This window comes from Magnolia sinica, chromosome 12, assembly GCF_029962835.1.
Source record: "Magnolia sinica isolate HGM2019 chromosome 12, MsV1, whole genome shotgun sequence".
Lineage (NCBI taxonomy): Eukaryota > Viridiplantae > Streptophyta > Magnoliopsida > Magnoliales > Magnoliaceae > Magnolia > Magnolia sinica.
This window is the reverse complement of record NC_080584.1, coordinates 66,559,550-66,631,638: the sequence shown is the minus strand read 5'-3', so window position 1 is coordinate 66,631,638 and position 72,089 is coordinate 66,559,550. Positions and strand designations below refer to the sequence as shown.

General features: G+C 40.2%; 1 protein-coding gene and 1 non-coding gene across 3 annotated transcripts; both read right to left on the bottom strand.

The window, feature by feature from the left end:
- Nucleotides 1-26,780: 26,780 nt before the first annotated feature.
- LOC131221555 (cysteine-rich receptor-like protein kinase 34) lies at nt 26,781-69,385 on the bottom strand. 2 transcript variants are annotated; one of them, XM_058216840.1, is made up of 7 exons: nt 68,681-69,385; nt 30,344-30,472; nt 29,927-30,057; nt 29,399-29,609; nt 28,360-28,597; nt 27,702-27,846; nt 26,781-27,207 (listed from the first exon to the last, which is right to left on the bottom strand). In XM_058216840.1, the coding sequence occupies exons 2-7, from the start codon at nt 30,456-30,458 to the stop codon at nt 26,857-26,859; spliced, it is 1,191 nt and encodes a 396-aa protein (XP_058072823.1). In that variant the 5' UTR covers nt 30,459-30,472; nt 68,681-69,385; the 3' UTR covers nt 26,781-26,856. The 2 variants fall into 2 exon arrangements, with proteins under 2 accessions (XP_058072823.1, XP_058072822.1); XM_058216839.1 differs by lacking the exons at nt 26,781-27,207; nt 68,681-69,385 and adding an exon at nt 53,526-54,006 and having other exon boundaries at nt 27,289-27,846.
- Nucleotides 40,515-40,621, bottom strand: LOC131222022 (small nucleolar RNA R71). Its single transcript, XR_009159732.1, has one exon. It is a non-coding gene; the product is annotated as a small nucleolar RNA R71 (small nucleolar RNA).
- Nucleotides 69,386-72,089: the final 2,704 nt, after the last annotated feature.

Below are 72,089 nucleotides of genomic sequence, written 5' to 3'. Positions count from 1 at the left end.
AAATTATTATTAATTATTTTTAGAAAGGTGAAATTGGGCCACTTATAATTATATTAACATGATAAAATGGTGTATATATATTTGAGCAGACACCACAAAATAAACAATCCTATGGAAAAAAAACAAATGAAAAGAGAGAGAACATATGAGAGGTGATCCTTATCTCCTTTGATGGATTCAAGCTGCATGTGCCCTACCCAACTTTCTATAAGGAGAAGTTATATGGGTCTTGAAATAATGTTGGTGACAAATCCACCTTGTCTATTAATATTATCATATTGTGTTAGGACGTGACTCTAAAAATAAGATAAATCCAAATCTCAAATAATCTATGCTATTAGAGATAGTGGAGATGGAAATAGATGCATTGTGATGCTTGAGTTCGAGTATACTTGCCAACAAAGCAAGATTTTCTTGTTTGTTGCCATGTGATCAGGCTACATCATTACATCAATCGGGTTCAGGTTCGGGATCAGGTTTAGGTTTGGGTTTTCAAGTTTAGGTTTAGGTTTAGGCTAGGGAGTTGAGATTAGGATTAGGTGAAGGTTTAGGTTTAGGAATTTGAGAATACATTTAAGTCTTAGGTTTAGGTTTAGGTTTTAGGTTATAGGTTTAGGTTATAGGTTTAGGTTTATGTTTTAGGTTTAGGTTAAGGTTAGGTGATAAGTTATAAGTTTAGGTTATAGGTTCAGGTTTAGGTTATAGGTTTTGGTTAAGGTTAAGGTTATAGGTTTAGGTTAAGGTTAAGGTTTAGGTTTAGGTTATATGTTTAGGTTAAGGTTTAGGTTTAGGTTATAGGTTATAGGTTATATAGCTTTAGGGAATTGAGAATAGGTTAAGGTTAAGGTTTAGGTTTAGGAAATCAGGTTCAAGTTCGGGATCGAGTTTAGGATTGGGTTTTCAAGTTTAGGTTTAGGTTTAGGTTAGGGAGTTGAGATTAGGATTAGGTGTAGGTTTAGGTTTAGGGATTTGAGAATACATTTAGGTTTTAGGTTTAGGTTTAGGTTTAGGTTATAAGTTTAGGTTATTGGTTTAGGTTTAGGTTAGGTTATAGGTTAAGGTTTAGGGAATTGAGTTTAGGTTATAGGTTATAGATTTAGGTTATAGGTTATACATTATATATTAAGGTTTAGGTATAGGTTATAGGTTTTGGGATTTGAGAATAGGTTTAGGTTATAAGTATAGGTTTAGGTTAATGTTGTAGGTTATAAGTTTATGTTAATGTTGTAGGTTATAGGTTTAGGTTTAGGGATTTGAGAATACATTTATGTTTTAGGTTTAGTCTTAGGTTTTATGTTTATGTTAAGGTTACAAGTTTAGGTTTAGGTTATAAGTGTAGGTTATAGGTTTAGGTTTAGGTTAGGTTATAGGTTAAGGTTTAGGAAATTGAGTTTAGGTTATAGGTTAAGGTTTAGGTAATAGGTTAATGTTTAGGTTTAGGTTTAGGTTAAGGTTTAGGTTTAGGTTATAGGCTTTGGGATTTTAGAATAGGTTTAGGTTATAAGTATAGGTTTAGGTTAATGATGTTGGTTAAGGTTACAGGTTTAGGTTTAGGTTTAGGTTATAAGTGTAGGTTATAGTTTTAGGTTTAGGTTAGGTTATAGGTTAAGGTTTATAGAATTGAGTTTAGGTTATAGGTTGTATGTTTAGGTTATAGGTTATAGGTTATAGGTTACGGTTACGGTTTAGGTTATAGGTTTAGGTTTAGGCTATAGGTTTTGGTATTTGAGAATAAGTTTAAGTTATAAGTACAGGTTTAGGTTATAAGTTTATATTAATATTGTAGGTTATAGGTTTAGGTTTAGGGATTTGAGAATACATTTAGGTTTTAAGTTTAGCTTAAGGTTACAGGTTTAGGTTTAGGTTAATAAGTATATGTTATAGGTTTAGGTTTAGGTTAGGTTATAGGTTAAGGTTTAGGTTTAGGAAGTCGGGTTCGAGTTCGGGTTCGGGTTTAGATTTGGGTTTTCAAGTTTAGGTTTAGGTTAAGGAGTTAAGATTAGGATCAGGTGTAGGTTTAGGTTTAGGGATTTGATAATACATTTAGGTTTTAGGTTTATGTTTAGATTTAAGTTTTAGGTTTAGGTTAAGGTTAAGGTTTAGGTTTAGGTTATAGGTTTTGGGATTTGAGAATAGGTTTAGATTATAAGTATAGGTTTAGGTTAATGTTGTAGGATATAGGTTTAGGTTATAAGTTTATATTAATGTTGTAGGTTATAGGTTTAGGTTTGGGATTTGAGAATACATTTAGGTTTTAGGTTTAGGTTTAAGTTTTACGTTTAGGTTAAGGTTACAGGTTTAGGTTATAGGTTTAGGTTTAGGTTATAAGTGTACGTTATAGGTTTAGGTTTATGTTAGGTTATAGGTTAAGGTTTAGGGAATTGATAATAGGTTAAGGTTTAGGTTTAGGAAGTTGGGTTCGGGTTTAGGTTTGGGTTTTCAAGTTTACGTTTAGGTTAAGGAGTTCAGATTAGGATTATGTGTAGGTTTAGGTTTAGGGACTTGAGAATACATTTAGGTTTTAGGTTTAGGTTTAGGTTATAGGTTTAGGTTTAGGTTATAGGTTATAGCTTTAGGGAATTGAGAATAGGTTAAGGTTTAAGTTATAGGTTTTGGTTTAGGTTATAGTTATAAGTTTAGGTTTAAGTTAAGGTTATAGGTTTAGGTTATAGCTTTAGGGAATTGAGAATAGGTTAAGGTTTATGCTTAGGAAATTGGGTTCAGGTTCGAGATCGGGTTTAGGTTTGGGTTTTCAAGTTTAGGTTTAGGTTTAGGATAGGGAGTTGAGATTAAGATTAGGTGTAGGTTTAGGTTTAGGGATTTGAGAATACATTTAGGTTTTAGGTGTAGGGTTCGGATTGGGTTTGGGTATTCTCTAGTATTATCTACTATTGAACCTAGTATTATCTACTACATACTAGTAACATACAACCAATATTGGGGAACCACACCATAAGCTACAAGAATTTCATGTGCCCCTAAAGAAGGTATCCTCCATTGATAACATATATATATATATATATATATATATTATAAGTTCTTTATTTTCCTTTACATTCGCAAATACATTCATCATCCATCCAAGAAAATTCAAACAAGTACTATCACTCTATGACTAACAGTTGAAAAGAAAATTCATGCATCTTATCTTACCGCCGCAATTGATAGCACGTCAGACTGGCTTGGGGAACCATGTGATACATTCATCCCCATGATGATTGTGGGAACTCCAGAAATTAGGGGAATGGGGGGTGAGTGTTCAACTACAAAGAATTCATTCCACCAAGATTTTGAAAAGAAGGGAAAGGAGGTTGTCAGCTAGACAGAGAGATCACACCTGAAAGTCCATAGGTTGACAGCTCACCTTGGCATTTATCTTCAAAAGAACATTTGTCAGGCATTGGTCATTAACTCTTTGAGGCGTAATGCATTGAGCGACAATACCAAATTCTGGCGGGTTCTTTTTCTTCCATGGACCTTCAAAAATGGCACAAACTCATGCATTAAATGTAAAGTAGAACAAAAATAATAGTATTCATTACATCTGCTCCACTCTAACAGGTGGAGAACGCCTCCACTGAGGACTCTCTTCAAAGACTCTCTTCAAAGTAATCAAATGGCTAATCAATGAACTGAAATATAACAAATTGTAAGGGTCCAAACAAAACAGCCGAAACAACAGTATTCATTATTTACAGACACCTTGATCATATGGAAGCCTAGTTGAACACCAAGTCAATATGCACCCAAATATGGTATAAAAATTGGTACTTGTGGTTCATGTTCTAAAATATCAATAGATTTTTGGGTTTCTTTCTCTTTTTACCAAATAACTAAAAGAAAGCAAAATCATGTTAAAAAAGGATATAAATGATGTCTAAAATGGCTTGGTTATTACATGTCATTTCTTTGCTCTTTTTTTTTTCCAAAAACATTAGCAAAATAGAGTTCAATTTAAAATAATATTAGGTTATAATTTTGAAGCCATGACATTTTTATGCATTTTTCTATTTTGGCATATTCTAAAGATTCTAAACTCAAATTAGAAATTGTTGACCAGACAATCCATTTGATCCTATCTAGCATCCATAGAAAATAATATACATTGCACGAATTCAACTAATATACATTGCACCATCAAGTCTTTTGTATTTATTTCAACTGCCCTATTGCTCTTGTCCTCACAAATCTCAAACTCCACCTGACTGTGACACACCAGCTGGTCCCAAACCCATGCAAAGGAAGGTTGATAGCAGGTGAGTAGCGGATCATCAAACCTCAACCAAGTAATCATGAGGATGCAAGCCCCAAATAGATGGACAAGGTTATGATGATGATGATGAGTGCAATGAGAATTGGATTACACACTTGAATAAAAATCGACAGAAAGCATCATTTCTACAAAGAGTTTTTATACTATCAGTGTAACCCATGGAAAAAATAGTAGTGCATATTACATATCAACTTTCATAGCAAGGAATCTATCTGGCAATTGTTCATGTTCAAAAACAAAGGCAATCAATGGTGTTTCTCACTGTTTGGACTGTTATCAACATAAGACAAGCAACCAAATTTCAAGTATTTAATTATATTAGACAATCTAGCATGTGGATCCACTGAATAACAGAAACAAATTATTCAATCACAGATAAGCATATGTGCATTCAATGACATAAACCAAGCCCCAAAACAGATTGAGACTAAGCAATATTTGAAACGAAAACTAAAAGTTAAGAACCTTGGATCAAATTATATGAAAATCAACAAATTGAGCATACCTGTAACTGCGACGATCCCTCTTATATGGAGCATCACGATACAACGAACGCTCGCTGCTCCGAATCCGTCGTACTCGCGGAGGGCTCCTACTACTATCCGCACTCATACTAGAAAAACCACCAAAAAGAACTCCAACACCACAGACTCAAAACCACCACCAGCAACAAGAACCCACAGATCCAAAACCACCAACTGTTCCTCCTACTCCCTGTCCATATCACCCACAAAACCAAGCCTCCTCCAATCAGTCCAAATCCACCTCCAATGACTCCAACATTCTGAAGCTCGCAAAACCCTAACTTTCCTTACACTCCGCAATTCAATATAGAACCCCGAACCAATCAAAAAGTAAAATTTAAGAAAAATGAAGGACTCAATGAATGGAAGAAATTGAATCAAAAAGGCATTTTGAGCTCGATTAATGTAAGAAATACCCCAACAACCACCTACTACAATAACAGTAAGTAGTACAGAAACACCGCTCTAATATTACCAAAATAAAATAAAGAAACGCCAATCTACAATACAACCAGAAAACAAAGCAAATATCCCTAACTTTAGTCTCAACCTTCACCTCAACTTCTAGTAAATTTCCATTGATGTGATTCCCCATTCTTGGAAAATCTTTCCACATAGAGATCCAAAACCCATTAGCCAAAAAAAAAAGAAAGAAAAGAGAGACATTAAATCCCCAAATCCCTAAATCCCTAAATCCCCAAATCATTTCAATTGGTATTGAGATTGAGAGAGATTGAGAGAGAGAGAGAGAGAGAGAGACCTCACGGTCAACCAAGCTTTAGAGGAAGATAACAACTTCCTGTTTGAGTTGGAGCCCCGATCACGAGTCCACGCCAAAAATAGGGTTCCCGAGCTTTGAGGGGAGAGAGAGAGAGAGAGAGAGAGAGAGAGAGAGAGAGAGGATGCAAGAGAGACAGAGAAAAGGGAGAGGATGCATGAGAGAAAGAGAGGACCGAGAGAGACAGAGAGAGAGAGAGGATGCGCGAGAGAGAGAGCACTGAGAGAGACAGAGAGAAGGCGCGGTGGAGAGAGGACCGAGAGAGAGAGAGGGGGGGTGCATGAGAGTGAGAGAGGACTGAGAGATAGAGAGGGAGGACAGAGAAAGAGAGAGACTTCAAGTTTCTCTCAGGAAACAGATTGGCTAATCGCGCTGGTGGTCGGTGCTCTTTGGGCCCCATCATGATGTATGTGTTTCATCCCTGCCGTCCATCTATTTTTCCATTTCATTTTATGGTATGAGACAAAAAATGAGGTATATCCCAATCTCAACTAGACCACATTATAGGAAACAGTGTTGAATAAGCGTCGACCATTAAAAACCTTTTGGGGGCCATATAAAGTCTTGGATCAATTTAATTTTTTTCCCTTCATCTGGGCCTGTATGACCTAATCAACAATTGGATGTCAAATAAAAAGTACATTGGGCCTTAGGAGGGTTTTAATGGTGGATATCCAATCACTATTGTTTTCATGTGTTGTGGTCCACCTGAGATTTATAGCCCTCTCATTTTTTGTATCAAGCCCTAATATGATATGTAAAAATGGATGGACGGCATGGATGAAACACATACATCATGGTGGGACCCATAGAGTACCGACCACCAGCCACGGGTCTGGTGTCAGGGGGAGTAGCCAATTCGTTTCCCTCTTGGACGCATGACAACACCAAGTTTTGTGGGCTCCACTATGATGTATTTGTTATATCCACACCGTCCATCCATTTTGAAATATCATTTTAAGTCATGAGCCAAAGAATGAGGTAAATAAAAATCTGTAGTGGACACCACAGAAATCTCAGGTGCACCACACCACATGAAAACAATAGTAATTGGATATCCATCATTAAAATCCTCCTAAGGCTCACTGTACTGTTTATTTGACATCCAATATGTTGATTAGGTCATACAGGGCCAGATGAAGTGAAAAAACAAAAATCAGCTTGATCCAAAACTTTTATGGCCCCAAAATGGTATGACATCCAATATTGTACTGTTTATATTTTTTTTAGATATCTTCACATAGTTTTAGATGGTATGGCCCACTTGAGTTTCATATACAGATGATTTTTGAGATATCTCATAAGCTAAAGGGGGGACATCAAATGCACAGTGTTGATGTTTGACACACATCATGATGGGCTCCACAAAACTTACTAACATTAATTATTAGGTTCTCAGGGTGTCAATAAGTTGGGTCACAATTTTGACCAGAATATTTGGCCCATTTTACATGTCTGGTCCATTCACTCTATTTTACTGATCATTACCCTTAATTTGACTAGTTACTCGCCTCGTTCATACTACATATGAGAAAGATATTCAGCAAACAAGATTGATCAACAATTTGAGTAAATTTTGATTTAAACATCTGAAGTTATTTACTCTTCAATCTGGACTGATCAGATTGTCCAAAAATGGTTAAAGGTTGTTCATAATATCAAAATTATATGAATGAATAGAAAACACAAACATTAGCTTGATCCAAACTCCTATGGCCGCTAAGAAATTTTAAATGGTAGATGTTCAATCACACTATTTCCTGTGGTGTGGTCCACTTGAGCTTTGGATATGCTTCCTTTTGGTTCTTTAGACCTCAAATTATCTGTTAACATGGATGAATAGAGTGGATAAAATAAATCAATAATGGTGGACCCCCACAGAGTTTACTCTGGTAAGGGTAACGAGTAATTCACCTAAATGTAATAGAGAAGGGTTTCTTTAAAACATTGATTATAATCATATATTGGGCTTGCCTAAATACGATTCACATATCCAACCCACTCATTATGTGTGTCCCACTTGGATGGGGGGTCAAACCAAGTTTCAACTGCATCCAAAACTCATGTGGGCCCCACCAAGTGCATTTATATTTTTTGGGATGTCTTCACATAGTTTTCGATGGTATGGCCCACATGAGTTTCATATACAGATGATTTTTGAGATATCTCATAACCTAAAGGGGACATGTCAAACCCATGGTGTTGATGTTCAACACACATCATGATGGTGCCCACAAAACTTACTAACATCAATTCTTAGGTTCTCACGAGGTCAGTAAGTTGGGTCACAATTTTGACCAGAATATTTGACCCATTTTACATGTCTGGTCCATTCACTTTATTTTACTGATCAATACTCTCAATTTGACTAGTTACTAGCCTCAATCAGGCTACATATGAGAAAGATATTGGGCATACAAGATTGATCAACAATTTCAGTGAAATTTGATTTAAACATCTGAAGTGATTTACTCTTCAATCTGAACTGATTAGATTGTCCAAAAAAGATTAAAGGTTTAATTAGTGGATGTGCCTAATAATTTAGTAATTTCATTTTTCACAGATAAAATTCAATTTTTATTTAGAAAACTTTTTTTTCAAAATGTATATTTTTTTACTCTTTTAATAAAATATCATTTTTATTATAAAATATTTCAAAAAAAATATAAAATACAAATTTTGAATTTTTATTTTCAAAATCTCAAAAATTTATCTCAAAAGCATTATTTCGTTCTTAAAATTTTATCTCAAACATAGTTAAAATTTCTAAGCTTTTCAATATTCTTTTCCATCTGATATTACAAATCATTTAAATATTATCTTTTAATTATATATATTAAAAAATTTACACTCATATGATATAAAAACTACACACACACACACACACACACACACACACAAACACACTAAATATATGATATAAAAACTAATTATATATATACAAACTAAATATATATAAATAATGTTTTTGTTTGTCGGTAAAAAACATTACTGACGGTTTTCATCTGTCGGAAAATTATTCCAGACGGCTTAGGATCGTCGGTAAAACTCTTACTGCGAAACTTTTCAAGGCAGTGGGAAAATTTTTGTAAGTTTAAATCCTATCATTATTCCCGATGAACGTTTTCGTCGATAAACAAGTTATACCGACGAAATTCTTTTCATCAGTAATAACATTATTCCCGACGGTTTTGGTTCGTCGATAAAACGCTTACCGCGATATTTTTCAAGGCAGTGGGGAAATTTTCTAAGTTAAAAAAAAAAATAACTTTTTTATTGACAAAAATTTTCATCGGTAAAGACATTTCCGATGGTTTGAGTTCGTCGGTAAAAATCGTCACGAAAATTCTAACTTGAAAATTTTAACATTTTTGCCGACTATAATCTTCGTTGATAAAAGTTTTTTGGTGCATTTTTGCGACGAAATGTTTTGTCGGTACAACTCAGAGTGAAATTTTTTTATCTGAAAAATATAGCGTTTTTACCGACAAAAATTTGTCAATAAAGACATTATTCCCGACGGTTTTAAGTTCATCGGTAAAACTCATCGAGAAAATTTTCTTTACTTAAATTTAACATTTTTACCAATGAAAATCTTCGTCGGTAAAAGTTTTTAAGTGCTTTTTACCGACGAAATGTTTCGTCGGTAAAATTCAAAGTGAAATTTTTTTATCTGAAAAATACAGCATTTTTACCGACGACAATTTTCGTCGATAAACACATTGTTACCGACAGTTTTAGTTCGTCGGTAAAACTCATCACAAAGTTTTCAAGTTAAAATTTTAAAATTTTTTCCAATGGCAATCTTCGTTGGTAAAAGTTTTTTAGCGCTTTTTAGCGACAAAACGTTTCGTCAATAAAACTCAAAGCGAAATTTTTTTTTCTGAAAAATATAGCATTTTTATCGATGAAAATTTTCGTCGATAAAGACATTATTCCCAACGGTCTCAGTTCGTTGGTAAAATTCATTGAGAAAATTTTCTAACTTAAAAATTTAACATTTTTACCAACAAAAATCTTCGTCGGTAAAAGTATTAAAGTGTTTTTTAGTGATGAAACGTTTCGTCGGTAAAACTTGGAGCGACATTTTTTTATCTGAAAAATATAGCATTTTTTCCGACGAAAATTTTTGTTGGCAAAGACATTATTACCAACGGTTTTAGTTCGTCAATAAAACTCATCACGAAAATTTTCTAACTTAAAATTTTAACAGTTTTGCTGATGAAAATCTTCGTTGGCAAAAGTTTTTTAGTGCTTTTAGTGATGAAATCTTTCGTTGGTAAAACTCAGAAAAAATTTTACGTGAAAAATATAGCATTTTTACCAGTGTAAAGCTTCGTCAGTAAAGTCATTATTCCCAATGGTTTTAGTTCGTCGGTAAAACTTAGGGCGAAAATTTTCAAAGTGAAAAACATAACTTTTCACTGACAAAAATTTTCGTTGGTAAAAGTCTTACCTCAAAATTTTCAAAAGAGCACGAAAATTTTCTACCTTAAAAATGAAAATACTTTTACCAACGAAACTTTTCGTCGGTAAAAACTTAGGGCCGACGGTTTTCGTTCGTCGGTAAAACTCAGAGGCCAAATTTGTATAATACTTTTACCGACGAAACTCTGTAAAAAAAAATTATTCCTGACGGTTTTCGTTCATCAGTAAAACTCAAGGCTGAAATTTTTTAAGTCAAAAGTATAATACTTTTACCAATGAAACTTTTTGTCAGTAAAAACATTATTCCTTCGTCGGTAAAACTCAGGGCCGAAATTTTCCAAGTCAAAAGTATAATACTTTTACCGACGAAACTTTTCGTCGGTGAAAACATTATTCCTGATGGTTTTCGTTCGTCGGTAAAACTCATGGCCAAAATTTTCTAAGTCAAAAGTATAATACTTTACCAACGAAACTTTTCGTCGGTAAAAACATTATTCCCAATGGTTTTCATTTGTCGATAAAACTCAGGGTTGAAATTTTCTTAGTCAAAAGTATAATGGTAAAAGTGGTTTTCTGCATTTTACCGATGAAAAGTTTCGTCGGTAAAATTCTTACCGCGAACTTTTCAAAATAGCGCGAAAATTTTCATTCTTAAAAAGTATAATACTTTTACCAACGAAACTTTTCGTCGATAAAAACATTATTCCCAACGATTTTCGTTCGTTGGTAAAACTCAAGGCTAAAATTTTCCAAGTCAAAATTATACTACTTTTATTGACGGAAACTTTCATCGGTAAAAGTGGTTTTCTGATTTTTACCGACGAAAATTTTCATTGGTAAAAGTCTTACCGCGAACTTTTCAAAATAGCATGAAAATTTTCATTCTTAAAACGTATAATTGTTTTACCGATGAAAATTTTCGTCGGTAAAAATATTATTATCGACGAAAAAAATTCGTTGATAAAAGTGTTGTTTTACCGACGAAAAAATTTTTGTCGGTAAAACAGTACTTTTACCAACGAAATTTTTTTCGTCAGCAAAAAATTCGTCAGTAAAAGCGTTGTTTCTTATACTGTAATCATGTTTATCTAGTCCAAATCCAAAGCAAGCAATTTTTCTAACTGAATCCAGATCTTTCAGATCTTACTAGATAAAGTTTTGATTTGAAAAGGGCATGTTTTTCCATCCAAATTTTGCTATCTTTGAGTCCAAAATACACCACTTTTCCATATTTGATGTATGGCCTCTCACAGTTGTGCCCATCAGAGAATATGCAGTAGTTCTTCATATGTTTTTTTGGTTTGAAATCAATAAAAAGTGGATGGGAACTTCCATCGAACACGGCTAAGAGCACTAAAGAGAGCCCTGAACTTGGAGAATTGGTTGAATCTGAGTAGCTTTTGAAGGAAAAGGTCAGCCTTTTTAACTCTTCCTACCATTTGGTTTTACGGGATTTTTTTGTGCATGTGCATGCATGTGGGTGTTGGTGTGGGTGTGTAATGATATAAATATAATTATATGATAGAGATGTCCTTATGAATTGCTAGTTACAAAAACGAAGGTGATGCTGGTTGCTGTGGTAGTTTTTGTATCTTTCTATTCACCTTTCACCCTCTGTAATTGTTATGCTCTAGCTTTTCTTCAGTTGAAACAACTCCCAAGTCATAATCGACTTCGGAATATATTGATCTTTTACAGAACTCATGGTCTTATGTGTATGATGTTGTAAGATTATTGCAATACATGATTGTGGATGTTGTTTGAACATGAAGAGATTTTATGATTTATTGAAGTCGTGGTTAGCTATACTATCAATGCACTTGAAGCCCTGCAATCTACCTGCAAGTGCCATATTTGCAATAAATTCATGAGAATCATGACATGGGGAATGTGTTTGATGTTTCAAGGTAGCAAAGAGGCTAACAAATCCACTTGAAATCATCTAGAAGTCTTTCAGCTAATAAGAAGTTTATAATATCAGTTGTCTTAATTAGGGATTATTTTGTTGGAACTTTTAGGTTATGGTGTATGATATCTTCTTTTCTTTCTTGTTGATATGTTTCTTGTTTGAATTCGCAGGTTGATAAGCTAAGGATGAAGCACAAACATGAGGAGAAAAGCTTATATCAACTTCAACATTTTTTTTTCAAGGTTGATAAGCTAAGGATGAAGCACAAACATTTTGGTGAATCTTTACTATTGATGCAGGCTTTTCTCATGTACTTAAAATTGTATAATGTGTTGCTACAATTTTATTGGTTTTTGCTCATAGTTGCATGGTTTTTTAGTTTAAAACCGTTCCTAAATAAGAAAATATATTGTTCCCGAAAATTAAGAAGCAATTAGAAATGGGCTGGAAATTGAAAATTTGCGACGGTTTTCAACCATCCCTAATTTTTTGCGACACCCTATTTAGCTGCGGTTAGAAACTGTTCCTAAATTGTTTAGGAATGGTTTTCAACTGTTCCTAAATAGGAATTTTGGTGTAGAGATACGCATTAACACATGATTCCGATTCATACAATATAATCATTCAAAAACTAAATAAATAAACATTTACTTAAAAAACAACAAAATATTTGTCCCGGTTTTTAATGTTCATCACCAAATTCATGTCTTAATGTATGTCATCATTTTTTATTTTTTATTTTTCAATTTAAGGAAAGTGCACTGATACCAATAATTTCATTAATCACAACAATTACAACCATTCAGGTGGGTCCAAACAAAAAGAAAACGGACTGCACCTATCATACAACCAGGGACTTGGCTAGACAAAAACAGCCAAAAGGAGGCTACCTAAGGCACCTCAACGCATAACTGAGTAGCAACTGCTAACTATGAGATAAAAAGGAGGGCAGAAACTGATCAAGACCTCAGAGCCCCAGGGTCTACCTTGTCCAGATGGAGAGCACCTCTAACTGACCTTGGAAGATCTTAAGCAAATCTGAATATGCTGTTTGGACAACCATTGCTAGCCACCCTCACTAGCTCATCAGCCACTTAATTACCTTCATGGAAGACATGATTGAAAGAAAGATTAAGGCACCGCCAAAATTCTGGATTTTGTGCAATCTGTACCAAATATTCCAAGGGTTGGGAGCTTGAGGGTCCTCTGCCACAGTAACAATGATTTTAGAATCAGTTTCAAGAATTATATTTGTGAGGCCCATATTGGAGTAGATGGTCAGCCCGTCGAGCATGGCCTGAGCTTCCTCAACCATGTTGGAGGCTATCTCATAATATTTGTGGAAAGCAAAAATGAAACTACCATGGTGGTCCCTGCAAACGCCCCCCACCTCCGCTCTCCCCTGGGTTTCCTCTTGAAGAACCATCGACATTTAATTTCAGCTAACCATTTTGGCTATTCAACCATTTGGCTAAAGAGATTTTACCTTCTTAAAGGAGGTCGGATCTATTAATACCCAGCGTTTGGAGGGAGATGCTCTCAGCCATGGAGTTCCTGTCCAGGATGGGAATGGAGGAACCAATCTCACTTAGCCAGTGAGAAATCTTAGAAATGATTTTAGTGGTAGACATGTTTTGGCCCTCAAATCGAGTAGCGTTTCTTCCGAGCCATGTTTCCCAGATGACAAAGCAGGGGACGAGGCCAATTAAAAATGAGAATCTTGATTTGTCGTTGCCCTTCGAAGTCCATTGCCTAATTCTTTCGAGAATAAACTGATTGTGGATATGAAGCATTTCAAACATCTCCTCAAAGAAACACCAAACCTTTATTGTGATGACATTATGATAGAACAGATGGTCTAAATCCTCCTCTACTTCGAGCTGCTGGGCTGAATCAAATTTTGAGTACTGACCTCTAATATGATCAAAAGAACTCTGAGGATCAGAATGTAGGGAGGCAGGTGCTTGGGGAGAGATCCATGGTCCACGCTAAGAAGCGGAAGAGGTGTTTTGTGGCAGCCGTTGATCCGCAGAGTGACTTCTACAGCAGTCGTATCTTGATGCCAGAGAAACACCCACCCTCTAGACAGCTTTGTCAACAGGGATGGCACCATGAATGGTTTTCCAAGTAAAAATCACTAGTTTTGGAGGAAGAAATTTGTTCCAAATCCACTTAGCCCAATGAATGTTAGAGAAGTGTTGTCATGACCCGTTCCAAGCTGATTTTAGAGTGAATTTCCTTGAGGCTGGTAAATACGAAATCAGTTTATCTGCTCTGCTAGAAAGCAGGACGATATTCTCTGAAATGGTCTGCATAGTAGCAAGAGGGATGATGTGTTGAACGTCTGAGAGTCTCCATCTGCCAGATTGGGGGAAGAAGTTGGCAACTATTGCATTTATCAGATGGTCTGGAATTAGGCCCACAACTGTCGCAGCAATCAGCTCTCCAGCCATCTAGTTCTGGTGCCAAAAACTGATGTTCCCTTCTCTTACTAGCCATCTAGAATGGAGCAATGTGAAAGGCAATGAACTGAGAATATCCTTCTAACCTAGGGATGTGACGGAACCTATCACGCCCTTATTAGCAATAAGCCTGTGGAAGTATTTGGTTGAAATGAAGCTGGCCCATAACGACGTACCCTGCATTAGCTACCAACCCATTTTGATTTTGAATGCTTGCATAACTTTATTAAATTTCCTAATACCTAGCCCCCTTCTTACACTAGGGTGCATAATTTCGACCACCTCACCCAATGTCTCTTGTTGCCTCCATCCGAGCTGCCCTAGAAGAAATTTGTAAGGGCTATGTCTATAGATTTGCTAACATATTTGGGGATATTGATAGTAGACATCAAGTGAATGGGCATGCTAGTTAGCATGTGTTTGATCAACACCAGTTTCACTGTCGGATTGAGGATCTTAGCTTTCCAACCTTTGATTTCGATAGCAATCTTCTGGATGAGCTGGGGTAAAGCGGGCTTCTGTTTCTTTCTTCGGTGAGGGGGACTCCAAGGTAAATCGATGGGAAGAATACTTGTTTGAATCTTGAGAGAATGCACAACCTTTAGACTTTACTGTTGGGTGTGGACTTAGGGGTAATGAAGGAGGTTTTGGAAGCATTAACCTTTTGATCTAAAGCTGTCTCGTATTCTTGGACGAACCTGAGGAGATTGCGCACATTGGCTTGCCTACCATTAAGAAATAGATAGCATTATCAACATAAAAAAAAGGTGAGAAATTCTACGGTAGTTTTTAGAGAGCTTGTACGGTTGGTAGCTCCCTGAAGCAAAAGGAGTGTTAACGCCCCCGCTAAATACCTCGACGGCAATGATAAAAATGGAAGGAGATAACGGATCTCCCTGCCTAAGACTCTGCTAGCTTTGAAAAAACCAAAACTTCTTCCATTAATAAGAATAGAAAACCAGACATCTTTCTAGCATCACTGCAATTGAGAGATCCACTGGTAATGAAAGCCAATTTTCTGAAGCACCTGAGAGATGAAGTTCCATTCCATTCGGTCAAAGTTTCATTCCATTTGGTCGTAAGCCTTCTCCATATCTAATTTGATGATTAAGTTGCCCCCATACACCTTGCAATTGATCTCATGGGCCATTTCTCTCGCAATGGATTTGTTTTCAACTATCGATCTGCCTTTAACAAAAGCACCTTACTCTTTGGAGATAATTGATGGGAGAATGTGGGCCAGCCTTGACGCCATGATCTTGGAGAAAATCTTCATTATACAGTTGCATAGGCTAGTCAGTCTGAAATCAGTGATGAATTCTAGGTTCTTTTTCTTTGGGATGAGACAGATTTGAGTACACTAGAACGCTCTTGGAATCGGCCCTCCTTGAATAAAATCTTTGGTAGCTTCCAGCAAGTCTTCACCAATCACTTCCTGTCATGAGGAGTAAAAGGCTCCACCGAATCCGTCCGGGCTTGAGGCACTATCGATTGGGATAGATGTCGCTGCTTCCTTGACTTTGTCCAGCGTGAGAGGTCTCATGAGGGCTACATTCATTTGATCTGTGACCATTGTGGGGATGTGATTGAGAATAGCGTCGGTGGAGATACAGTCATCGCTTGAGAAAAGATATTTATAGTACCTCTCAACTTCATCCGTAATTTCTTTTATGTTCTCCGTAAACTCACCCGAAGGACTCTTCAATTTCTTGATCGCCAATCTCCTCTGGTTGTCTAGTACCAAGTCATGAAAAAATCTTGTGTTCCGATCTCCTTCTGCTAGCCATGTGTTCATGGATTTTTGTTTCCAGAAAATTTCCTCTTAAAGAATGGCCTTTTTGAGCTTTGCTTGGGCCAAGTTGAGCTGGATAGAGTCAGCTTCTAATAGCGTGTTGAGAAGGTTAAACTCGGCCTTGCTGACGTCGTACTCAGCTTATTGAACATTTCTGCTGACATCTCTAAACACTTCCTTATTCCAATATTTTAGCATAGACTTCAGATTTTTCATTTTGATGACAAATTTGTACATAGGAGTGGCAGCAATGTCATTATCACATCTAGCCTTGACTGCTGTCATGAAGTCATCATGGGCTGTCCACATTCTCTGGAATCGGCATGGCCTCGATAATGTCACTGATTCATCTAAGAAACTGAGAAGAATTGGAGAATGGTCTAAATGAGATCTGGTAAGGTGTTTGACCTTGATGCCTAGGAGATCTCTCATCCAGTCCACATTGTAGAGCATCCTGTCCAACCTCGCCCATCTGCAACTTCTACCCGCTCTATTGTTGCACCAGGTGAACGGAGATCCTAAGAAACCAGCATCTATCAGCCTCATGTCATTGATCACTTCTTGGAAGTCGGTCATCACACCTGTCATCTGTGTGGGCCCTCCAAGACGCTCATCCGGACTGGTAGTGGTATTGAAGTCTCCACATACCAGCTAAGGGCCCCGAGAAGATCTGCAAATACCTCTCAGTTCTTCCCATAAATTTTTCCTTTGGGCCCGAAAGCAGCTAGCATAAACAACTGTGATGAAGGTTGGGTAGGGAATACTGTCTGAGGAGATCATGATAGTGATGCTTTGAGAAGTGATCCATGTAGTTTGAACTTAGATGTGATCTTTTGCCAAGACCCATATTTTATTGTCCTCAGAATCTTCTGAAATTTGACCAACAAATCCCAGTTTAGTAGCCATGGCAGCCCTCTTAGACTCCCTGATCATAGGCTCCTGAAGAAGAAGGACTGCTATATTGTGTTTCCTGATCAGCCTATTCAAATATCGGATAGTACGAGCATTGCCTACCCCTCTCGCATTCCATGAGAAGACACTAGTCATTTGTAACCCATCCCCTCTGCTCAACCCTCCTCTTTAAGCTCTTCATTCTCTGGTTTTTCCTCTTAATGAACGAAAGCTTCGGAAGATTTTTCCTCTTTTTTTCTTCTAATTTGTCTAGTTCTTCACCCTGCGAACTGCTACTTTGGCCTGTGTTACTGTTCTTGCCTTGTATGTCCACCCCGAGAGTTAGGGCCTCTTTATGTTTTTTTGTTTCCTTTATTGTTCATTTCCTGATTACCTTGTATCTTTGCTGCACAGTCATGATTGATGTCAGGGCCTTCAATTACATCTATTTCCATGGCAGTGTCCACGGGACAATCCTGTAAGTCCCTGTCCATGGACCGCGCCGAAGTGAAGAGCTGAGTGACCATGTTAATGTCAGCATGGATGCGATTCTGAACTGAAGAACTTTTGGCTTTCGACCTGGCTGACTCATCATTGAACAATTCCTTCACTCCTGAGAGCCATCTATCTTAGACGACCATGCCTTCAAGCGTAGGCTGGATCCATGGAGTTGGGGGATGTTGTTGATTCTTAAGATTATTATTCCAGGATGTGGCCTGTTTTTGAGTAGCTTCGATAGGGCTGCCTGTCTGAGGAGTGCTGCTATGCGAAAATGTTATAGAAGCTATTGCAGATTGATGGACTTCTTCCCTACTCTAAGGTTGATCCAGCGTGATGGTGTTGTCTGGGGTGGGCTACATATCCAGAGTCTTGTGGCCAATTGCTAGAAAGTGGGCATCTTCTCTGTACTGATGTTGAAATGGCCTAATGGAGGTAATTGGATGGGGTAGCATATCCAAAGTCTGGTGGTCCACTATAGGAGTGAAACTGGAATTGTGAAGTGGGCTTTGGCTGGGAATAGGGGGAGTCCAAATAGTCAGTTCATCATTAGCTAACAGCAGCATCTGTGGAGCATTTTGTTGAACAGGTGGTCGACTGTTAGATTGAGGTTCAAATCCCTTGTCTTCGGCTGATGTGTGTTTCCCATTACCTTCTAGTTCATCAGTCAGATGGTTCTTGAAAGATCTGACTACCCATTGCTTGGTACTTTCCTTACCGCTATTGTTCGAACTTTCCTTATTGGTGCCTATCGGTCATTCCTGGCTGAAGATTTCAATGTACGAAGATATTTGATGTGCTCTCACCCTTCTACCAAGAGTTTGGTCATCTTGAAAGGGGAAGTATCAAGATAAGGAATGATCTTCACCCTTGCAAACCAGGTGGTTTAGGCCATCCAACGACTACCTGTCTATTTCGATCATTGTTCGCAGTTGTTCTGCCATCTGCCCATTGGTGTGCTCACTCCAAGCATGGATGGGGATGCCTTCAATGCGGATCCAAGCTCCCCTACCTGGCACTGTCATTGCTGAGCCCCATGTTCTAGTTTTCTTCAATGCCATTTTTTGGTGGAGGGTTTTGTCCCTTGAGAAAGCTATAACTTCTTCCCTAGATTTGAATATTATGATGTCGGTGGTTGCTGAGATTCTGAATATCTCAACTTGAGATTTTTGGAATGGGGACGATCAAAGGGCTTCAAGCATGGCGATGGAGGTGTCAGTAGTTCCCTGCACCTCTCCCACCAATGCATAGTTTAGGTTAGCCCTTCCCTGGTCAGAGAACCATCTGAGGGTTGGGAGGAGATAGGGCATCTACATACGATTTGAGGGTTGATCGGTTGGGGTTGTTCTGCTGATGGTTGCTCTGAACCTGATAGTTGTTCTTCGCCATGTGGGGGATGGGTTGAGGGTTCTGCCCTCCCTACCCAATGGAAGGTGATTCGATTATGGGGATATCTGTAGCTACTCCTGGTATATTGGGCTTCAATCTCTAAATAGCGTCGTTAATCAGCATCCTGCATCGGCCTAGAAAATGCTCATTTAGCTGATTCTTAGCCATTTGTGCATCCTCCTTCCGCCGGAACCTGACAAATATGCAAAACCCCTTCCCCTTCCCAAAGATGCAAAGGATGGGATGTAAATGTCAGAAATATCTCCAAACAGCCCAAATCTCTTCTTGAGGTCATCCTTTGTAATGTTGAATGTTAAGTTCCCCACAAATAGACTACCTTCTTCCTCCCTGTTGTGTTTATTCTGCACTTTCTGCCATTCGCCCTCTTTGGGGAGCCTCTCTACTCTGCTCTGCCAATTTGCTGTCATCACTGATTCTCCTTAATCATAGTCTCTACCTTTGATTGTCCTGCAAAATTGCCCTCTCGAAATCGCCCTCTCTAGGTCTTGCGCAATCCCCCTGCAAATCACCCTCTCTAGGAATTGCAATAATTTATTTGCCAATGTGAAATCAGTTGAGTAGAACCTTTTTGTTGGAAGTGTTATTAGAAGTAGTTTCACCTGATGGTTCAGGTGATGTAGAGTACGTCATCATTATACTATCATAGTACCATTTAATGTTCATTATAACTTATTCAGTAAGCGTTAAAGAAAGTATAAATAAATATAAATATAAAAAGCAATTCTCTTTAAGAACCTCCACAGGATCCTGTTCTTGAAATTTTAAAATTCCAATTGAATAACCTGTGAAGTCCAATAAATAATTTCAACACGGATTTCAAAAATTAATCTTACATAATCTAAATAAAACAAACTTTAAAAAACAACAAAAAAATATAAAATAAGAAAAAAAACCGTTTATGTAAATAAAAAAATTTTAAAAGAAAAAAAGATATCAATAAATAATATTTTTCAATATAAATTCTTTAAAAAAAATTTTAAAAAAAAAAAAAAAGAAGATATGAATGAATAGAATCAACACATACAAAAATTTGAAATAGCAAGTGTAATTTATCCTTTTTAACACTAAGGCCAATTTACACCTGTTGACCAATACTCATGCCAATACAACACTAATCTAGTAATGGGAACCTTTTTGCATGACACGCTCACCCATGCAAAGGGCACTTGATGAATAACTCATTTATACGTTTACTGGTCAGACTACTATGCTACCGAACCCGCTGACACTATGAACGTTTTGCAATCCTGACATGCTCGGCCGCCGAAAATGTATGATGGAAATTCGAAGAGGTAACAATTGGGACTTTTGGATTTTCGAGCTAGCGGACTGGATCACCCCACCTATTTTTTATGTTGTTCTAAAAACTATTTTAATGATATATGATTTTAATATTTCATAAATTGAAAATTTCTAAAATTTTCTAAAAAAATTCAATGATCATTACTTTTCTATTAAATCCGTAATATGTGATATATATAATTTATCAAACAGAAGAAAATTTTCTTAGAAACGTAAACTGTCTACACGTGATCAAACTTCTATGCAGAAAATAAATATCCAAGATACTACATCTGAATTAAGAATCTGAAAAATTATATTTGAACTTGAAATTTCCTTAACTAAAAAAAATCTAAATCTTTTTTTTTTTTTTCTTAAGATCATATTACAAAAGAAAAGTTGTTAGTGCATGATTAATAATAATCAAAATTTAAAGACTAACTAAAGCATGTTAATTAAAATAAAGGCACTAATGCAATAAATAATAATAATAAATTTAAAAAGATAATTAAATGCATGATATATAAATATAACGAATTAAAAATTCAAATAAATAATTAATTAACAACTAAAATGAGCAAATAAAAAAATCATGGATAACTCATCTTAATGATAATAATAAGTTTTTTCAAGAAAACCGAATGAAACTAACTACAAGAATAAATAAATAAATAAACAATTCTTTTTAACCAAGTGAGATAAGATTCATTTTTTCTTTTCTATTCTTTCTTTTTCTTTTCGTTTTTCTTATTCTTCCTCTTTTTTTTTTCCTTTCTTTTACTTGTTTTTTTTTTTGGAAAAGGCTGTGTATATATTGAAACAAATGAACAGTTTACAAAAAAACAGGTATGGGCAGACTAAAGCACACAAAAAGGAAGGCCCGACCACCACTTAAAGTCTATACAGAAAAACAATGGTCTGCCTAAGCCAGAAGAGACAGAGGCTCAAGACTCCCATAGTGCCCCAATGCCTACTTTGTCGAGGAAACATAATCCCCTGATTTTTTGAGGGAGGGCTTGCGTACTATCCGTCAAAAAATTCCCTTGGATGTTTGCCCTTGCTCGAGCAAGCCCATCTGCCGGCCCATTGATTTCTCGTGGAATGAGGGATAGAAAAAAATTCCCTTTCAGCTGAAGTTCCCTAATTCTCTGTAACCAGTAGCACCATTTCTAGTCAATGGTAGCATTCCCCTTGAGCGCCTCCACCACAAAAGAAGAGTCAGACTCAACGATGACCTAATGAAGATTCCTTGAGATGGATTGAGAAATACTATCATGAAGTGCCCGTAATTCAGCCCTGTTATTTGTGCCTTTGCCATATCCTGAAAAGAAGGCGAAAATCAGTCCGCCATTGGAGTTTCTGCAAATGCCCCCACCCCCAGACGGTCCTGGATTCCAGGATGTTGCACCATTGAGTTTAACCCAGCCTACCGAAGGTCTGGCCCATTTAACAAGTTGGCAAGACTTTGGAGGAGGGGGATTGATGTGGATGCCAAACCTCTTTAAAATGGGGTGGTATAGTGAGGAGCCATCAACAAATTTTCCAATTAGCCACTTAACGCGATATATCACCGTCCTATTGTTAGTTAAGATCCCTCCAAATTTGGTTGAATTTATGGCTTTCCACAATTCCCATACAATCAAGCACGGGGTGGTGCGGCGAAGCAGAGGTAGCCCGTCACCTAGACGATTGGAGTGCCACCATAAGAAGAAACGATTCCTAATCGATGGAGAAAGGAGTGGAAGATGAAAGTAATCACTAAATTCCTTCCAAACTTTGGATGTCAGGGCTCCTTTAATGAATAGGTGTTCCAACAACTCACATTGCGTGGGGAAGTTCAGTTCGCCATCGCAACAAACACACTTGGACGCCGGGGAAATTCCCCGAGATTGGACTCTATCATCAGTTGGAATGGCCCCTTGGAGAATCCTCCAGAGGAAAATAGAGATTTAAATGGGATGTTATGATCCCAGATGCATTTGGCCCAAGCGATACTCTGCCCAACTATTCTGCAAACAGCCCACCCTGATTTATTAGAGTACTCACCAGAACAGTTGTGCGGCTAGACAAGATAATCGGCCTGATCTGATCATGTCACAATTACTCTCAATCAACAAAAGGTGATAAATCATCAAGGTTTCAATTCCAGTTGTACCATGAATCAAGCGGTTATATTGATTTTGGTAGACTGGAAGCACCACCTCCACAGGGGCGTGGCCGTGGCCGTGACAGGGGAAGAGGTCATGGTCGTGGTCGAGATTTTAGATCAGATGGACCAGTCCAAGCAGCTGCTTGAGTGTAGTATTAAGGTACAACATTTAGGTTAAAAAGAAATGGATGCTTGCTCTGCGCTTTATTAAAGAAAGGAAAAACTGAAGTACTTCATCGATATATTTCTAGGCATCGTCTAGTTGCAACTGTAATGAGTTGCCCAGTCATTTGACATGACAGCTTTGGTTTCTATAGGTAGGGTGTTTTCATTTATTGCTAGAAGTTGCAATTATTAAAAAAAAATAAAAATAAAAATAAAAAAATCCAGTTTTACCGTGGCCCAAAAAGTTTGAACCATGTGCAAAAAATACTAATGATCTTTTTGCTCCTTATAAAGATGCACATGTGCGAAGTGCTAAGTGCACCTAATAAAGCGCCAAAAAGCGCCCAAACAATCCTACAGTCCACGCCACATGCGCGGACGGTGCTTCACACCGTCCTCGAGGATATTCAAGCATTGATTTATTTTATTTTATTTTAACAAAAATGAGGGTGTATATTAAAACCAAAAAAGATTTACAGAACCCGAGGGACTCCTGGGGACAAAAAGGAACCAGGAGAGCTTGAACAACCCTAAACAAAAAACATAGAAGAGAGCACAACTCTCAAATCTCTCTCAAGGACCAAGACCGATCACATCTAATTTATAAAGACCTTTGACTCTAATTGGGAGCTCAGAGAACGAAAGGTAACTTTTATTTTTGAACCTTGATTGCATAAGCAAAAACTCATTCTCTTACCGACTGGCTATACACATTATTTATGGAAAGTTTAAATAATTAATATATTTATTTACTTTTAAAAATAACTTTTATTTTTGAAATTTATTTTTATTCTAAAAAAAAAACACAACAATTTCAACATATGGAGTCAAATGGGTTTATTATTGTATGGATGGTTAGATCCATAGTTCACACATGAGAAAGACGTGATGAGGTCGATCACAGTCTTCCTTGATGATAACTACTCTGAATCCATGAAGCCTCTCTGGACTCTTCGCAGAGATTCCTCAAATCTAGAAAAGATGAATGTTCACAACCCCAAGTGCAGGGTCGCGATGTAGTAATAAATCGGTGAGATCGAGGTTGAATCCACAGGAACTATACTTGTACATATTCTGAAAGTAAGTAGAACTAGAATTAGAATTGAAACTAAAACTAAATCTGGAAGAGTTGAGAATAATTTTGAATGGATTATTAATCAAAGAGGGAACTAGAGTGCCAAGGATCCACTTGTAGCTATTAAGATGCTATCTTACTTGATTCAACAAACAAGACTGGAACCGAAGTCCCATCTTATTCAATTGGAAGATAAAATAATTAAAACACAATTTGAACTTCTCATTGAAATAGTTCACACATGAAGTACTAACATGATGATTGGAAGTGAACCATCCACCATGCCCAGGAGACGATGGTGAATCACGAATTTTATCAATCTCAACAACATCAAAACAAATAAGAAATTCAAAGCTATCATAACATCTATTGTAATTCGATTCATAATAAATCATAGAAATCTGAAAACATATCTTAATTTAAACTAAAAATCAATGTTCAATATAAACATGAATCAAAGCAAGATAAACAACCCAACAAACTATAAGCTTTACCTCTTAACCTTAGCTAAGAGGTTTAGTTAACCATAGACATGATTAAAACTAAAACCCTTAAACAAAACATTAAGAATAAATTAAGGAAGAAGAAAAACTTTTAGGAGGCTTATCTACCCTTTTCCGCTGCTCCTTGAACCGTAATTTATCCTTAGAACTCCTTGGGAACCCAAATATATAGGCTTTGTTCGGCCGACTTTAAAAACTGCCTCAAATTTACGCACTCTGCATAACGCCTTCGATGGCATCGAACCGCATTAGATGTCATCGGAGTGGATTCTCAAATTGATTCGAATTCAGAAGTTGCGCTTTTTCGCACTGTGTAAGTTGTCAATGCCTTCGAATGTGCTTCGATGGCATCGAAGACACACCTTTGATTAAATCGAATGACCTTCGATGAATCTGTCCAGAAACTATCAAGCGAGTTGCTCTATAAATCCTCGAAATTCTCGATGTTATCGAATATGTTTCGATGCAATCGAACTGATCTTCGATGAATCGAACTAGTCTTCGACGAATCAAAGAATCGTGCCAATTAGTCCAACAACCAAACTTGAAATTCCTTTAAATCTCAATGCAATCAAACAGGCTTCGATGGCATTGAACATTTACTTTGACTAGATCGAAGAATCGTGCCATTAGTCCAGCAACCAAACTTGAAATTCCTATAAATCCTGATGCAATCGAATAGGCTTCGATGGCATCGAACACTTACTTTGATGGGATCGAAGGGTGTTCGATGTCATCGACAATGAGTTTAGCAATTTCTATTTTTCTGCACTTTGTGCTTGTGACTTCATTCTTTCTCTACTTGGTTTCTCTTTTATCTATATTATAAACGTCTTTTCGTACGAAAGGAAAAAGTGCAACCCATCATCAGAGGATGAACCCTATCCTCTAAATATTGCTTGATCCTTTTAAAACACTGCTAATGGCTGAATAGGCAACTGATCTTTGGTCACACACAACGTATTTGCCCATCGTGGTGCTTAGAGTTGTAATTGTTCGGTTTGAATTGAGCCCCACATTTAATTCTAGCATGCATGAACTTGTCACATGACAGATACTGTAAATCGAATTACAACAATATGAATCTCATGTTAACCCTTGCTGTGTATGTGGAATCTAAATAATGCATTTGGTTCTCCTGGCCGTGTTGACCTGCAGTCCAAAATCGGACTCATCCAAAACACAGGCAGACCACACCAAAGGTAATAGAACACAGATCATCTGGAAGGGTGAGACCTGTCATAGAGAATTCCAGATGTGATAAGTCCAAACTGAATTTTCGAGCAGGATGATTCTCCGGATATAGGGGAGGATGAGATGGCTTTTTTTAATTTTTTTAAAAAAAGGTGAAGCACACCACCTGTAGTCCAGGATCAGGCAGAGGATGAGATGGCTTATCACATACATGGTTTGGATTATGCATTCACATAGCAGGTGGGCGTCATTAAAGCAAGAATGTATGATACGCAGATACGATTAAAAGGAATCCGACTTGCTTGCAATAGGATGAGATTTTTGGTTTTGGATCAAAATTCCCTCGTTGCATAAAATGATTTTCTTACCTAGCTTTGCAGTGGATCCGGCCTCCTGCCCGGATATTAGGGGACCCAACTTGCTTGTAACCCTGGTAACAGGAAGCAACATAGCTCGAAGGTATGGGGGCCCACCATGACTTATGTCCACTCCATCCATCCATCCATTTTGCCATCGCATTTTAGGAATGCATGAACGTGAACATGAACAAGATACAAAACTCAAGTAGGCCACATCAAAAAACCGATGGGAATTGAACCCCCACCCTTTAAACTTTCCTAGGTTAAAAGAGTTTTCAATCAAGCTGATATTTGTGTTTTCCTTTAATCCTGGTGAGAATTACCTTATGAAGGGGTTGGATAGTATATGAACTTAAACGTGGACTTTGGAAAGTTTCAACAGTGGGCATTTCCATTCCCACTTTTTTCTATGTTGTGGCCTACTTGAGTTTTGGATCCCCATCGTATTTGAGATCATTTCCAATATGAGACACTTAATTGGATGGATGAAGTGGGTATAATACTAACACCATGGTAGGCCGTTAGAGCTTAGGGTTATAAGTGCTGTGACCCATGGTTACAGACAACTTGCCTCCAATTTTAGTTATTCTGCTTTATCCGTTAGAAGAGGACACCTCAACCTCTCTAAGTGAATTAGAAGCTCACCACCTCTCGCTTCCCTCAATGCTTTTGCCATGCCCATCCACTCATCAGGTGGTCAACATGTGTCTGATGAATGCGAAAAATAAGCTGTTGGTGATTGTCTCAATGCACAAAAGTCTTTCAGGATGATTATAAATATTTCTCAGACTTCACTCACCACTTCCATATAGCGATCTGGGGACATGCACTGATGACCCTATCATGGATGGGTCCACAGAACATTTACCACATTACTTAGACAATTCCAGCCGTTAAAAAGTAATTACTTAACATTTCCCCTTAAATTTTTATCTTCTGGTAGATGGTGCCACAATATTAAACTGCTTAGTGGCCGCATTCGCCATCTTGGGGCACCCATCACAAACGTCAAGTTAATTGCTTAACATTTCCCCTTAAGTAATCTTTTCACCAAAACAAAATGATATTAATGCATAATATATTGTTTATCTTCTGAATTCAAAACTAACCAAATTACATACTTGCTAATTCACAATCCTCTCCATGTTTATAATATATTTTATTCCTAACGTGCTTCTAATTCAGAAATAGTCACATCATTTACTGAACATGGTACCGGCTTTCCACTTGATTCATCCCACTCCCTTGCACACAGATTTGGTTCAGTTTCAAGAATGCCCGACCTGATACTACTCTCGGCGACAAAATATGCAGGCTGCATTGGAGCTGGGAGGGTCATAGAGTTGCTGCTGAACGAAAGAAGAACCATTGACATGGTCGGCCTTTTTGTTGCATCTTCTTGAACACATAGTAATCCCATGTGGATGCATCTCAACACCTCACCTACTGGATGGACTTCTCCCAATGTTTGGTCCACCAACCGCATTGTAGATCCTTCGTTCCAGAGTTTCCATGCCTTGCACAAATTCCATCAATTTATAAACTTTTGAGAGGAAGTGTTTAACTAGGGGTGTTTGGTTGCACCAAGTATTATGATATGTCATGATTAATCAGTCTAAATTGTGCAAACTATAATGAAATTCCATGATATTTGGTGCAACCAAGCGCACTCTAATTAAACTACTCATAGAAATTGGAATTATTGCATAATATGGACAGTTTTCATTTTGCTCAAGTGAGGCTCCTGGCTTGGTGATCTAAATCACTGATTCTGTCAGACACACCAAGTACGGTGCATATCGACAGCTTTAAGCGATACTCCACATTCAACCTAGGCAATGCAGAATTTGGAAGTCTAGAATATTCCAATTTAAGAGGCTGGATCCACTGGGATTATTAGCTTGGATATCATATCAATGGACCCACTTGTGCAAATTAAAATACTGAGGATGCTAGAGATAACATCGGCAGGAGGATCGTATAGTTCATCTCCATTGATAACATACTTACATGGCTAACGAGATTTGTACCACGGTCATGGAAGGCAGAGTTTTTTCGACCCGATACTATCTCTAAGACCAGAACACCAAAGCTAAATACGTCTGATCTAGTTGAGAACTTCCCATGCTTGGCATACTCTGGTGCCATGTATCCACTGCAAGCCATCAACAACCAAACAGTGTTTATTTAGAACAACAAGACCAAGCAGCGTTTATTTACAGTGTCAAGACTTATGGATGAGAAAATTAATTAAACCGTGGCAAATCCCATAGTGCATGTGGCATATAAACAAAGTTGTATGCCACACTGCGGATGGAACATTGCCCATTTCCCATTGATTGAATTGGCATCGATGACCACATTCTTTCTCATATTTGGACTGATGGCCATCAACTGAAACGCTAGGATTGTAATCTTTTTGTGTCATGTCCAACTATGCCCCATATATTATATATGTGTTCGCAAAAGCAAATTAGTGTTTATTCCTGTCCACTAATGCTAGCAAGATATAAGATATTGTTCAGGTATATCCATTGCTATTATTTAGCTCAGGGTGACAATCATCATTTCCCATTCCATTGGAATTTGGTTTTTTTTTTCCTTCGCTACTCATGTTTCAATCTGAGATAGAAACAAGAAATGAACTGAAGTACTAGTACCAACTTACTAGGTCCCGGCAATTCGATTTGTATTTCCTTGAGTTTGATCCACACCAAAAAGCTTCGCTAAACCAAAATCTGAAATTTTAGGGTTCATGTCTCCATCCAGCAAAATATTGCTAGCTTTCAAATCCCGATGAATAATCCTAAGTCTAGAATCCTCATGAAGATAAAGAAGGCCCCTAGCAATTCCACTGATGATTTTGTACCTTCTGTCCCAGTTCAATATTAACCGTTTGACTGGATCTGCCACATCAAAATAGAACTTATATCAATATGGATTATGATGTAATAATTATGTTAGAAATAATTATGTTTGAAATAGTTACCGCAAAATAAAAATACATTCCATAAGCAAAAATGAAAGAAGTGAAAGGAGTGCATCGAGGATAAGAATGACTATATAAGAATATGAAGGATTGTTTATCAAGAGAATTATATAAGAATGATTAGCTAAATAGGATTGGAATAGCTAAGAAAATCCTAGACAGAAATAATGATGTCCATGGAGTGCCTCAAAAATGTTAGTGGGAAGTTAGGCTATGATTCTATCACTTTTTTTATAGGGAGCATGCTACAATCACAATGGAATATATATGAACAACAATCCTGAACTTCCAAACTGTGGGTGCTAATTGTAGGTGGAACAATGCCCTAAATTCACACTGATTAGATGATCTTAACCATCTAATCATTGTCCCTTGATGAATCTGCACTTCTACCAATTTTGGTTCAATCCGTAGATGACCATGAATTGGGAGGTTATAACAATAAGTGTAATTTTTGTGTATGCCCCATCTACAATGGGGATTATGCCTTTGGTAAAGCAGATTAGCATTCATGTCTCTGGCATTTTCAACGAGGGCCAGATGGTTCGTTTTAAATTTTCATTTTTACTTGCAAAACATAGCTAACTATAACAATTTTTTTCTCTAAAATCAAGAAATTGGTGGGGCCCGGCAACACGTCAAAATCATGATTATATGGAAATCAAGATTTCCAACAATTTATTCTCCAAACCAAATGGATGTAGTAGAGGGGCCAAACCAAAGAGGAAGTTGTTAAGGCTGGTGTTAGGAACGTATTCATAGACAAGTATCCTCTCTTCTTCTTCCACACAGCAACCCAACAACTTTACAAGGTTTCTATGCTGAAGCTTTGCAACCAATACAAGCTCGTTCTTCAGCTCTTCGACTCCTTGCCTTGATTTTCTTGCGAGCCTTTTCACAGCTACTTCTTGTCCATTCAATAGCATTCCCTGAAGAAAAATCAAAGGCCATTTGGTAAGCACGGCCACCATGAACGTGCAATAGCCTAAAGAAACAAAACCTCCATTCATTATATGGGCCAAGGCCATATGCGTGGACTGAATATAGACCATGAGTACGTTTTCGTTTTTTCCTTTTATAACCAACTAACAGGTGTGGGTCACCTGGTGAATGGACGATCCTGATTTTTGGGCCAGGTAACATCCGCAATATCACTGTGTGATAGATTCGTACAAGATACAAAATGCCAGAACAATTTACCATGCCAAAAGAAAATTGAAAAACCATCTAGTGGGCCGTTAATAACCTTATATACAGAACCAAATCCACCTTGTCCAAGCTTATTTGCATCAGAGAAGTTGTCTGTTGCAGCTCGGAGAGTAAGCAAATCAAATAACAGTGATTCTGACCTTCTAATGTCCTCTCCATCTCCAATATCTAAAGAAGAAAAAAGATTGAGAAACAAGGTTAGGACATCTTTTCAGTGTGCGCAAAAGTTAACACAAATGCAGCTGTTGTGGAACGATCAGGACCACTCATCTGCACGGCACTACCATGGATGGGACATGATGCAAAAGATGTGAAAACAGAAGATCCCAACCATTCGTTCACCCAATTGGATTTGCACTGTCAACAGTAGTGCCCAAGAGAAAGATGGCCTAACATGGGTCCCAACAGCGCACATCGTGTAAAATGGACTTGATCTAATTAAGAATCATGTTACCATCTGTTGCTCTCACTGCCTTCTTCTTCATCAATAAACAAAAGCAAATGATGGAGATGAGTAACAATGCCAATGCACTAACGATGGTGATCACTACAATAGACGTTGTTTCCATCTTCTTTTTATTTCCTGCATAGACAAACAGACAATTTCATTTAATATTGATGATCAAGTGCTATTATAATTCTTGGCCCCAGTGATTTTATAGCACACATGGCTTTAGTATCACAAGTGAGGCCCACTGTTCCCTAGATTACGTGATCCTTTTTTCTTTATCTTTTTATCTTTTTTTCCTTTTATTCTGGAAGGTCATCTTGGTAGAATTTCTAGCCTAGTTGAAAAGGAACCGTTGTTGAGATGCTTTCAAGATTTATTCAGCCTGGGAGATTCTTGGTGCGTGTACTACTCAAAATGGGCCCATAACATCAATGGTTTAGATCACTGAGATAGCCCTCACATATACAATCTCTTGAATAGAGCACTGTCCGATTTACCTCTAAGATCAAAATACAATTCCTGCCGTGCTTCTTCCCGACTAAACTAATGTACAGTGAGAGTTCGCTCAGCCTACTGGCATTTGGGTTAGTTTCTATCCACCGGCTTAGGGAAGAACACATGCCAATATGGCAAACTTGTACTAGATCCAGGAACGCGTCGGGTCTGGTCCTGCCGGACCCACTGATGAATGGAAGGAAGTTCGCAGGAAAAATCGAAACCCTGATTGTAGATTGTTCATCGGCAACCTTCCCTTCTCGGCTTCCACGGACGATATTAAAGCAAGGTTTGGCCAGTTCGGAGCCCTTGCTGATGTAATCATTCCCTCATTCCCGACATCAGGCAGAAGCAAGGGTTTTGCATTCGTAACTTTCAAGCTTAGGGAGGAAGCTAAGGCAGCAATGAAGCTTCTAAACGGGCGATTCTTGGGTCGGCGCCGGATGACGATCAGCATAGCTAACCAGCGGCCCTCAAACGGAGACAGGTACGGCAATGGAGGAAACAAAATCCCCCAGCGGAAAGCTCAGGTACGTACCCACCTTAACAAAATCCCAAACCCACTCATTCCTATCAGAGATCTGACAAGGCAAAACAAAGAAACCTCCATCAGGATTAGTAGTTCAAGTACCATGTCTCGGTCCTACGTTGAAGCCACAACACTACCCTCCCCCCCGTCGTCCACCTCCCACAAAATCATCATCCTCAAATGGATCTCGGATAAGGGTAGAGCAGAGTTTGCATGTACTCTGGTTGGGGAAATCTCAGATAATGCTATCAATGCCCAATCCCTGACTGAGGGCTTCCAATCATCCAAATTTCGTTCCAAGCATGTGGAGATCTTCCAGATCTCTGAGTCAGCTTATGCATTCAAATTCCAAACCAGGGAAGCCGTTCTGGCTTTCTCTCGCGACAAAATCACTTGGAGAAGGATAGGGTTATCCAATGTTAGAGCTTGGGGCCCAGCAATGAAGATTCCAGGCACAGGTACGTGGATTCGTATACAAGGCATTCCATTGCACGCCTGGAGTGAACAAACCATTGGCCAAATTTTAGAGTAGGTTGAGGAAGTGCTGGAGTTGGCCCCTCGGTCTCTGTCAGGCCCTTAAAAAAAAAAACACTGGCCGAAAGTCAACACTGATGAATCCTCGTGAGACAACCCGGGATAGAGTGGCAGAGGTGGAGTTTGTCGGGATCACTGTGGCCGTTTTCTTTTTGCCTTTCATAGATACTATGGTTCCTCCACCAATAATATTGCAGAAGCTCAAACCATGCTAGATGGAATCCGTATTTGTTCTCATCTGGGCGTCATGAATATTATTGTAGAAATTGATTCTAAAATCATTGCGGATGCAATGGTGGACCAAGACTCACCCTCCCTCTGGAATCTTTGGTACTACTTGGGTACAATCAAGGCCACGATTCAAAGCCTCAACTTGGTTTTTTCTCATACCTTTAGAGAAGGAAATTCAGTAGCAGGTGCCTTAGTAAAGCTGGCAAGCGACGGTCACCCTGACAGGATCTTCTCTCACAATTCCCAACTCCAAAGGTCAACTAGGGGAGCCCTCCTCTTGGATAAGGTAGGGATAGGAACTCTCAGACGTCGGGGATCGAGATCCTAGTGTCCCTTTAGCATTAGTTTTCCCCTGTATAATTCTGTTTGTCCATATGCTACCACATGATAGGTGAGGCTGCAATTCTTTTTATGTTGAGCCCACCCGAAAGTTTGTAATTCTTATTTGATCAATGGAACTCATGGCATTTGCCATTATCTTCAAAAAATAATAATAATAATAATAAAATTCATAGTGGAGGGTAGATCATTTGAGATAATGATCCAATTTGAAGATTACAGGGTGGCGAAGAATATTCTAGCTGGGAGGTGACGCGTGGTGGGACGCACGTAGAACCCAGAACAAAAGGCACTAAACAATGGGTCATCAGGACCTTTGCAAATCAGCGAATGGGAGATAATCCAGTGAGAAATTCCATCCCTGCCTGGCAGGAGAACGTTGTTGTGACGAGTCTCGTATGCCCAGAGACCGCTCGAGCAAATGCCCCACTCTTGATTCAACAGTGTCACCCAATCCACCAAGGGCAGACCGAGCCCCAGCCCTTAGCCTGCGAGCCTGAGCAGGCTTTGGCTTTGGTTGAACCTGCCTGCAATCATTCTACCACCTAGCCTTCTGATGCAGGGTATTCTGATGGTCCTCTCATCCCTCTCATGGTCTACTCTATACCTAATTCCATTCAGGAATGCTATCCACATAGAGCAGGCTTACACCAAGTGCCTGGTCCTCCTATAGCCATCAACAGCCCTCATCAGAACATCAACTTGACTGAGCCCCCATCGGCTAGCCCGATCAACAACCAGACCTTCAGTAGCCCTGCTCGGAAAAATATCTAACCACATGTGCTTCACCCAACTGAACACTCTAAAGACCCCCTCAACTCTTCTCTAACAACCTGCTTCCTACCAGGCTTGATTCAGCCCTTTACCACCCCAAACCTCTCTGCATTGCATGTGTATCATCCTCGCATCCCACCTAATGCGAACGTCATGGAGAAATGGGAAGGTTGGCTATCAGGGGTACAGCAATTGTTCAGGGAAGGCTCCCTGCCTCAAAAAGTCAAAACTTCCGCCCAAAGCCTGGTAGGGATAGGAACGTTTAACTCCGAAGAACACCTGATGCTGCGAACCAGGGAGAATAGAGCTGAGGTCAACAATGTCAACAATGACAGAAGAGAGGAGATGGAGATGGAACTAAATAGCTCAAACTGAGAAGTTAGGGATACGGATCCTAAACAGGGTGTGGTAGGTCTCAGTACCCACAACTCTGTTGGCGCTAATAGTCTTCTTGCCGCAGACCTGATCGTCCACAATGTGGCTGCCCATGATGACAACGGCATTTCACTATGGGTGGACATAGATATTGGGGAAACCTCCAATGACTCCGAATCTACTGACTCTGGCAGAAAGGATGGCAACGACATCGCAATTCCAGCAGTGCTAAGGAAAAAGAAATTCAGGACTGCAACATTGATATTCAAAAGAATGAGTCAGAGATTGAGAAGTATCCGTAAAACGGCCAAGGTGAAAGGATGGGTGTCTGATGTTTAGCATCCTTTCTTTGAATGTGAGAGGGGTAGGTAATGCTTAAACTACCCGCCATTTGAGACAGCTAATCAAGAAGCATAGAGTAGCGATTCTCCTACTCCATGAACTGATGATCAAAGCGTCCAGAAGAGATTCTGTGGCAACCAAGTTGGGGTTTCAATTGCAGCTGATGGAGGACGCTTCAGAGGGCAGAATTTGGGTCCTAGCTAAAGACGGAATTAACATCCAAACTGTTAGTGCTTCCAGGCAGTGTGTTTCAATCATGACTTCCAATGGTAGCAACCCTCGAATTATGATTTCAGCTATCTACGCCAGTTGTGATAAGGACAGAAGAAAGGAGCTGTGGGACGAACTGAGAAGGACCTCTAGTTAGGTCAATGGCCCATGGTTGGTTAATGGGGATTTCAATTCCACAATTTCTAATGAGGAAAGGCTAGGAGGTGTACCTTCATTTTCTGCTTCAATGAGCGATTGCTCTTAGGCTATTAGTGACTCGGGTCTGCTAGATGTAAGTTTTGCTGGGTCTACTTACACATGGTGCAACAACAGATCTAGTACGAGCCGCAGATGGGCTAAACTCGATCGTATGCTTGTCAACGCTAGCTGGTTGACCTCTCTCCCATCGTTCAAGGTTAACCACCTTACGAGGTCCTGTTCGGACCATTCCCCAGTCCTTCTGAGTTTCATTGATGACACGGCTGACTTCCCTCGCCTTTCCGATTTCAGCGGATGTGGACAACCCATAACGACTTTCTGAGGGTAGTCAAGGAAGCCTGGGAGATTAATGTACATGTTCAAGGTCCTCATCCAAATGAAAAATCGGAAAATGACCCTCAAGGAATGGAACAAGACCACGTTTAGGGACGTGGAAAGCAATGTGCATAAGGCAGAGGACAAGGTTGTAAGAGCCGAAACCGGCTATCTCTCCTCTAACTCGAACGAAGATGCAGAGAGAATGAGCATAGCCCAAGCGAATCTAAAGTTGGCGCTTCTTCAGCAGGAGTTATTTTGGAAGCAGAAATCTAGGATCAAATGGCTTCAAGAAGGGGACAAAAACACGAAGTTTTTCCATGATTCGGTCTTACATAAGCGTTGCAGAATGGCCATTGAAAGATTCAAGACTTCTTTTAGGGAGATTCTTGAAAATTGGAATGAAATCGACAGGGAGGCAGAAAGCTTTTTCAAGGAGCTTTTTTCGTCTCAACAACGGGTAGGGAATGATGATATTCTCTCATGTATTGCGATGATTGTTATAGCCCAGATGAATGCTGACCTAGCCAGGCCCGTATCGCTTGAAGAAGATAAAGCTGCGGCTCTTTCCATCCCAATTGATAGCGCCCCTGGGCCAGACGGCTTTGGTGGAGCTTTTTTTTCCTCTTGCTGGGATCTGATTGGTAATGATATCTATGATGCTGTTAAAGATTTTTTTTGCAGGAGGGCCTCTTCATAGATCTTTCTAGTGCACGCATATCTGCCTCATTCCTAAGAAGATCAACCCCGAGACTATGGCTGACTTCCACCCTATCAGTCTTTGTAATGGCATTATGAAGATCTTCTCTAAGATCTTAGCGTCAAGGTTGGCTCCTTTTTTGCCATCTATAATATCCGAAGAGCAAGGGGCATTTGTGAAGGGTAGATTCATCACGGAAAACATCCCGATAGCGAGGGAAATGTCCCACGAGCTGGATCGCAAAGTGTTTGGAGGGAACATGATCCTGAAGCTAGATATGGAGAAGGCTTACGATTGGGTGGAATGGTCCTTCCTCGCCCAAGTGCTCCAGAGATTTAGATTTGAGAATGAATGGATTCATAAAGTGCAACATTGCTGGATGGGTAGCTAGTTCTCAATTCTCATCAATGGGAGGCTGTGTGGTTTCTTTCCCTCATCCAGGGGCTTAAGACAAGGGGACCCCCTGTCTCCCACTCTACTTATTTTGGCAACAGAAGTCCTAAGCCGGGGAATTCGAAACCTTTTTTTCTTAGGATATTGTCAGCCTTTTAAGATCCCCCAAAAGTGCCCCTTGGTTACTCATTTACTTTTCGCTGATGATGCAATTTTATTCCTGAATGGCAGGATAGCTATGATCCGCGCCGTCCTTAAGTTCATAGGAGATTACGAAAATGCATCCAAGCAAAAGGTGAATGTGAATAAAACTTCCTTCATTGTCCCCAAGAAAGCTCCGCAAGCCAAGATTCGAAAAATCATGAATGTGACGGGTTTCACGCAGGCCACTCTTCCATGTACATATCTGGGCATCCCTCTAATCAAAGGTAAAATTAGGGCTTCTCTTATGATGTCGCTAGCCCAGAAGATCCTTGCCAGAATTGAGGGATGGAAAGCTAGGATCCTCAACCCGGCAACCAGGGTGGTGCTCATCAAACATGTATTATCTAGTATCCCAATACATATTATGTCCGCAGCTAACATCCCCAAAGTAGTCTGCAAGTTGCTGGAAAAGGGGCTGGCCAATTTCTTTTGGGGGTATACGGATGGGAAAAAGAAGAAGCATTGGTTGAGATGGTCGAAGATTTGTCTCCCTCTTTCTGAAGGAGGGCTAGGTATAAGAAGCATGGAGGATGTATCGCAAGCTTTCCGTATCAAAATGGGTAGAAATCTTCTTAAATGGAGGTCTCTATGGGTGAGACTCATGTCGGCGAAGTATATCAATAAACTTATTCAATCCAGAGGCATGTATTCTCCTACTAACTCTACCGTCTGGAAGGATATGTCCAAGCATTTACCTTTTAAAATCTCTCATTCCAAGTGGCTCATAGGTGAAAGAGAGGTCAAATTTTGGACTCAAAACTGGATTGGGGAAGGTTTTATAGCAGGAACTGCAATACACCTTATCCCACTTCATCTCCGGGACGCCTCTGTGAAGGAATTCTTCTCCCCTTCTAATAGGTTCAGTCTGATGGACATCCAAGGCATCCTTCCACCTCCCATCCTTCAGTCCATGACAGACAACCTTGTTTTGCTGTCCAATAGGGACGATCTCCTGGCTTGGGATTGTTGAGGGTCAAATATTGCATATCAGACCCAGTTGCTGCATAGTTTTACAAGCATGATACCGTTTAATGGCCTGATTTAATTGTGTTTGTGATGCAGAGTGTATTTACGAGCATGGACTGAAAAAGGGTGGTAAATGCATGGATTTGACGCTCCAGGAGCACCAAGGCAAGGAACGGACTCTAGAAGACCAAGAGCGATGGAATTATACACCAGGGGTCCGCGAAAATCGAGGAATTGAAGCTCGAGTGGCCTGAAAAGTGTCCAGAATGCAAGATCATAGGGTTCTCACCATCTGATCAGTTCAAAACTTCATACGTGGCTTGAGGACCATAAATAAACCGTACACGTAAAATTTCAGCTCTTGGATCGCTGTGGAAGGGGCCCAACGGACAGATCAGCCCACAATTTACTGATCTGGGACCCACCTGATCTCTAGATACTCCTCATCTTCGGTCTCAACGCCTTAAATCATGAGAAGAACAGGATGAAAGGTGTGGATTTCTCATAATCATCATACAGTGTACATGGTACACTTTTTGCACTAAGACTGCATGGCAACACGTCTTCTTCTCCAACTCAAACACGGATAGCGTACTCACGCCATCCGCCGGTTCCATGCAGTGGGGCCCAGTTTGCATCCAATTCACAAATCTGGACCGTCCATTGAATCCAGAGGGAGGGCGTGACCCTCACCTAGGTGGAATTTTTCGGAAAAGTAACGTGGATCGGATTTTAACAGTCTAAAAGCAAGACGGACGGTAGGGAGAAAAATCTATGAACCACACCAACGGACGGCAAAAACCATACCTTCCTGACCGAAATTCCAAGGGGAATCTGGTGGATGGAGTGGATTTCCCAAAAGTTATCTTGAGTGGGCCCCACCAGTACATCAGCGTAAGCATATTTATGCAGGCCCTGTTCCGCGCATGACCGTGAAAACCGGAGCTTGTGGGGCATCCTGTGATCTCTATCACTGCCGGATTGCTGATCCAAACCGGCCAAAATCCTTATAAGTGGGTCTTTAGCCCAACCAAGAGGAAAAACGGGAGTTTAGGACGTTCCTCCATCTCAAAAATTCATTCAAACGCAAACTGTTTTGCGTTCTTACGCAGGCTGGCTACGTAAAGAGTTCCACCGCCTCTGGCTACGCAGAAGGGATGATTCAACACCTCTCCTGGTGTCTATAAAGGGGGAAGGAAAAAAACGGAAAGAGGGGGAGCGTTTGGAGGAGATCAGCGTGGGAAAAGAAGAAAAAAAAAAGGAGAAGAAAGGAAGAAACGGGAAGCACGGGAGCAGACTTCGGAAAAAGCAGGGTGTGCTCGGTCTTGGGTTTGGGCAGCGTGAGGAGGAAAGGAAGGAAAAAATAAAAGAAGAAAAGAAGGAGGAGTGCACGATTGAAGGTGCTGGGTTCTGGCTGCTGGCATGTGTGCTGGAGCAGAGGCTTGAACGGGAGGATTTGAGACGGTGGAGGCAAAGGCAGAGGTTTCTTTTTCTTCTTGTTTTCTTTTCTTCGTGTTTATATTTTAATTTATTTATTTTTCCAGCCCATCCATGTCCGGCTGAACCTCTTAGCTAGGGCCTAGAGGTGAAGCTTGTAACCTGATGGGAGAGATGTTGCTTGTGCCTTTTGATTAGATTGAAGAGATTTTTGATTTAATTTTATGGGAATATTTTTAGTTTTTAATGGCATGTTGTGACTGAAATTACAATGGGCTTGCAATAGCTTTGAGTATTCCTCTTCTCTTATTTTGATTATAATGTCAGGAAGCCCTGATGTTCGCCATCGTCTCCTGGGCATGGTTGGATGTCGGTACCCTTCCTAACCTTCATAATCATCTGATTGGTTGGTGATTAGTTTAATTCTGTTATTTGCTGTCTCCTGGGCATGGTTTGATGATGGAATCTATTCTGATTCAAATACATTTCATCCCTTTAAAGTTATATTAGAGGAAATTCAATTTAATTTCCATAATTCCTGATGCAGGCAAGAGATCTCCCTGATCCCTACAAGTGGATCCTCTGAATCCCTAGTTTCCCTTTTCTGAATTCCTTAAGTTTTAGATAATTATTTCATAATTATTCCTTAAAATTCTATTTGGTTAGATCACATCTTAGTCTAGTTCTAGTTCTACTTGGTTTCAGATAACGTACAGGTATCAGTCCCTGTGAATTCGACCTCGGTCTTACCGAGTATATTACTACATCACAGCCCTATACTTGGGGAGTGAACAAGTTTTTGGCGCCGTTGCCGGGGACTGACGGTTACGTTTTCTGGGATTAATTAGTTTTAGAATTAGGTTAGGATTAAGATTTACTTTAGGATAAAAGTTTTTATTTTATTTTATTTTATTTTATTCTATGTTTAGAACTTAACCTGTTTCCTGTTTTGTAGGATCCTGACATAAACTTCTAAATTGGTAATTCTTTCCTAAATTCTCTACTTTTTCTGTTTTTAGAATTAAGGTTTAAATCTTAGAAATTTCCTAATTCTAGTATCCTCTCATCTGTAGGAAATAGTTTAGTCTTAGAAACTAGGTTATTTCTTAATTAATTTTCTACTTTTATTTTTAGTAACTTTCTAATTTTAAAATCTAATTTGTTTCCTAAATTATTTTTAGAATTTTTGTTTAGAAACTAACCTTCCTATTTTGTAGGCCTTTAAAATAGAAATTTCTAATTCGGTAAGCTCCTTCCCTACATTCTATTTTTCAGTTTTTTTTAATTTACTTTCTAAATTAGATCTTCCGTAATTTACTTTAGAAATTTCCACTTTCTTTTAAGAATACCTTCTTTTAGAAATTAATTTACTGTTATTTTTCTTTTAAAGGATCATTCTTCTCTTTTTAGAATCTAACTTATTTTTGTTTTATTTTGCAGGTTTTTAACTTAGGACTCCAATTTGGTAATTTCTTTCCAACTCTCTCTTTCTTTCTAAATTTTCTTTCCCTTTTTTAGGATTAGGTTTTTAATTGAGGGCTGCGAGTGTTTTCATGCCCAAGTGGGCACGTGACGACACTCGACGTCTCTTGACTGAAGGAGGATTGGTTGAGGGGTTGACTATCCATCGCAGGACTAGACACCGCTCGAAATCCCCTGAGTTAACTGAAGTTATGGCTGAAGACCAACCTCCTCTACTTCCACCCAGGGTGGAGGATACCCAAGATGAAAATGAGGTGCAACAAGCACCCCCGCCTCGTACTTTACGAGATTATCTGCAACCGGCGGGAGTGAGTATGCCCTCATGCATGATTTTTCCTGAAAACACAGGACAAATGGACATCAAGCCAGGAGTTATCCAACTCCTTCCCAAATTCTATGGACTTGAATCAGAAAGTCCATATTTACATTTGAAAGAGTTCGATGAGATTATAGCTACATTATGTTTTCCTAATGTATCTGAGGATACAATTAGGCTGAAACTCTTTCCTTTTTCCTTAAAAGAGAAAGCTAAGACGTGGTTACATTCACTGCGTCCTAGATCCATTGGCACGTGGAACGACATGCAGAGGGAATTCATAAAAAAATTCTTCCCACATCATAAAATGATTACCCTCAGAAAAGCGATCATGAACTTTGCCCAAAAGGAAGATGAAACATTCTTCCAATGTTGGAAAAGGTTCAAAGATTTGGTCAGTTCATGCCCACAACACGGATTTGAAACGTAGCGCATTACAAATTTTTTCTATGATGGATTGACATCTTTCATGCGCCAAATGGTCGAGACAATGTGTAATGGAGAGTTCATCAACAAAGATGTTGACGAGGTATGGGATTACCTCGATAGTCTCGCTGAAAAAACACAATCATGGGACTATTACCCAATGGCGAACACTATGTCGAGGCCGACTCAATTAAAGGAGAAAGGTGGATTATATCTCTTGAAAGAAGAGGATGATCTCAAGTGTAAAGTGACTACGCTCATAAGGAAAGTTGAGGCCATGGAAGGAAAGAAGGATAAGGGCAATGAAGTTGTTTGCGGCATCTGTGATTGCAACATTCACACAACTGAAAACTGTCCTACAATACCCGCCTTTCGAGGAGTGTTGAATGAACAAGCCAATGCCGTAAATAATTATCAAAGACCTTTTACTGGACCTAACTCCAACACATACAATCTTGGCTGGAAAAATCATCCAAACTTTAGTTGGAGGAATGGACAAACGGCGACTCCTCCAGGTTTCTTCAATCAAAATCCAAATCAAGTGAAACCTCAAGAGGAACCGGTTCAAAATCCCATACAAGAGCTGGCTCAAGCAATGCGGGGAATTACAGATTTTATGCAAAAGATAGACTCTCGTATGACGGTTGTACAAAAGGGGATGCTTCCTGCACAACCTCTCCCCAATCCTAAACTGCAGTACGAGAATAATGATCCCAGCTCTTCAAATCAAATGGGGCATGCTAAATCCATCACCACTCTTAGGAGTGGGAAGATCATTGATAAAACTCTTCCGGTTAGGCCCGAAAAGCCTCAAGAACCAGAAGAGGACAACAATAATGGATCCAATGATGCCCCACAAAAAGTAGAACCGGAACTTCTAGAGAAGCCAGTTGCTCCATTCTCCCAAAGGTTGGTTTCACCAAAACCTCTCTCTAACTCTCAGGATATACTAGAGGTGTTGAAACAAGTGAAAGTCAACATTCCTCTACTTGATGTCGTTAAACAGATACCTTCATATACCAAATTCCTGAAAGACTTATGCACGACTAAAAGACAAAAAATTATTCAAAAGAAAATCTTCTTGACTGAGAAAGTGAGCGCCATCCTGAAGCAAGACGTGCCACAGAAATTCAAGGATCCCGGTAGCCCAACCATATCATGTGTAATCGGGAACCATCGAATTGATCACGTACTTCTTGACTTAGGAGCGAGCGTCAATCTGATTCCCTATTCGGTATACAAACAGTTAGGTTTGGGTAAATTAAAACCCACCCTAACCACACTACAACTTGCTGATCGCTCTGTTCATGTACCAAGAGGGATAATTGAGGATGTGTTAGTCCAGGTCGATAGATTTTACTACCCTGTAGATTTTATCATCCTGGACACCGAACCCATCAATAACATGAGCACTCAGATTCCCGTCATTCTTGGTCGCCCATTCCTTGCCACGTCAAATGCAATTATCAATTGCAGGAATGGTATCATGACTATGTCTTTTGGAAATTTGACATTGGAGTCAAACATTTTTTTCAATAACGGCAGCAACGCAGAGGATGATGACGATTTCCACGACATTAACATGATTGACTCTTTCGTGGAAGATACGACACCTCTGACCTTATCCTCCGACCATTTGGAGACGTGCCTAGCCCACTCCCATGATTTTGATGATGACATGCTTAGGGAGACGTGCGCCTTGCTTGATACTGCACCGGTACTTGAAGTTAACCGGTGGAGGCCACAATTTGAAGAATTGCCATGAACCGATGTAGTGCCTCTACCGTCTAACCTCAAGCCGCCGAAGCTTGACCTAAAACCTTTGCCCTCTGATTTGAAATATGCCTATTTAGGTCAAGATGAGACATACCCGGTGGTGATCTCTGCCCACCTGGAGAAAGAACAGGAGAGTATGCTTATATCTACTCTCATTGAGCATAAAGGAGCCCTGGGATGGACGATAGCGGACCTCAAAGGAATCGATCCCTCGATTTGTACTCACCGCATATATCTTGAGGATAATGCAAAAACCGCTCGGCAACCACAACGTAGACTAAATCCAAACATGAAGGAAGTGGTTAAGGCTAAGGTTCTTAAACTATTGGACGTGGGTATCATATACCCTATATCTGATAGTCAATGGGTGAGTCCAACTCAAGTGGTTCCTAAGAAGTCCGGAATCACCATCGTAGCCAATGCTAATAATGAACTCGTGCCAACTAGAGTCACTACTGGTTGGAGAATGTGCATTGACTACAGGAAGTTGAATACCGTCACGAGGAAAGACCACTTTCCTTTACCATTCATTGATCAGATCCTTGAAAGGTTAGCTGGTCATTCCTATTATAGTTTTCTTGACGGGTATTCAGGCTACAACCAGATAGAGATAGCCCCTGAAGACCAGGAAAAGACCACATTTACATGTCCCTACGGCACCTTTGCTTACCGAAGGATGCCATTCGGACTATGTAATGCCCCTGCCACCTTTCAGCGATGTATGCTTAGTATCTTTTCTGATATGGTGGGGCAATACCTAGAGGTCTTCATGGACGACTTCTCTGTTTACGGTCCATCTTTCAGCAAGTGCTTGAAAAGTCTTAAATGTGTGCTGAAAAGATGTGAAGAAAAGAACTTGGTACTTAATTGGGAGAAGTGCCAGTTCATGGTTTAGAAGGGAATAGTCCTTGGGCATATCATCTCGTCCAAGGGAATCGAAGTAGATAAAGCAAAAATCGATCTTATCTCTAACCTACCCCCACCCAAGAACATCAGAGACGTGCGATCCTTCTTAGGACACGTAGGATTTTACAGGCGATTCATAAAGGACTTTAGTCTTCTCTCTCGTCCTTTATGTAATCTTCTTCAAAAGGATGCTCCGTACGAGTGGACTGAGCAGTGCCAGGAAGCTTTCACCAAGCTTAAGGGCACGTTAACCACTGCACCTATCATGCAGCCACCCGACTGGAGCCTTCCTTTTGAGCTTATGTGCGACGCCTCTGATTATGCTCTTGGAGCGGTCCTAGGCCAGAGAAAAGATAAGCGGCCCTACGTCATTCATTACGCAAGTAGAACTTTAAATTCTGCCCAGGTGAACTACTCGACTACGGAAAAGGAACTCTTAGCTGTAGTGTTCGCCTTAGACAAATTTAGGTCCTACTTGATCGGATCCAAGATCATTATCTACACAGATCATGCGGCACTTAAGTATCTTCTTTCTAAGAATGATTCTAAGCCCCGTTTGATACGATGGATCCTTCTACTCCAAGAATTTGATTTGGAAATTAAAGATAAAAAGGGAGTAGAGAACGTAGTGGCTGATCACTTTTTCGCCTTAATACCTCTGATTCCCTTGAGGTGACCCATATCAATAACATGTTTCCTGATGAACAACTGTTCAGAGTCTCCCATTCACCTTGGTTTACTGATATTGCTAATTATCTTGCTACAGGTGCCATACCGACACAGTGGACTGCGCAAGATAAGAAGAAATTCTTCACCGAGGTGCGCAACTTTTTCTGGGATGATCCTTATTTATTTAAATATTGCCCAGACCAAATTCTAAGGAGATGTGTACCAGACAATGAGCATCAGAGCGTCATCTCCTTCTGTCACTCAAAGGCCTGTGGTGGTCACTTTTCTGCTAAAAAGACCACGGCCAAGATTCTGCAGTGTGGCTTTTACTGGCCCACTATGTTTAGGGACACTCATGAGTTTTGCAAAGCTTGTGAGCGTTGTCAGAAATTGGGTGCATTGTCCCGACGAAATATGATGTCTTTGAATCCCATCCTTATCATTGAAGCATTTGATTGCTGGGGCATCGATTTCATGGGACCATTCCCCCAATCGTTTGGAAATCTGTACATTTTGCTCGTCGTGGATTATGTCACTAAATGGGTCGAAGCGATTCCCTGTCGAAAGAATGACCATCGCACGGTCATTAAATTCCTAAAAGAAAACATCCTTTCTCGATTCGGAACGCCTCGAGCCATCATTAGTGATGGGGGCTCACACTTCTGTAATAAACCATTTGAGAGTTTAATGAAGAAATACGGTATCTCTCATAAGGTGAGCACCCCATACCATCCTCAGACAAGTGGACAAGCTGAGATTTCCAATAAGGAGATCAAACACATTTTGGAGAAAACGGTTAACCCTGACCGTAAGGATTGGTCAATCCGATTGACCGATGCCTTATAGGCATACCGTACTGCATTTAAAACCCCGATTGGAATGTCTCCCTTTAGACTTGTCTATGGGAAGGCTTGTCACTTGCCTGTGGAGCTGGAACATAAAGCGTACTGGGCGATCAAAAATCTTAATTTCAATCTTGACAATGCTGGCTCGCTACGCAAACTTCAATTGAATGAACTTGAGGAAATCCGAAATGATGCGTACGATAATTCGAGAATTTACAAGGACAAGATGAAAGCATTCCATGACCAACACATTTCGCGAAAATCATTCACGCCTGGTCAGAAGGTCCTTTTGTACAATTCTCGATTACATCTCTTTCTGGGTAAGCTCCGATCTCGTTGGACCGGTCCTTATATTGTTGTCACTGTTTTTCCGCATGGGGCCGTTGAGATAAGAGATCCCGACAATGGCAAGGAGTTTAAAGTCAATGGACATCGATTGAAACCATTTGTCGAGAAATTTGATTCAGAGGACATGTCCATGCCTTTGACTGATCCTGTTTACCAGGATTGATCTCCTAGTCTGATGGAGGTATAGGTAGGTTTCCTGTTTTCTTAGGACTAGGGTAGTTGCTTTATTTATCTGGCTAAAGACGGTAAACTTAGCGCTCCTGGGAGGCAACCCAGTTCTTCATTTTATGTCATTTTTTTTATTAGTCAGTTCAATGTTTGTGGGTAATATTACTGCAAACCCTCACGAGACTACAACTCGTCCACTAGGGGAAACCTAGGGGTTTAAAGGCTTGTTGCATACACTAAATGCAATCGAGAGCACCTACGAAAGTGGTATAGGTAGGATTGTATTTTTGTTATTTTATTTTACTTCTGTTGATTTCTCTCTTATGCTGACCGCTCTTACGTAGAAATCTTTGAAAAGCCTCTTGATTCTTTCATCCAGGTATTATCTTTCCATCACTTCTCATTTACTTTTTGTCCCATGTGCATCGCATACTTATTTCTTTTACATTGAGGACAATGTAGATTTTAGGTTGGGGGTGGGAGATTAGGTCACCTAATCAGCATTTTCTTGGTCTTGTACAAAAGTTGTGAAAATTTTTAAAAAATTTTAAAATTTTCTGACATTTTGTTGAATTTGAAGTGATTTTGATAACCATCTTGGATTTAAAATTACAAGATAAGTGAAGTTGGTAATTTATGACTCTTAGATTCAGTTATCTATTATACTAGATTTCACAGTTAAGTTTGAAGTATTAATCTATAATTGGAAGTTTTAAACATTGATTGAGTTATGAATTCACATGTCACATCTCGCTTTCACATTAAGATTTCAGTTTGATATTAAAGGGTTAACTTGGTAATCACTAAGCATGTAAGGAACCAGCTTGGAAAATTTGCCCGTCATGAAAAAAAAAGGAGAGAGAGATACCTTTGGAAAAGGTTAGGCGAATAATTTTCACCATAGGTTTGCTCCCTATAGGTGTGGATTCAATTCTCCTCTCCCTCGATAAAAGAAAAAAAAAACGAACTGAAAGGCAAATTCTGGTTTAAGTTTTGAGTGTCCTAAATACTGTTTTGATTATCAATGTTATCATAAAAATTATCCATTGGATTTCTTAATGATGATAAGCCGAGATTTTATTATACACTCATGATACTCATTGTTTAGAATTGTTCTAATTAATGCATAAATACTTTAAAGTTGATTATGAAATTTATTGTGCACTTGATTCCAGGAGGAAGTAATATCCAACATTCATGCATCTTAGAATTTTCGAATCTAGACTGTTTTTTAAAAAAAATAAAAAAATCGCTTGAGTTCATAAAAATTGTCCTGTATTTCTCAACTTATTTTTCGCATACTTTGCTCGGGACTAGCAAAATGCTGGTTGGGGGTTGTGTTGAGGGTCAAATATTGCATATCAGACCCAGTTGCTGCATAGTTTTACAAGCATGATACCGTTTAATGGCCTGATTTAATTGTATTTGTGATGCAGAGTGTATTTACGAGCATGGACTGAAAAAGGGTGGTAAATGCATGGATTTGGCGCTCCAGGAGCACCACCTGATCTGGGACCCACCTGATCTCTAGATACTCCTCATCTTCGGTCTCAACGCCTTAAATCATGAGAAGAACAAGATGGATGGTGTGGATTTCTCATAATCATCATACAGTGTACATGGTACACTTTTTGCACTAAGACTGCATGGCAACACGTCTTCTTCTCCAACTCAAACACGGACAGCGTACTCACGCCGTCCGCCGGTTCCATGCAGTGGGGCCCAGTTTGCATCCAATTCATAAATCAGGACCGTCCATTGAATCCAGAGGGAGGGCGTGACCCTCACCTAGATGGAATTTTTCGAAAAAGTAACGTGGATCGGATTTTAACAGTCTAAAAGCAAGACGGACGGTAGGGAGAAAAATCTATGAACCGCACCAACGGATGGCAAAAACCATACCTTCCTGACCGAAATTCTGAGGGGAATCTGGTGGATGGAGTGGATTTCCCAAAAGTTATCTTGAGTGGGCCCCACCAGTACATCAGCGTAAGCATATTTACGCAGGCCCTGTTCCGCGCACGACCGTGAAAACCGGAGCTTGTGGGGCATCCTGTGATCTCTATCACTGCCGGATTGCTGATCCAAACCGGTCAAAATCCTTATAAGTGGGTCTTTACCCCGACCAAGAGGAAAAACGGGAGTTTAGGACGTTCCTCCATCTCAAAAATTCATTCAAATGCAAACTGTTTTGCGTTCTTACGCAGGCTGGCTGCGTAAAGAGTTCCACCGCCTCTGGCTGCGCAGAAGGGATGATTCAACACCTCTCCTGGTGTCTATAAAGGGGGAAGGAAAAAAACGGAAAGAGGGGGAGCGTTTGGAGGAGATAAGCGTGGGAAAAGAAGAAAAAAAAAGGAGAAGAAAGGAAGAAACGGGAAGCACGGGAGCAGACTTCGGAAAAAGCAGGGTGTGCTCGGTCTTGGGTTTGGGCAGCGTGAGGAGGAAAGGAAGGAAAAAATAAAAGAAGAAAAGAAGGAGGAGTGCACGATTGAAGGTGCTGGGTTCTGGCTGCTGGCATGTGTGCTGGAGCAGAGGCTTGAACGGGAGGATTTGAGACGGTGGAGGCAAAGGCAGAGGTTTCTTTTTCTTCTTGTTTTCTTTTCTTCTTATTTGTATTTTAATTTATTTATTTTTTCCAGCCCATCCATGTCCGGCTGAACCTCTTAGCTAGGGCCAAGAGGTGAAGCTTGTAACCTGATGGGAGAGATGTTGCTTGTGCCTTTTGATTAGATTGAAGAGATTTTTGATTTAATTTTTTGAGAATATTTTTAATTTTTAATGGCATGTTGTGACTGAAATTACAATGAGCTTGCAATAGCTTTGAGTATTCCTCTTCTCTTATTTTGATTATAATGTCAGGAAGCCCTGATGTTCGCCATCGTCTCCTGGGCATGGTTGGATGTCGGTACCCTTCCTAACCTTCATAATCATCTGATTGGTTGGTGATTAGTTTAATTCTGTTATTTGCTCTATCTCCTGGGCATGGTTTGATGATGGAATTTATTCTGATTCAAATACCTTTCATCCCTTTAAAGTTATATTAGAGGAAATTCAATTTAATTTCCATGATTCCTGATGCAGGCAAGAGATCTCCCTGATCCCTACAAGTGGATCCTCTGAATCCCTAGTTTCCCTTTTCTGAATTCCTTAAGTTTTAGATAATTATTTCATAATTATTCCTTAAAATTCTATTTGGTTAGATCACATCTTAGTCTAGTTCTAGTTCTACTTGGTTTCAGATAACGTACAGGTATCAGTCCCTGTGGATTCGACCTCGGTCTTACCGAGTTTATTACTACATCACAACCCTATACTTGGAGAGTGAACAGGGATCTGATAACATTCGAAAGATTCACGTTAAAGTAGGCTTGACACGGCATTAGGCAGCTTAGGCCTAGACTTGGTTGGACTATGTGGGCATGGAACAAGTCTCTCCCGCCGAATATCGAGATTTTTCTCTGGAAAATTATGACGAATTTTATCCCAGTGGACGCTACAGTCCAAAGTGTAGGCGTCAGTATGGCATCGATGTGCCATTGTTGCAGTAGCATGGAAGGGCCAGACACGGTAAATACTATCAATGATAATGAAGAGGGGTCCCTGCCCTCTTCTGTCCCAGCCAGTGTATTCCCTTCTCATCCTCAGAACAGAGGGACGGTCCTAGCCAGCTGTTATTCCACATCTTTGGCCCATCTCCCCCCCGTCAGCCCAATTCATTCGACTTCATCGCAGCCCCCGATCAGTCCTCGCCACCCGCAGATTTTGGACCTCAATCAGCAGCAATCCCATGCCTCTCACAGTGCTAAAATTATGGACCGTCTCTTTTGCTTGGGGATCACTGCCGCTAAAGTCTGGCGGCACTTCTCTTGGATCTTTGTCGTCCCTTTCATCCCCAATCAGTCCATTAAGCATAGAATCAAGTTTTGGTTAGGGAAAGCATCCTCATCATCTCACATCAGGTTGTTATTGGGCCTGACTCCTTCTCTCGTTTGCTGGGAACTATGGTTGAGCCGCAACGCTGCCCGCTTTGATGGTGTGAAGATGTCAGGTAAGCAGATCATATGCCGAGTTTCCAGATGGCTACATGAAATTGGGAACCCGATGTTCGACAAAGAGTTGCATTCTTTTAGGGATTCTACCACCATCCAAGTTGTTCGTCTCGAGACACCCAGGGTCACTCTGGTCAATATTCCCATTGTTGTCAAATGGCATAGATTGAGTCGTGGTCGGATAAAGCTGAATGTTGATGGATCTTCCAGCGGGAATCCAGGGGAGTGCGGTGGAGGTGGTGTTTGTAGGGATGCCTAGGGCCAGCTAATTTTCACTTTTCATAGATATTATGGGTTCGCCTCCAACATGATTACGGAGGCTCGAGCAATGCTTGATGGTATTGTGTTATGCAGCAAACTGGGTTTCTCGAATATCGACGTAGAATCTGATTCGAAGCTAGTAGTGGATGCAACTTCCGACTCCTCAGCCCATTGCCCCTGGAACATTTGGTATAGGATGGGGGCCATCCACTTTATCAGCCACTCCCTCTACATTTCTTTTAGGCATATTTTCCGGGAGGGTAATTCTGTGGCTAATGCTCTGGCAAGTATGGCTTCTGAAGGCTGTGCTAATAGTTTCTATAGATCCCGTTCGGAATTGCCGAGAAGTATAAGGGGATCCTTGGTGCTTGACCAGGCAGGGCTGGGTAACCTGCGAGTTTGATTTCCTCGCAGGGGGGTTGTTGGCGTTGCCTGGGTTTTCTTTCTCCCAGGCCCGTGGCCATTACTTGTTCGTTTCTCTGTGGTTGTGTAGGGTATATGATAGGCAAAGCCCAATTCCTTTTTGTTGGGGCCCACCCGAATAAGTGTACATCGTTCTTGTTTTATAATATTTAGGTGGCTCCGTCCCACCTTTTTTGGAAAAAAAAAAAAAAGACTCACACCGGCTCTACTGACTCAACCACATTATTATTATTATTATTATTATTATTATTATTATTATTATTATTATTATTAAGTATTTCCATCAAAACTGGACATAAAGAGCCAGTCCCAAACAACTTCCACGCAGGGCCTTGACTATAGGTAAGCGCGTTGCGCTTTGTCTCTAGCCTGGCTTTATGTAGGGCTTGCTTGGATAGTCGTAATTGATTGTATTATAACATAAAAGTGCTCTCACTATAATTTTATAGTTGACCTATTAATATAACCTAAAAGTACCATTATTACAATTGTATAGTTGACGGTATTATAACATCAAAATGATTATCATTGCAATTTTATAGTAATTGTTATAACACATTTAAAAAAAAAAAAAACCGTGGACTGTTGCCACAATTCCTTTAAGCACACAGAAGATACAGCAATTCTGGTGGGGCCCGATAAAAGAAAAGGCCCCACCTATCATGTAAGAGCTAGAAAAGCTAGAAATTTTGGTACAAAGATGATTAAAGGAATTTGTATTAATTGTAAATTTAAAATATAGTTAAGAAAAAATCTCTTATCGAAACATAGAATTCACTGTATTTTTTTCTTCTTTTGATTTGATATTTTAGAAATCTAAAAGTATCATTATTGCATTTTACTATGCCTAACAAATCACGGGAATTCTTAATTAAATTACCTGTTGGTTAGAAGATTGGTACTGTAATTTATAATAATTGTACTTTTATAATTGATTATAAATAATTACGACTATCTAAACTGACCATTAATGTAAAGTGCACTTGTGACAGAAATATTCCTTTATGATAAAGATGCTGATTTATTTCTTAAGCCTTAAGGGTTTGTTTGAATTAGCGATTATGACAGTAATGTGTCATAATATGTGGTAAAAATATTTAATGATTATCATTACTACTGTAGTCCAGAGGAAAGCAAAGTAGTGACAGAATACTAGTTTCACATCTCTACTTTTTACATGTAAAGTAATTTTGCTTCTTAGATACATTTGGATATGATTCAGTTAATATGTGTTATGTCAATACAGTCCGTACATTTTACAAAATCATTTTAGAGTGTGTCCTAAAAACATGAGCTTGATCTAACACCTCTATGATCCCCAAGAAGTTTTCAAGGGCGGGCATTCAATCCCTATGCTCGCTATACTGTAGTTCATGTCTTCTTTGGACCTATGACCCTTTTTGTTCCATTTCATTGAATAATCACGCAAGAGGGATGGACGGTAATGGAGTCTACAAAATTAGGCCACGACCACACACTTCCTCCAACCTATATCATTAGGTGATTTCAAAGGATTATTGTGATTTGACAACAAGTAATATTAAATGAAGATAAAAGATTAATTATGTGAGTATTACACTACATTAATGTGATAATTCATTATCCAATCATAGGTGACTTTACTAGGATTCTCATGCCACGAAAGGTTTTTCTCCATAGGTGACTTGGTGAGGATTATCCTCTACGTGTCTACATGTGATTGGTTATGTTTGCCTTAAGGAGCTTCACTGTAGCTTGCACTAAACCGTAATGTAAGACCATTGTCATCGTGGAGATGGACTTATAAATCATGCCATGGTTACTGCGCATATGTGATCCACTACGGAGGTTGAATCGTTCAAGTCGTGGACTGAAACCCTTTTGTTTAGTCGTTCTCAATTTTTAAACGGGATTAAGAAAGAATAGATCTTTCGTGATTTGAAAAGCTAAGACCTTGAAAAAATGAGTAGTTATTTTGTTTTTTACTCGTTTTTCAACTTTTTTAATAGGAAAGATTATCGGCCGGCCATTCTATAATTTTTCTGCCTGGTGACCCGAACTGCCCTTTTGATAGGTCCCACGCGCTGTTTCTAGTAGGTCTAATGAATATATTGATCAGAATTCAGGGACCCACACGCATTTCTCCACGCACACACCTTTTCACATGGACTCAGATTGCCTAGTATAGCACACAGCACCCACCTTAATACTGTGTGCTGCTAGAAAACCTCTGTTAACCCACCATGGTACGTGTGTTTTATTCACGCCCTTTGTCTATTTTGCCAGCTCATTTTAGGCCATGAGCCCAAAAATGAGGCAGGTCCAAGTCTCAGGTGGACCATACCACAGGTGATTATTGAACATCCACCATTAAAAAAACATCCTGGGGCCCATTGTAATATTTATTTTCCATGCAACTTGTTCATAATGTCACACAGACCTGGATTAATGAATAACACAAATATCAGCTCAATCGAAAACGTTTGTAGCCTAGGAAGTTTTTAATCGTGTATGAAAGGTTTGAATCTGCATATTTTTGCACCGTGTCCTAAAATGAGCTCCCAAAATGGATGGACGGCATGGATAAAACACATACATCATGGTGGGGCCCACAAAGCTTTTCCTCCACCCACCACTCTGGACATGGGTCTGTGTGTTACCAATACGGAATCCGAATCCCTTTCCCACAGCTCCCATGCTTACCGTCTGTTTTATCATCGGGTGGGCCCCACCACGAAGAGGACTTTGCTCAACGATCAGGCTTGTGTACTAATCAGGAGGCCATTCATATACGTCAAAAATAATAAATAAATAATAATAATAATAATAATAATAATAAAATAATAACGTTCATTTCTAAAAGCTTAATTAGATCATTTTCATACGTGTGTGCCACTTGATGTCTTAACCTCATCTACCCGGTGATGCAGGGCTCGTATTCCCTACTCAAAGGCAGACATAGGTGGCCCCATAGATGTGTGTACAAGCAAATCAAGACCCTTCATTTAAACTTGGCCCCCATTTGTGACATCACAGGGGCTCATCAGGCGATCCGGTGTGCTGTGAAGTTCTCGTCTCAATAGTCAAATAAACGGCTAGGAGGAGTTGACGAATGATGCAACTTTGATATACAACTGTGGCCTAGCTGATCATCAGATCAGTTTTTTTTTTCTTTCTTTCTTTAATGGAACTTTCCATGTTGACCTAAAAATCGACACATGGTAGGGCAATGGATCCAGACCGTCCATATATATAGGGGTCCTGAACATCACTTATCAAGTTGAATTAGACCATTATCATTTCTACCTTTTACCATCCACTCTGTAGTAATCGAATTGATGTCCAGGAGAAGATTTCTTCTATGATCGTGAACATGGTTCATTCATAGAGACCTCTAGATGGATGGTCTTGACCGATAGTGGCCCAAAAAAGCCCTAGCCTCCTCTAGTGTTGTATGGGGGAAAAAAAACGTACCATTTCCATTTGTAGTAGTATTCCTTGTACTATCTGAATCCGGCTGTTGAAAAGGTGGCAGCGGCGGCTGCTGTGAAGCAGGAAGAGGTGGCGGTGGCAGGACAGGAGGAAGTGGTGAAGCTTGAAAGAAGGAATATACCTCATAACGCATGTTACAACTTGATGACAAAACCTGCCTTCCCAATCTTCCAATACAACAACTTTGGATTTGCCGGAACACTGATTGCAGGCAAGAATAGCAGTCACCGGCCGATAAATCCCTTGTGCACTGCACCAGACCATAGATGTTGGTAGATCCTGTATAGTGGGCCACCCCTGCTGCGAACATCGTGGAGGCGGTAGCTGCTGTATACGTGATATTATTCATCAGTGAAACTAGTTGTGTATTGAATAGAACTGGATCCGTAGCCGTCTGTAAATTCAGAAGGGAATATGATATATTATTTTCAAGTTGTGAGAAGAATCGACCGGTTGAGTAACGTAGGAGGCAGTCATCGAACCATACAATTGCATCCTTACTGTTCGGACACAATCGGACAATCTGGACGGTTGAAGTGCTCAGGCATGTATAGCAGGATTCGTTGGATATATCACCTCTGCATTGGGCAAGGCCATAGACTGTGTTTGGGTCCGATCCGAAGGTGGTGTTGTAGAAGCCATTGATAGAGCCATTGGAAACCAGAGAAGGGAGGAGATGGTTGAGATTGGTTTCGAATAGGCTACCGGAAGTGTAATTGGCAGTGTTCGAACAGAACTGATAGATGGAACTTTGGGCTCTGATGCATGGGTGAAGGAGCAAGAACAGGCAAGTAAATAGGAATAAATGGTTGGGATTTGATAAGAGAAGTTGCACGAGAAGTTGCACCATGTCTAAGTAAGCGAAAGTACTTTCACAGACACATGAGAAGAAGACTACGAGAGACTATTACACAATGACCTTTTATAAAGTTTTGTCCCAGCAATTTCCATAAGAAGTCAACAATCAACAGAGGAGAGGGATTGAATGGCATAAAATATTCGGGCATTCTAGGTCTTTAAACGATTCTACGGTCTTGATTCAATTGATCCGGACCGGGGACACGTTTAGATACTCTGGCAGAGTACGACTCCCGATACTAAATTTCACTCGCGATGTTTCATTAACTCAATTTAAATCTGGTAAATTGTAAAACCTGCGGTCATTTAAGCGACAATCCCAAAATCAGATGTTTGGATGGATCCTATCTTTCTGATTCGAGGATAATGGTTTGTTGAAACGGGACGATTTGATATTTTCCAATTCAACCGTCGAATAAATGTCCACCGATCTTATTGTGAGATAATAAAATAATTGTAATGCCGTCCATCTACTGTCTAAGTTATAATAAAATACTTGTTTTTCACATTTTTTTTTTAGAAGAAAAGCATAGAAAATTTATTTATTTATAATTTTTTATGCACACGGTGTAAGTGGAAGCTGATGCTATTATGCCTGTTTCCTTTGAGCATTGTCGTTGCCCCTAGTACGGTGGGATAAGGTTAACTTTCAGCCACCCCATTCCACGTGGGGTTCTAGAGTTGAGAAGTTCCTTATGATGCCTTATTCATTACTAAATTTCATAAGTTCAACTTCTCTGTAGTCTATATTGTTATATGATCGGACACATTTAACCCATTTTTCGATTTTCTACTCTACTTCCGCCTTTCATTCCCTAAACTCGCCGAACATCTCATACTTGTGTTCTATTAAATAGACCTAAACCATTCTCGATTAAATTCTCTATAAAGCTGACATAAAGAAGGATATATAGAGGTCGAGCACCATCTTCCTCTAAAATAACTACTCCGAATCCACAGAGCTTCTATGGACTCCTCACAGAAATTTCTCGTATCCACAGGAAAGAAATAAAAATATAAATAAATTCTAGAAAGTTCATAATAATTTGATTCTTGGCTAACATGTATGTCCCTATTACACCATTAATATATAAAAATAACCAAAAATTCGTAATTACTAAAAATAGCAAAATTTTAACTCTAATAAAAATCTTAATTCTAATAAAAGTCTTCTAAAGCCTAATTTCTAAAAAAAAAAAAAATTCAAATAAATTTTTGCTAGAAGATCAGTCGTAACATAATAACAAGTTATTTCTAAGAATGAAGAAAATCTAAAACTCTAAAAATAGAAAAATAAGAAAAATTCGAGAATACTAAAAATAGTAATATTTTCCTAAAAAATCGTTTTTAAGCTAAAAGTGTTCCTTTTCTAGTGAAATTGACATATGCGACCCACTTTGTGAGTCGGTTCACCTCAAATGGCGCGTTTCAGTAAAGATTAATAAGTTACGCGCCCCGTAACGATACCCAGATCAAAAGTTATGGTCAATTTACAAGTCACCTTCTTTTGGCCCAACCATACTAGGAACGTATCTGTAACACGTTCTACATCAAAAGCTTCTGAGGTATCATGCAACTCACCTAGATAGTACTGTCATCAGCCCTCATACATCAGATTAAATATAGTCGAGCAACTCACTGCTAGTATCTGTAGCAGTCTTAAACTTTACCATGGGTTGCTTCCCATAGACACAATACTCATAGAAATTTATATTGTATGCCTTAACCCCCTTCAACATTTTCCGCTTGTGGAATTCTATCACGCCTCTCTTGCTTATACCCTAACCACATGCTACATATTAGTATCATCTATGCTTGATTCTACATGTGAGGTGGTAGTGACCGACCTTACCTATGGCCATGCTCCATATCAACTTGTACATATTTTTCATTTTATGTCCCTTTTTCAACACCATTGTACCTCTGGTGACTTTGATTATACTGCTTGTTGTAGTGAACATGCAATCATTCATATCTAAAACCCTAAGGATATTAATTTTTTTTCTTTAGCTTTATGACATGCATGACATCACCTGGAGACTATATGACTCTATCAAACTTTATCTTGATGGTCCATATTCCTATGGCCTTGGATCTTGCATTATATTCCATCAGAACACTTTTATTATCATTGAAATTTTAGCAATCGAACTAAGTCATATCCCAGTACATGTGATACAAGCATCCTGAATTTAAAATCCATGTGTCTAAGAGATGACTCATACCTAAAGAAACCAAAAGGATATATATACTTTTGAGTACTCTTCAGCTATAATAGTTGATTCACGTGTTTCCTTTCTTTTTCTTTTTTTTTTCTTTTTTTTTTCAGAAGGAAATATCCATTCCAACAAGAGAAGGCTATACAAAGCTCTGGAATCTGCACAAACAAGCCAGACCCCTCACAACAAAAAAGGGTGAGAGGGGCAAACGGCGCAGGGGGCGAGAAGGCCAGCTAACTACAGGAGGAAAAGACAATAAAAATAAACGGCCGAGCTACGCGAGGGACCTGAGGGCACCGAACTCGGCCCTATCCAAAAAGATCATACCACGGATATGTTGGGGAAGGTATATGGAATGAAGATAAATAGTAGACTGCTGAAGGCGACTCCCTTCCCGAGCCAGACCATCAGCTGGGCCATTGCCTTCTCTGAAAATGTGCACGAAAGAAAAGTCTCCCAGCCGGTGAAGATGATTAATTCTGGACAGCCAAGGATCCCACTTCTAAGGGATTTCAGAAGGAGAAGTGAGGCAATTAATTAACAATTTGGAATCAGACTCAATAATAACCCTATCTAGACCCCTAACCAAGCAGAGCAACATCCCGCCATGTATAGCTCGGAGTTCCGCCATATTATTAGAACCTACACCGTAGCCAGTTGTGAAGCCGAATAGAAAATTACCATTTTCATTCCTAAAAATGCCTCCTCTACCCGAAAGGCCCGAATTAGCCCTCGCCGAACCATCAACATTTAATTTAACCCAACTTGGGGTTGGTTGCCTCCATTTCACCAAAGTAGAAGCGCTACAAATCAGACCCACAGCTAAATTCCTGGCACCAGGCCCTTGCTTGCAGCCAACTGCGTCTTTCAGATCAGTCCCAAAGATCAAATTAGCCCACCATTTGATACGAACCACCGATTTGCCAAGGCTCATCAGGAACTGTCGAATCTGGAGTGCCAGATCCCCCACAAGATCAGGATGGGCAATAAACATCTAACCACAGTATGAGCAGCGCTAGGAACCGAGGCACTTCTCCAATGGGCCAACTTGCCTATGATCGAGCTTTGAAGAAGCTGAGGGATACCGCTCAACGAGCCAAAAAAAGTCTAAAGGGTCTGCGCGTGACAGCCAAAAAGAAAGAGATGGGGGATTGATTCCTGCTGGGGAGAATCACTCATACCTTGAGGACAGCATCTACATCTGGAAGCCAAGGCCACACCTTTTTCTTGCACTCTGTTATCAACTGGGAGTGCATTGTGAAGAGCTCTCCACATGAAGATGGAGAACTTCGGGGGGGGGGGGGGATTGTGTAACCAGATCCAAGGAGCCCACTGAACAGGCGAGGAAGGGGAGCGCAGAAGCTTCCAAGCTGAGCGAACGGAGAAGCTTTCAGACACTTCATACACCTAAAAGCATCTTGGCGGATCATCAGAAGTGGAGAAGCCCCCATTGATAATATCGTCTATGATATGTTGGGGAAGGATGGAGAAAACCGCGACGAAGGGAACGGGCCTGATTGCCCCAAGACATCACTCACTTTCAGCTCCTTGAGGTCCGTGGGGACATCATAGTCAATGATGCATTGGATAGAGCCCCTGCCTAACCAGTTGTCTGACCAGAAATTTAAGTCCCCATTGCCCACTGACCATTGAACAAAATCAGAAAGAAAAGGAAGAAGGGATCGAACTTCCTTCCATAGAGGTAAAGGATTCAAAGAGGAGGGGACGCTGGCATTGGCGTGAATATCCCTGCCATATTTGCTGGTCATGAGACTTGCCCAGGGACTGAGAGAATCAGCATACTTAACAGTCCATGCTAATTTCAGGCGATGAGCAACCATGACCTCATTCAGTCTTCTGATACCCAGCATGCCCTCCTCGATGGGTCTAGTAATCCATTTCCAAGCAATCCAATGCAATTTCCTATTCTCATCAGACCAACCCCAAAAGAAATTAGAAAACCTTCTTTCCAGCTTGTCGGTTACCTGGCGAGAGATATGCATTGTTGCCATGATGTGGATGGGAAGGCTGCTCAGGACATGCCGAATAAGTGTAACTCTACCTGCTTAAGATATCAATCTGCCAGCCCAGCCCGAGGTTCTCCTGTCCACCTTGTCTACTAAAAACTGAAAAGAAGCAGATTTAACTCTACCAGAGCATATTGAGGCTCCCAAATAGATAATATCAGCTCTGGCTTGCTGGAAACCCAGCGTGCGCTCAGTGGATCTGATTCGAGCTGGAGATAGGCGCTTTGAACATGTAAATCTGCTCTTTTGGGTGCTGATTTTTTGACCTGTGATAGCCTGGAATAGGGCAAAAAACTGATTGAGTTAAAGTAGGGACGCCCTTTTTCCGTTTGTGAATAGGAGAAAATCATCGATGAACAGAAGATGAGGCGGGCTGGGGCAGCCTCGACGGATGGCAAACTGGTGGCACCCGCTACTCGCGACCATGCGATTGAGGTTGGCAGAGAAAGTCTCCATAGCAATGATGAAGAGCGCCAGAGAGAGGGGGTCCCCTTGTCGCAAACCCCTATGTGATTTGAAATAGCCCATAGGTTCACCGTTGATGAGGATGGAGAACCAATTGTTCCCCCAACAACTCTTCATGATCTAGACCCATCTCTGGTTAAACCCGAACTTTAAAAGCACTTGTTTCTGGTAATCGCAACTCACCCTATCATAAGCTTTTTCGAGATTGAGCTTGAGGATAAGGTTACCTCCCTTAACTTTCCTGTTGATATCCCGAATCATTTCCTGGGCAAGCGCTATGTTCTCTGCAATCGATCTCCCCTGCACGAAAGCACCTTGTTCCTACGAATAAGGAGCTTAGTCTGTTTGCTAGCATCTTAGCAAAAATTTTGTAAATTACATTGCACAGCTTATGGGGCAAAAATTAGCAAAACATGCCGCTGACGGGGACTTTGGGATAAGGCAGATGAGATTTGATGTGAAAGCTCTAAGGAGAGAGGTCCCGGCTATGAGGTCTCTTGCTGCTTTGAGAATATCGTCACCTACTAGGTCCCAACAAGTAGTATAGAACGCAGCCGAGAAGCCATCAGGGCCAGCTACCCCGACAGTAGGCACGGAAAAGGCCGCCCCTTTCACCTCCTCCATCGAAGGAGGGGCCAACAAAGCATCATTATCCTGGCGAGTGATAACATGAGGGATTGCCTGGAGAAAATCGGCGTTGGGACTGATGGGTTCAACCTAAAAAAGAGCCTCGAAGAAATTGATCACTTCAAATTTTATCTCCTGGAGGGAAGAAATCGTTTCTCCAACCGCGTTTCTGATGGAGGAAATAGTGGACCTTCTGGCTCTTTCATTTGCAACCGAGTGAAAGTATTTCATGTTTTTGTCCCCCTCCAAGAGCCAAGAATTCCTGGATTTTTGTTTCTAAAAGGCCTCCTCCATGATCTGAAGTTGATGGAGCTTGTTCTTTACTTCATTGTACTGATGGGAGAGGTCTTCTGAAGGGCCAGACTGCAAGCGAAAGTCGATTCCTTCCAGCTCTTCTTCAGCTACCTGGATCTGCTGGAAAACATTACCAAACGTTTCCTTGTTCCACATTTTTAGAAGTTGTTTAGTTATCTTAAGTTTCAGCTGGACATTTACCATCGTCTGAAGGGAGCATACGCCCCCCCAGGCTTTTTAAATAATCTGAAATAAAAAAGAAGCATGCATGGACCACATTCTAAGGTATCTAAAGGGTCTGACCTTTGGAGAAATCTGGGTAGGGGAGCGTGATCGGAGTTAATTCGAGGAAGGTGTTCAACTCGAAATAGCTGGAATGCGGACAGCCAAGGGGAGTTAAGGAGCACTCTATCCAGCCTTGCCCATACTCGAGCATTGCCTTCTCTGTTGTTGCACCAAGTGAATCTATTTTCGACAAAACCTGCATCAACCAGGCCAGTGTTGTGAATCATCTCTGCGAACTCTTGCATGCTAGAGCTATCCACCACCCGGCTCTCACGTCTCTCCTCAGGGTTGACCACCGCATTAAAATCACCAGCTATGGCCCAGGCGTCTTGAGTTTGTCTACCAAGATTCTCTATCTCATTCCAGAGGGTTCTCCTTTGGAATCTGTAGCATTTAGTGTAGACGACTGAGAGAGATATTGAAGCATTCCAGGAAGGGGGAACAAAGGACACCGTCAACATCTGATTGGAAGCTGAGGTTTTGAGGGCATTGAGGTGATTCTGGGTGAATATCTAGACTTTACCACCCTGATCAGTGTTTGAAATTGAGTGGTGGTAGCCTAACTTTAGACCCAACGCAACTCTCTTACTGTTTAGTATCATGGGCTCTAAAATCGCCAGAAGACAGGGACTGAATTTCTTAACCATCTACTTGAGGGATTTGATCGTAAGCACATTACCGATCCCGCGTGCATTCCATATAATCGCATTATCCATCTGTAACACATCCAGAGTTAACTGCTCGTCTCTTCAGCCTGCGTAGTCTAGAGCTCCAATTACCTTTGGTATAAAGATTCTCGTGTCTTCTAGGCAGCCTCCATGCTTGGTCCACTTGTTGTTGTGACTCTCCTTGAAGAGCATCTTGAACTGTCAAAACCTGTTGCGGATTCTCACAGAGTGGCTCGGTCCCCTGAGCTACACATCCTTCTCGGTCCTGTCCCTCGCCCAAGTTGGGAGCTGGGCTTGTGTAGCCTTTTGTTGAATCCCCATCAAAATCATTAATGGGTTTGAATACTGCAGAGAAGTAAGGGGAGAGGTCCACGTCGAGAGCTGCTCTCCCATTACAGACATTGTTCCAATCAGATTTTGAAGTTGGGACTGACTTGCTTCCCCTTCTGGTCACCGTTCTATGGTTGTGTAAGCTGCACCTATCATATCTGTTATCAACCAGATCTGTTCTCACCGGACTGTCACTGCATTCTGTGGTTCGAAGAGCGGGCGGAACATTCTCTTTACCAGTCACCTGTAGCCAGTCTGAAAGATGGGCTTGGTGGTCCAGGGCGGAACAACTCTTCCCAACTGGGTGCTGGATTGTTTCAGTTCTGGTATTTCTTCCCTCAGACTCATCTGGAAACACCCAGTCGAAATGGGATACTGCTAGGGCAATGCTCTACTCAGGTTGGACGTAAGGCTGTAGACCACCAAGCATATTAACTTCATCCTGGCTTTGGAGTGTGTTACCTGACGTGTGGGAGACTTGAATAGTCTGTAAGATGCCCTGCATATTTTCATGAAAACACACCACACTTTGAGCCCCCAAATCATGTTATATCTGTCTTGGTTGATCATCCCCCATTACCTGTCTACATTGCTCCCATTCATGACGATATGAATCGCCCTTATCATCCCCCATTACCTGTCTGCATTGCTCCCTGTTTGTCGAAACATCCAATCCATCTCCCCTATCAATGAAAGCAGAGCACCCAAGTAGCGGGATCTCACTCCTGTGATGAGGAGCAGGGAGGTTTGGCCTCCTACACCAACTGACACATTCTCGATAAAACACACTCCGGATACAACATTATGGCAAGCATCTGTCGGGCCCGAAATCGCTCTGTGGGGGGCGGCAGCAGCATCCACATTGCCAAAGTCCCTGAACTCCATGATCAAAGGCCTACAAGCAGTAGCATTGGTCAGAGGGCCACTGGCATTGTCGATCAGCAATTGGTGATTTGAACTATCAGCGATTGGATTGCCCTCTATTTCCTGAGTAATTGTTTCATCCCTGACTGCCACATTTCCACAAACAGTAGCAGTGGTGCCCATCATTTGGCGATTGGATCTAACAGTGTTTTAAGTGCCCACTTTTTCCTAAAAAGTAGGCTTTGCCTTGGCAGCCACATTTCCACAAACATCTGCGGGGGGTGCTGAATCACCGTGGAATCTTCGCACAACCCACTCTCTAGTGCCCTCTTTTGACAGTGGATGGGGACGCGAAGAGCTTCCAATCCTGAAAAGGGGTTCCATCTCAAAAAAGATGGGAAACACCCTCCCCAACACCTGAAGACGCAGCACGTCTTTGAAAGAAACTCCCAGACGTGGGATCACTTTAATTCTAGCAAACGCCTGGAAATTGCCAAAGCAGGATTTGTAGTCAATCTGGACGATCTTCCCAAAGTAACTCGCCAAATCGAGGATGACCGATTCGATCTAGGCATGGGCCGGAATGCCGAAGAGCCGGATTTAGACCCCACTACCACTAATAACCTCCTCCAGGGACCACTTAACCACTGATTGCAGACCCATTTCCGAATGTAATTCGGTGTTCTTTCTAAAATCGTTCATCTTCGTCGCAGATTTGAAGGTCAGGAGGAAGCTCAGATCTGAGATCCGCACGATCTCAACCTCCGAAGAGGACAGATTTGACTTTAACAGCGCACCTGAGAGCTGGTCAAAACCAACTTCATGGTCCGCCACAGTCCCCACCCAAGCCATCTTCAATCGATGTAGTCTGGTTTGCACAGACCTGGTATCAGCAGTGGAAGTTACCCCCAAACTCTCCTGAATCGGAATACAGCCTAATCTAGAAACAGGGACAGCATTTACTAGAGATCGAGTCGAATCAGGAACTTTCTGCTGAGGAAGAACAGGGATAGGCTGTCCTGACCTATTCCTGAACTTACCCTTTGCCCATTCTATATGAGTTATCCTCCCATCAATCCTTCTTTCGTGTATACCATGGATTGCATTGAGAGCATCTTGCTTGTAACAGAAGCGGATGAAGGCAAAACTTCGAGATCAATTGAGCTGTCGGTTCCATGGAATGTAAACATCCCGGATTTTTCCAAATTGGCCAAATATTCGGACCAAATCTTCTTCATTCGTATCGAAAGTCAGGTTTTTTGCGAAGAGGCAGAATGGGAAGGATCTAGGATGCCGAGATCTACTGGAAGAGATCGTCACCCACGAGCCCTCCAGATCACTGTCTACCACCTGTGTTCGAGCTCTCTCTCTCTCTCTCTCTCTCTCTCTCTCTCTCTCTCTCTCTCTCTTTCCTCCATTCCTTAGTTGGCCTTCAATACTACTGTTTCATCTGGTATTGTTTCCTTTCTTTTGCTTTAATGTCATCCTTCTGTTTCTAGAAGTCTCTCTTAAAGTGCCCCTTTTATATCGCAATAGATACATTCGTCCTTCATCTTCGATTTCAATTTAGACTTTTTCTTCCACATAGATCGATATTGCTCCACAATACTCTCACATCGCTCATCTCTTTTCATGACTAACCCTTCCACTTGAGAGTCATCATCACCTGACTTTTTCCCCATCTCATTAGAAATGAGAGCCGATGTGATCTTTTCCAACTTCATTGTATTCGTCTCATACAACAGAATAGTGCCGAGATAGTTATATGATGTGTGAAGCGATGTTAGAAACAACACTACTTTATCTTCTTCCTTCATCGTCTCTCCAAATCTTACCAACTCGCTACACACCTTTGTAAACGTGTTCATGTGATCTAGGAGATCCGATCTTTCCTTTAATTTCAGCCCATAAAGGTTTTTCTATACAAACAACTTATTTATTCAGGACTTCGACATATATAGCTCTTTTAATTTCCTTAATAAAAAAAGTTGTACATGACCTCATTCAATAGACATAGATGGATGGTACTCATAATCTTCTATGCGAGATTACACTAGTCATCATTTGACATCTTCTCCAGTTTAGTCTCCTACAATGCCTTGTTCAACCCTTTTTTTTTTTAAATCCTTTTTTTTTTAAAGAAAGTGGGCTCATGCCACAAATATCATTGATCTTGAAGACTGTACACCCATTTAGGTGGGACCCAACAAAAAGGGGTAGATCCCACCTATCATATAAGCTCAAGCTTTACAAAAAATACACCCAACGAAACACAGCAAACAAGAAAGGGAGCAACACAGGGGAAGGGCGGCTGAAATGAAGACGTAAGTTGGACGAAACATTAGATCTCTCTCAAGGACCCAAGACCTAGCGCATCCATATTATAGAGACCTTTGACGCTGTGAAGGAGCTCTGTGAAGGAAAGGTACAACATGTGCTATTGGGACAATGCGGCTATTTTAGCCAATGCATCAGCAAGACCATTACCCTCCCTTAGGATATGAAAGATGACAAAGGTGCCCCTAGTCCTAAGGTTTTTGATCCGCGTCCATCAGTATTTCCATTTCCAAGCCGGGGAGGATTTTCCAATGAAAGCGTCAATCATACATTTGAAATCAGATTCCAAAAAAACCTAATTATAACCCCGGTTAATACAAGTACTCATTGCGTCGTGGAGGGCCCATAGTTCTGCTCTATTGTTAGTGCCAATCCCATAACCATGGGAGAAAGCAAAAAGAAAGGCACCAGAAGAGTCCCTACCAATTCCTCCTCCACCAGATTTTCCAAGATTTCCCATAGCGGCCCCATCTACATTCACTTTTATCCAGCCTTGTTGTGGTCTGAACCAGTTCAACCCTCATAATACTAGAATGTCGTTGACTTTCCGCTGCTATAAACTAAAATTGCTCTTCCCATCAATTTTGATTCAAATATCTTCGTTAAATTCCTAAACGTCCTTAGACCTAATGTTCTAATACCACTTTCTTGAGATTCAGACCCCTCAATAAACCCAAATCAACTGTAGGTATTAGATATTCGAATCTAATACCACTGTCAATTGATGGGCTTTGTAAAAGCACGTGCAACGAAGATAGAACAATCATATAAAGTATAAAACCAGATAATAAAGCAAACAACCACAAACACAAGATATTTTATATGAAAAACCCTTACAGGAAAAAAAAAAAATGGTACAAAGTGACAAAAATAGACTATAATGAAAACGTTAAAATTTACACTACTCATCTTCTTCGATTATGGATGTACCTAATCTTTTCTTGCGATGCATAATCCCTTGAGAAAACCTCTTTATAAGTGTTGGAAACCATCTCACCTTGCAGGTTCTCATATCTTCTAAAATGCATTCCAGAATTATTTTTCTTAAAAGAAATTTGTTATTAAAAATACGATTATTTTTTTCCCTCCAAGTATACCAATTAAGGGTAAATAAGCAAAGCCTGCTTCACGTATTTCTAGCGGAACGAACTGAATCACGAACTTGATTAAGGACACAAAGACTAAGGAATGTTTAGAAGATGGAAAGGCACATATTATATGGAATAAGAAACTCTGGATTAAGCCTTTTTCCAAATCCAAAGGAAATAGCTGCAGCTGAAGAAAAGATGAGCAGTTGTAATTTCTAAGTAATCTCTCAGTGCCTGTGTATCATCCATCAATCCCTGCGAGAGTATCAATTTCCGGTGTAAATATGATCATCTTTGCAGGCTGCATTCATGGAAATCTAACATTCCGTGTTAGTCACGAGGTGTAAGCCACGGGGTGAAAAAGACATGTTTTGGACGTAGTGCAAAATCATCTTCTCAAGGGTTGCACCTTGGTTTTTATAAGAAATGAAATACGGTCCACCTAACCCCAAAATACAAAATATTCATGGGTTTTGCTAATGAATCCCCCTTCATGGGCGTTATCAATGTCCTTGGAGCCTTAAAATGACACGCCTGTATGCAAGTCCAGATTAGCATTCAGTTCTATTTAGTGGTTGTTTATTTAATTGTGGCCTGTTTTGGGTGGCCCATTTTTACCAATGTTGATGATGACCCATCTGCTGATTGGTGGGTCACACTTGCATATTTTGCCATGATGCTGGCATTTGTATCGGCAGATGCATACAGGTTGGTGAGAAACTTGGTTCACTAAGATGTTTCTCATCGTTGTTTATCTGAAAAAACAAAAAATAAAGTAAAATAAAATAAATGACACGCCCGTAACCCCCACTCATCAATTGCGATGGTTCACTTAATAGTACCATTACCAGCAAGCCATGGTTCAAAAATCACGCCACCCACATGATCCTAACTTTATGATTAAGGCCAATTTGTTATAACCGTCTATTTTTTTAAGAGCTATAGATTGCATGGTTAGAATCATAAAGCAAAGTGCTACTTTGTAATAAGAAGCAATAGAAAGTGGGATCTATCATATAAATGGTTCAAGATGATGTTTGGACGACTTTATTAACTCACTTAATTTTGACTGTCCATTTTCCACGTTATTGATTGGATGATGATTTTTTTATCCATGGCTTGCTTATTCATGTGAAAGAATCGAATGTCCAAATTGACCACTGGTCCTTCCATATGCCAATTAAAAACTCTATATACGTTGCTAAGTCATGAAGCGTGTGGGACGTGAGAAAAGCTATTAGTATATAATCTCAAAGCTACTATTATATATAGCTTTTAGATGAGATGGGTCTCCAGCCTACCGAGTGATAATTTCCAATCTTTCACGTGTGTATGACTTTCAGGCTGTCCATTAGATTGGCCCATTATGAGAATCAACGTGTGGAAAAATCACCCATATCCACTGGTTGAGTTGACCACATTTATGTTGTGCTAGATATTGTTTTCTACCGTGGCCTACCTAATGAGTTGATTAAGGTAATATCTGCACTTGTCGATCCTCGTGGTGTGGCCAACCTATTCCAAGGGTTGGATGTCACATGTAGTAAACAGGTCGAAAGTTACTTAACGGGTGAACTGTACCTTGTGGTTCAATCGGTTGGACTTGGGACCTATCAATTTAGAGCTGTACACGAGTCAGAGTTAGCTTGGTCAGCTTGCTCGACTCCACTCGAAAGAACTCTACTCACCTCGGCTTAAAATTGGATTCAAACTGAATCGAGCTGGTTTTTGGACCTTGAAAAAATTTTGAGCCAAGTTTGAGCTTGCCCGAGCTCTACTCGACTAGGATCGAACCTCAACTGGAATTGACCCGGATCGAATCAGCTCGGTGACTCGATTATTTTGATATTAATGTTACTTGCCGAGTGTTTGATGAAATGACCCATTGAAGTGTGACTGCCCTCATATCTTGATTTTTATGTTACTCACCAAGTGTTTGATGAAATGCCTGTAAAGTGTTGTTATTGTTTTGCATTTTGTGAGAAATTGAAGATATATTTTATATGTTTGAGAAAATGTTGCACAGGCTCGAACTCAGCTCGAATTGGCCCAAGCTACTGATCGAACCGAGCTAAACTTGCCAGAAAGGCTCAAGGACCGAGCCAAGCCAAGTTCAGGCTGGGGTTAGACAATGGCTGAGTCGAGCCGAGTTGTGCCAAGCTCGACTGGGTTCGACTCATATACAACTCTATCTATCATATTGATGAGCTTTGCTAAGCGGTCACGGATGTGCATGCAGCTCATGTAACCCAACACATGTGCTAGCGTAGCACATATGGGTGAGATCCAATGCATCCATCATGTTGGTTGGACTTTGTACATGTTTTACCAAAAATAAATCTGCAATACTCAGTATGTGGGCCCAAATAGGTCGGGTTAGAAAACTTCAGCCATGCATGTTTTTCAACTGTACATGTGATTTGAAAACTTGGCTCACATGACCGTTGGAGCGGTTACTAGGTCTCTTGGGATCCCTCCTGGCTTGAATGTCTGAACCAAAGTCAGAAGGTGATTTAGTGCTGTTGTGCAGATTACGCTCCCAATCTCCCCTAATATCCACACTCAGATCAAGTTCTTGATTGTTAGAAGGTTCAAATGAGGCTTGAGATTCAGATTCTCGATTCTGTATCGAAAGGTTGTTATCTTTAGAACAACAATCATCAGAGGTCGGGGAGTCCCAGCACAGAAAATCAGATTTCCCTACCCAAGTCAATCTGTCGATGTACTTCGGGCAATTATTTTGAGTGACCAGAATTTGTGCTTGAACATCTACATGTCGTGAGAGGCAGCCAAAGGTGTGAAGCTGTAGTTTATACTAAGAAAATGGTACTGGGGATTCTCCCCTGAACTATCCTAACTAGCCTGTAATGCTAGAAGGAGGTTAGTGACTATGTTCCCCTGATCTGCCATCAATCAACGTGTTAAACCTAGCTAAACACCCCTGATTAGAAGGCTGGATTGATCCTCGACTAAAGATGGTTAGTGGGAATATGAGTGTGGGGCAGACAGAGGGGGTTCGAGTCTAAACTAATCGATGGAGGGTCTGTGGGCAGCAGTAGTGAGCAAGTAGCATACCTCGACCTAGAGGCGTTCCACAGCTCCATAGTCATCAATAGGTTGGAGTTGGGATGCTGGACGATAATTGGATCGCTCTTGTCACCACCCTGATGAGGCAAACCTCCAGAGTCAATTCATTGAGCATCACGGATGCAAGGAGCTGGTTGTTCCACTGCGGCATTAAGTCGAACATCTGGGATGTGTAGAGCTGGTTGTTCCATTGCGGCATTGTGTCGAACATCTGGGAAGCAAGGAGCTGGCTTTACCTCTGTGGCATCAAGTCCAGCATCTGAGGGTTCTCTGGCTGTCTCTGTAACCTTCGAAGCAACCTCTGTCTCCCAACAAGTATGAATATCTCCTCCATTAGAACCTGAAGGGACAAAGGCTCTATCAACCCATTGTTTAGTTCCTTCTCTATATGGAAGGGAGGGCGGAGGAGGTGTGGGAGGAGGAGGGATCGTCGGAAAGGAGCATTTTCCCACTTGAATAGAAGAACTTGGTTATGAGAAAGTAAGAATGGGGAAAGACAACCGATCGATCTCAAGGTCCAACACCAAGTTTAAGGCAGTTGCTAGGTGCGGGCTGATCTTAACCTTGGCATACACCAGGAATGAACCATCCAAGGTTTGATCATCTATTTCAACTATTGATCCGAAGGTTTCTGCAGTTTACCCTATAATTTGTTGATGCAAGGATAGACGTGATGAGCATCGTCTTGCTCAGTGATAACTACTCCGAATCCAGTGTCTATGGACTCCTCAAGTCCAGGAGTGAAAAAAATAAAAAATAATTTCTAATAATTTCAAAAATAAATTGATTGATGATAAAAACGAATTTACAATCATTTAAACAGTGCTACCAAACCTACCCAGAAGTTTCATAATCGAACTCCAACTCAAACTCTCTAAAACCGTGACTTACTATAAATAATAAATTTACTATTTATATATAGGTACGATTTCCACTAGACTTCTTAGTCTTCGACCGAAAATAGTGTCTACTTTGGCCTAACTACATTATTCTGTTAAATTTTCTAACCCTTTTTTATGTTGGGCACTACTAAAATTCAATGGATCAGAAGTTATGATTGAACTAGAACTTATTATAAATAGTAAAAATGAAAATAAAATGAATTTTTGATCATCGATATATTGGAATCTCGCAAATTTGGTGTGGCAACCCAGCATAGTTGAGTTGGTTGCCTAAAGTAACTTCTCCTACCCAAAATCATATATGGTACGTCGAATATCTCATTCTGATTTGCGAGATATGCCTGTTTTAAGGTTCTGACGTACCAGATCACTTCTGTCTTCGATCACGTTGCTTCTGGTCCATCTTTGCCATGAAATTGTTCACAACCTGCTCTACATCATCTGCTCACACCAGAAGCATGGAATAGGACACCTTCATTAAGAATCCACATACCTCTGTTCATCACTACCATAGGACCCCATGGTCTGATAGAAGATAGTTTCATCTTCTGGTGTAGGAGTATATCTCGCTGGAACGCTACAACTTCTTCCTTGGATTGGAAAGATAAGAGAAAAGCTCTATTCGAAGCTCTAAAAACTTCCGCTCTTGAGGCACTGAATGAGGAATCCCAAACAACATGTAGCAGTTGGGAGGAGGTCAGCTCTGGGTCTGAGTTTCAGCAATAACTGCATTTGCTAATTCCTTTTTACACCTATCCGATATCCACTTGGGGACGGACAAAGAGAGGTGTCGGGGGTTAGCAGAGTGATTGGATTTAGCTATCAAGGCGGATCCTAAAAGATTTGGATCTCTACTGAGCCCCCCTTTTCCCAAAGATGAAGTCCATCGATGAGTATAGCAAATGAGGCTGCATTTGAGCAGGAGGGTTTGTCACCAACGGCGGCATGGGGTATCATCTGAAGTAGCCACTTCCAGTTGACCCTGAGCTTCGTTGATGATCTTCCCTCAGCCTCCGAACTAGCAACCATTTAGTATTTCTATGGCCGCATATGCATCCTCCTTGATCCTGAATCTAACAAAAGCATATCCCCTGCCTCTTCCTGAAGTTGGGCATTTGGGATTGTGGACATCGACTACACCCCAAACTTCCCAAATTTGGCCCTAATTTCATCTTGTTTGGCACGAGAAGGAAGGTTCCCCACAATGAGGCTAGTGAAAGGGTCCCTTCAGTGGCTCCCTTTGATCTGTCAACCTTGTTTCGATCAATCAACGCGCATTCCGATAATGCAATATCTGGAAATGCTAGGAAAAGTTAAGAAAGCATGCCGGCCGCCACATCGGCAGCTAGAAATGCAAGAGGGCGTGCTGCAAGGGCAAGACGGAAACCCTAGCAGATATTCACCTCTGGTGAAAGGGTCTGCTGCAAAGAATGGTCTAGCACACACAAGCATAATCAAGCATAATCAAGATACAGAAAGGTAAGCTCCTATTCCCCAACATAGGAGAAAGTTTATCTTAACTAGCATACACAAGCATAATCAAAATAAACTTTCCCTTGAGCTAGGGAATAGGAACTAACCTTTCCTTAAATACTATGCCCATAACCTAGCTGGCTGACCTAAGCCTAGATGAGTTGAGATCTAGCGGGTTACAAGGGAGATTAAATCAATCATCGAGTGCTTCAAAAAGATTGCTTAATACTTCGTATCAAAAGTCAGCCTTCAAGTTATAGCATGGTCACAACAAGGTATGGTGCCAGACGCCGAGCACCCATGTAACATGTGCCCAGCTTGACTAGTCTGATTTTATTTTTTTTTTATTCTTTGTTTTTGGAGTAGTCACCCCATACATCTCGCAAGATTTACCACTGTAGATCAACAACTTAGGTGGATCAACAATCTCCTATCTTGGGCCTTACTATCGTTCTAGTTTATCAATGGTTCAGAATTATTCTTCACAAATTTGGCTTTAAAAAATCTTCTTAGATCATAGAATTTAAATCCAATAGCTACCAAGAGATCGAAATTAACTTCATCATATTGCTATTGAAACATTTCTTGCATGATTGACCATGATTTCTCAACTAGCTAGTGTGACGCCTGAAACCTAAAGGTGTTTTTCTTTTCTTAAAAGCTCCTAGGTCCCTAGATTTAGGTTATTCCAACCCTTTCCAATGGTTAGACTGATGTCAAATCTGATTATTGTTGTATTAACAACACATGAGAAAAACTATATATATATATAGAGTAATGCTCACACACAACTTGTTGGACTATTCAATTTGGTCCAATTAGCCGTGAATTAAAGAGCACAAATTCCTTTTTCAAATCAATGTAATATACCATGTGAGAATGTGTGACACTATGTCTTACATATGTGTGATGAAATTTACATGTTAAAGATCTAACCGGTCATCAAATAGAGTCCATTGATTAAAATTTATCTACTTAAAGTTATTAAATGGTTCTCATTGCTATAGCCACACTTGTAAGTT

Bases quoted from the DNA above. Each gene is read 5' to 3' on its own strand.
- LOC131221555 (XM_058216839.1), bottom strand. From the start codon at position 53,892: ATGAATAATATCACGTATACAGCAGCTACCGCCTCCACGATGTTCGCA. The intron at 30,473-53,525 runs GTACGTTTTTTT...TTGTCTATGCAG, and splicing joins TACTACTACAAATGGAAATG to GAAATAAAAAGAAGATGGAA. The intron at 28,598-29,398 runs GTTTGGCCCCTC...TTGATGTGGCAG, and splicing joins CCTTAACAACTTCCTCTTTG to ATCCAGTCAAACGGTTAATA.